This window comes from Ruditapes philippinarum, unplaced genomic scaffold (genome assembly GCF_026571515.1).
Source record: "Ruditapes philippinarum isolate M1 unplaced genomic scaffold, ASM2657151v2 ctg6170_1_1_1_1, whole genome shotgun sequence".
NCBI lineage: Eukaryota > Metazoa > Mollusca > Bivalvia > Venerida > Veneridae > Ruditapes > Ruditapes philippinarum.
Genome location: NW_026866193.1, coordinates 2,897 through 69,925, shown reverse-complemented (window position 1 = coordinate 69,925; position 67,029 = coordinate 2,897). Strand labels below are relative to the sequence as shown.

Sequence of the window (67,029 nt, the reverse complement as noted above, 5' to 3'; positions counted from 1 at the left end):
CATTATGTACTTATTGTAAAAAAAAATCAAAAAATATTTTTGTATGAAGTTACAAGGCATAGAGCTTTGATGTTTGCTATATAATATCATCTATAGGTCCACTACCAAAGCTGTTCAAATTTTTCCCCTGGTGTCAAAATTGGCCCTGCCTGGGGGCATTGATTCTCATTATGCACACATAGTAAAAAAAAACTAAAACAAATGATTTCTGAATTGGAGAAACTACAGCTTAGATATTAAACATGAAATGTTGTTTGGTGGACCTGTATCAAGACTGTTTTGAATTAAACCCTTTCATGTTCTTTGATGTACAGCAATGAAATTTTGACCATGTGCACAGTATTAGTTGTAAAATTTAACTTTGATATCAGGTTACCTGGATTGTTATGATATGACATACTTTCTTGTCCTTTGATGTACAGCTATGAAATTTGAACCATGTGCACAGATTAAGATATAACATGAACTTTGATATCAGCTGACCTAGATTTTGACAAAGTGTCTTACTGTGTTGTCCTTTGATGAAGTCATGAAATTGAGGCTGTGTGAATTATGACCTTCACCACAAAATTTACTAGACTCAACTGCATTGGTATATTTATACTCTGATCTTTTATTTGAATAACAATAGATTTATCCACTAATCTGATTATAAGAATTAGATAGGTCAGGGATGTATGCATCATGACAATCTTTAATTGTATAGAAACAAAACAATCTGTTCCTACACAACTATTTAGTGTTGTATTAATGCGGTGGCATAACATTTTAAACAATTGCAATCTTGTTTCTATTTCTAACTCTGTTGACCCCTAAACTGATTTGAAATGACATGAGCAAATTTAGTGTAACTGTCATGAGGATGCTACAGTCTAAATTTGATGTAAAACTGCCCTTTCAGAAAGGAAGATGATTGTTGACGCATGACGACGGACGCCAGAGGATCCCCCTTTGATACTAATAGCTCACCCTGAACCTTCGGGTCTTGATAGCTAAAAAAGTTGAGTTTTTTATTGATATGTATAATCATGTGCGTTCTACGAAAACAAAATAAATAAACATAGAAAAATAATGTATTACGTTCATTATGGCTGAAATCAATGGGTCATATAGAACATTATGATAGCAGAGCCAGGTTTTACCTATATGTTATCAGTAAATTTAGTTGCATAAAGAATTTTGGATTGCAAAAGTGTATAATTATATAGTTGCTCAATTTCGGATATTAAATTCCGATATAGAGTAAACACCATGGAAGATATTTTGGACTTGAAATTGAAGAAGTCAAACGTGATTTTACAAAGACTAAAAATAAACTGTTTCTATATAGGTAGAATTGGTAAATAATCAATATGTCAAGGATCTTAGTGATTAACTCTATTTAGTGTTGGATGAAAAAATGGTTGATTTGGGGGAACTTTGTGGAATATATAAAGATAGTAAGGACTATTACAGTGCAAATAAGGTAACTGAATAAATTGATCTGTTGAATACGATATATAATAAAACTACACAAACAGTGTATGAACGATTACTGGTATTCCAGAGCACAAGTTCAAGTAATGAAGAACCAACAGAAAATATGGAAAAGATCTATTGCGACAAATGAAACGTGTTGGTATTCCAGTTTTTTTATAGTGATAAACGAAAACATGAAAGGTGGAAGGCGGCATTAATGGCATGCATCGATACACTACCAGCAACATCAGAATACAAATTGTTACAATTGCATCAGTATTTGAAAGGAGAGGCATTACAAGCTACAGATTTAGGACATTCTGCTGAAGCATATATTGCTGCAAAGATCAGGTAGAAATAAATTTTTGGTGGTTATCGTAATGTGATGATATTAAGAAATTCCGGTCAATTAGAGGTGAATATCCAAAGACAATTGAAAAGTTTGCTGACTTGACATCTGCGGATGTTCTAAATTCTAAATTTCACAATTTTCGTGTTTAAATGTTGAATTTTGCTTAAACCGGTGCTAAAGGGCCTAGACAGTAATTTGCACTGCCCAGTACCGGCCATGAACAGACTATATCAAACCGAGCCTGCAACATTTTCAATTTTGCCGTGTTGGGTTTTCTTTAGGGATTCAGTTTTTTTCTATTTGCTGGTCAGAGAGGTAATTAAGATGAAAGAAGCTAATGGTGAAGAGGATCTGGGTAATGGTATATTGTACATGTATTTGTCATTACAAATAATATGGCCCAATAAAATGCAGTGTATTTTTTATCGCTGGCTTTATGAAACAAAAGAAGAAAAATTCTGTTGAAACATTAAGAAATTGGATCAATCAAGAATCAAAGTACTTGGCAAAAGCCACTGACTAGCTAGTAATGAGAAACCAGGAAACTGACAACAAGCCAAAGTTTAATGACAACAAGCCAAAGCTAAAGGGAGATTGTAAAATTTGTAGATCAGATTTATTTAATGTCTGGGAATGTGAAATTTTAAAATCTATGGGTACTGATGACAGAAGGCAAGATATAAAGAGTTGTTTGTCAGGTGTTTACGAGATAATCACCGAGGAAATGTATGTAAAAATAAATTTTCGTGTTTGTGTTATTAATGTTTGTACTAGAAATCACCATGCATAACCAGCTATCCTTAAACAGTGATGCACAAGAATTTGAACCAAAACAAAAAAAATGGTGAACCAAAGCAGCAACAACAAGAAAAAACAAGAGGGCCATGATGGCCCTGAGGTTGCTCACCTGTATATAGCCGCCCCCCCCCCCGCAGGGCCAATTTTAACCCAAGGGCTTTTATTTGAACAAACTTGGTAGACGCCCATAAGAAGATGTTTCATGCTAAACATCAAGGCTCTAGCTCATTGGGCTTTTTAAAAGAAGATTTTTTTAAGTTTTTACTATATACACATATAGTTTAAAACAATGACACCCCTGGGGCGGGGCCAGTTTTGACCCCGGAGCTTTTATTTGAACAAACTTTGTAGACACTCACTAGAAGATGTTTCATGCTTAATATCTAAACTCTAGCTATTTGGGTTTTTTTTTAAAGAAGATTTTTTAAGTTTTTGCTATACACATATAAGGAAAATCAATGCCCACCGGGGTGGGGAAAATTTTGACCCCAGGGCTTTTATTTGAACAAACTTGGTAGACACCTATTAGAACATGTTTGATACTAAATATCTTAGTTCTAGCTCTTTGAGTTCTTTAAAAGAAGATTTTTAAGTTTTTACTATATGCATACATTTGTATAGGGAAAATCAATGACCCCCTGGGGCGGGGCCAATTTTGACCCCAGGGCTTTTATTTGAACAAACTTGGAAGACACTCATTACAACATGTTTCATGCTTAATATCTTGATCCAGCTCTTTGGGTTCTTTAAAAGAAGATATTTTAAGTTTTTACTATATGCATATAGGGAAAATAAATGACCCCCTGGGGCGGGCCAATTTTGACTCCAGGGCTTTTATTTGAACAAACTTGGTAGACACTCACTAGAAGATGTTTCATGCCAAATATCTAAGCTCTAGCTCCTAGGGTTTTTTAAAAGAAGATATTTAAAGTTTTTTCTTTTGGTTGCCATGGCAACCAGAGTTCTGCATGGAATTAAATTCTTTGAACAATTTTTAAAGGTGACCACCAAAGGAACATTCCTGTAAAGTTTGGATTAAATTAGCTTAGTGGTTTATGAGGAGATGTCATTTAAAGTAAAAGTTTACGGACGGACGACGGACGGACGCCGGACGAAAAGCGATCACAAACGCTCACCCTGTCACTTTGTGACAGGTGAGCTCAAAACAAATAGCTTTACGTACAGTTCCAGTGGAAGTGTATACAGAAATTTCTAGAAAAATATTGATGGATGATGAAAGCACAAAAACATACATTAATCAAACTGCTGGAAAACTCTGACTTCAAGGAAACACATTGAACGATAGTGTTCAAAGTTTTGAAACAATGTCAGTGAATTTAAGTGTTGAACGTCTGAATGGTCAGATATTTACGGACATAGCTGCCATGCTATCTCAAGCCATTTGGTTAAGGGTGGACATATGTGGGACATCTCGAAAAGGGATCAAAAAGAAGTCTATTATCAACATATTTTGAAGAATGGATCCAAAAGATATTCTAAATGACTATCAGATGGCTGTGCGACGTTGAATCATACCGAGAAAAGATTGTGCAAAGAACCAGAGATTGAGATGGCATACAAAGAAACTATATTTTCCTCACTTTGTGATATTAATAAATATTTCCAGCTTATTACTTGCTTGACTGCATTTGTTAATGATTATGTCTTAAGTCAATATTGTGAAATATTTTATAATAATATTTAGTAATGTGATTTTATATGACATTTGAGCAGTACTAAATTTGACCTCTTTGGAATGAATAGGAGAAGTTTTCATATACTTGTAGGGACCTAGGCTTGAACCCTTAAATAATTGTCTCCTGTAAGTTTTATTAAGTGTTCCCTGTAAGTATTAAGATTATTAAAATACCAAATACCAAAGGGGTATTTTCTGCTACTGTAATCAGAAACTATATGGAGTTCACCTCGTCGACATTTAAAACATCAACCTTGTCATAGGACGGGGTGGACTATAAGAAAGAATGGCCCATACCAAGACATAGGCAGATTGAAGATCGAGACAGGGTGGACTGTATTTTACAGGGCAGACCGAGGAGTTCAGATACCCCATCATTAGAAAGCATTTCCTGTTCCTGCACTTTTACTACATTTGTTTATTTGGAGTAGGATCCTTGGATGGTGTATAAATTACAAAAAAGATACAGATAAAACTGAAAGATGAAGAAATTTATTCAATTTTTTAAGTAAAGTAACAGCTCAGAACTGTTGTATTGAGTATTGAGTATGTATTGAGGGGAAAAGGTGTGTAAGCAGACGGCTAGTTTAGTCGGTAGTTGCGGAACAGTTTTCCGGGGTCCCTGGCTCAATTTTCGGTCAGGCTTCACATTTTTGTCACCCTTTGACATTCGACTATGTGAAATTGGCCTTGGAGTTTCACACCATTGCCTATTCAACAGGGGATTGTGATAGTATAGCTCCTATATCACATTGTTCAGTTAACCCGCTAGAAATTCAAGGACGAATTTCAATATAGCAGGGGAATATGTCACGGTTCCGAACTGTTCATTATTTAGGTGAGATGATGTATAAGCGGCCTGATAGCTCAGTCGGTTCAGATGTGAAATGGTATTCCGAGAGTCCAGGGTTCAAGTTCTAGAAAGGCTGCATGGGTTTTTTTAAACTTATGATGGTAACGAAAACAAGTAAGGTATTAGGTATTTAATATTGCTTAGTAAAAATATAGCATATTTATACATATTAAGTACATTATGTCAATAAATTTCAATTTCAAGTGCTATGAAAAATATTTTTGATGCGCTCTTTTGGTATTTTTTTTCTACTTTACAGTTTATACATGACTCACAAATTTTCGGAGTCCCACATACCTCATCACCTGGCACCAATGGAATGGTATGATGTTGATAGATCTTGGTCTCCCTACTTTCTTCATTTTTCTCACTTATAGTTTCGGATCCAAAATAAAATTTTATTATTAATATCATACTGGTATTCATTAAATTTCATTAGACTTGTGAGGACACATCACTGTTGAAATTTTCATCTAGTGATATATAGATCTAGCCCTTGTCTTGAAAATGTGTTGGACTGCCGGTCGGCAATGTATGTGTTTTCTTTGTGTAAAAATGTCATATTAATTTCGTTCGTTCCTATGTAGATGACTTGATGATTTGATAGTAGATTTGCTGAAGTTTCTAGCATTCTTTATTATTTTTGATTGCACCGGAAGCGTCTGTCTAGGAGATTCCTTGGATAAAGCAAAGTCTTTTTGTCAAAAGTGCGCATAAAGATATTTTTAATAGATGCTCATGAAACCTTATATCTTTTAAGATCATTTGTTGAGGTTGTGACAAAAAAAGTGTGCAAGGTTGTGTGCATTTTAGCTCTAACATAAACCTGTTTCAAATACATTTCAAGGTATCATTTAATCAAATCGCTAAACAATCTAGCTAAAATTGTTAACAACTAATATGATAATAGATAACGATATTTGATTAAACGTTTTGAAAACTTTTTATTTTGCGTGCGTTTTAGCGTACATATATCGTCTATTAGAAAGTAAACTTGTTCGACCTAATTCTCTATAGACAAAATTATTTTCGATTTGGGCACGTACTCTTAAAAGTTGTTTACAATATTGTAAATGTTTTCTTTCTATATTATTTGTTTCTTTCAATCCCCATATTTCACATCCATAGTTTAATATAGGAACAACTTATCAAACAGTTCTTGGGAGTGCTTAACATCAATATTAACGAATTTAACTAAATACAACTTGAGTTTGTATATTGTCTTCAACGCCTGGCCCCCTAATGCATCGTGCGTTGCGCTAAAAGAACCACCTGTGGTAAATGTAATACCTAAATTAGAAAACAATTTAACAATGTCTACAGTGCGACCATTATGTGTGAAGTTCATACTTATTTTGTTTGTGCCACCTTTTCTAAATACAATTACCTTTGGGGTTTTTTCAACATTTATTTCACATAATAGTCAAATAACAGATCAAAACCTTTTTGTAAACTAGTTTCGGTTTCAGCAAAAATCACAATATCATCAGCATATAGCAAATGAAAAGTTTTAACATATCTAAATTTACACCATCAAATCCATGTTAAATGAAATGCTCCGCAATGTCGTGAATAAAAAAGGCGAAATATATTACTATTTATTAATTTTTTTATGGAATGAAATTTTATTAATGTAAAGTCGCAAACGGAAAACCCATTCGACTGATAGGTGAAAATGTATATGTTGATACTAACCAACAAAATGTTCTTGTATTTCATTTCATGAACTACTTTTGCATCAGACTAGAACGGTTACATCGGTTTTGCTAAAAGTCACCATGCGCTTCGAGATAAGTCAAATCTAATGATGATTATGTTTAGACAACAAACAGATGATATTAGACAACCACTCAACATTATCTCTAGATATTTGATAAATATGTTATCTAATGTTACAAGTATCACTTACGTACCTTAAACATACGTATTAGTTATACGTAAACAATACATGTTTCCTACTAATTTTATCACTCCAAGTTAGATAATCAAATTGATAGTATAAATAAACCATTTTCAAATCAAAAATATTTAAACTATGTAAGCCAAGTACAGCTCACCTCAACTTAAGTAAATATCTATTTATGATGACATTGTGCTTAACTAATTACAACATGAATTACACACAACTAAGAAATTACAAGTGAAATGAAAAAATATCAAGATGAGTTATATTTTGACCATATAATTGACCAAGCTTATTCAGATAATTTTGAACTGAAAAGTGTATAATAATATTAATTCTGAAAACATTTATTTGTAAGTTTTGTTTGATATCTGAAATAAATATCCTGTCAAGGAGTATCTTACATTAGAACATTAAAGTTCTAATTTGGTGAAATTGTTTGACTTTTAAAGACGTCTGTAGCATATTTACAGGTGCTACACTTGTTTTTTTGTATGCAGCATCTGTAATTTATTGTTTCAATGCCCTTTAAATTCTTCAAATTTCCAATTTCATAGCTGGTCGCCGTGATGGCCCTTGCTATGGTTTCCGAATTTATTAATAATAACAACAACTGTTCGCTTGACATCTGAATCTGAAAAGGAAACAACATCTTGCTTATCTTTCGAAAATTATCAAAAATTAAACTAACTTTAATATAAAAATATTTCCATCGTTATAAGAACATGTCTGTTTAAAAGTTTATTATGGTCAGTTCTTCATGTCGTGTATTGTTGATTAAGACACCAAAAGAGAGGCTAAAATTCGTCGTTAACTGAAATCGTGGTAAGAAAACTATTTTTATGAAACGAACCAAGCATGTTTTTGCAACATCCTAATACACTGAGTCTACACGGCTTCCACTGTGTTACGGCAGATATCGTTTCTGCCGGGGGTTTCGTTATGAAAGGCTGGCCAAAGGATCCGATACTGAAGATCACCTTGCTATTGATGCAATTCATTCTACGTCAAACTGAAAACACATAAACAATGAATTTTAAATCAAATCAAGAAATCGCGAAAACACAATATAAAATAATTCAATGTTTTAGTTCACAAAATTCACTCAAATAAGCGGATTTAGTTGATATATTTGTGCTATAAAATGCAATTTATTACAAAAGAATGCTTAAATATGTGTAATATTACCTCCAATGGCCTTCTGAACATATTCGTTACAATAAAACGTTTCTCAAATGAATTTCTCTCTGCAAATGGAGCTTACAAAAAACAAGGGAGGTAACTTTAAAGTGCAACTTGCGCCAAACTAAGCCGAGTTCGTTTGACAAACAGTTACATGGCTTCCAAAATTAGCAAACATTTAAGCTAATTTTACTTACTATCTTAAACAAAATGAAAATAACTTATTCATGATAATTACCCAATGTTTAAGAACAATGAGGCTCCTCGACGGGGACATCCTCGGTCGCTTGTAACAAAACTTACTTATGAATCGGTCGCTCAAAATAGACTGGTGGCGCTTTTCTTTTGCCTTTAGAATCCAGTGTGCTAGTAGCTAAGACAATCTTAACCTTGCGGACTAGACCATCATCTTCCGTTACGTTTTTTACGATTCGGCCTAAACGCCAACAATTACGAGATTGATCATCAACTATAAAGACTACATCACCTTCGCAAGCGTTTCGCTTAGGAAATGACCATTTCTTTCGAACTTGCAAGTTTTGCAGAAACTCAGCCTTCCAATGATTCCAGAATTGATCTACAAGATACTGCACGCATCTCCACCTTCTACGCGAGTACACATCGGTACCTTAAAAATATCCAGGCGGTGGTAACACTACATTTGATTTCAATGTTAGCAATTGATTTGGAGGCAGCAGATTGAGAGAAAGTGGGTCGTTTATATTGTCAACCGTAAGAGGGCGACTATGAACGATTGCCGCTGATTCAAGCAAAAAGGTTCGCAAACTTTCATCGTCCAATTGGGTGCCATGCTTTTGAAGCAAGTAAGCGATAACGTTAAGGACTGATCTTATTTGCCTCTCCCAGACCCCCCCCCCCATGTGACTCGCGGAAGGTACATTCATCTTGAAATCGACTAAGTCACAGTTTTCTTTGATAAGGAATTCTCTTATTTTGGAATGATGTAACTTATTAAATGCTTCTTTAAGTTCTTTGTCGACGCCTACAAAGTTTGTACCCCTATCTGACCGTAACTGACGCACCGGTCCGCGAACTGCAATGAAACGTCTCAAACAGTTTATAAACGAATCAGTCTCAAGCGAGTTAACAGTTTCAACGTGTACTGCACGGTATAACAAACATGTAAACAGTACTCCATATCTTTTCAATTCTTGCGCCCTTCCTTAATGTAGAGTGGGCCAAACAGATCGACTCCGCAGTATGTAAAGGGTGGAGCTGGTTCCAAACGGTCAACTGGCAGATCAGCCATTTTCTGACCTTGCGCAGGAGATCGTAACTTCCGGTATATAACACACTTAGATAAGAGAAAAGACACTGCCGAACTACAACCAATGACCCAGAAGCCAACAAACATTAAAGCATATGTAGTAAGTCCACGTCCCTGATGTGCGACTCTACCATGATAAAAACGTATCCTGGGAAGAATGATTGGATACTTCACCTGATCTGAAAGAGATGCATGTTGAATGCGGCCCCCTACCCTTATGATGTTATCTGGATCTAAGAATGGATCTAACTTAGACAAACGAGATAAACCCTTTAATGAAGTATGTCGGTCCGACCTTTCGTTTTTTCTGGCCGAGTTGCTACATCTTTGACCTTGTTTCAGCACTGTGATCTCATCAGCAAAGAATTCACTTTGCACCACTTTAATGATTGCAAGTTCCGCCGATTTGAGTTCTTCAACAGTAACAGCAGAAACAGTTTTACTGATAGAAGTGATCTTATTGGTAACTTTTTGATTGCGAAGCATCGATTTATACCTCAAACACAAGGCAACTGCCCTTTTGATACGATTCAAGTTCGAAAATTAGTCAAACCGTTTTAGAACAGATGCACACATGGACGAAGAACTAAAACGAAGTGCAGCAGATAGTTCTTATCGAGGTATTGTAATAGGCTTTAATGGCACAACTGTAGACTTTCCCATTAAAAGAGAACAATGAATCTTACCGTCCTGGTTGATAAGACGCACATAGGAGCATTGACCATAGCCAGTAGAGCTTGCGTCCGAAAAGTGGTGAAACTCAACGGACCGAGCCTCTCCGAAATTGTCTGGCTTTAAACACCGTTTGACCTTAATATCCGCTAGATCCTTGAGACCTTCAAACCTCAGCTTCCATTTGGCACACAAAGCTTCCGGTAAAGGTTCATCCCAATCCAACCTATCCGCACACATCTGCTGCAAAATCAACTTTCCCACCAAGATAACCGGAGCAATGAAACCTAATGGGTCATAAAGAGAACCAACGGTAGACAATATTCCGCGTCTAGTTAAAGGACGATCACGAAGAACTACCCGAAACTGAAATTCATCTGATTCTATACACCATAAAACTCCTAAAGCGCGTTCAATTGGCAATCTATCACGAGCTAAATCAATATTGCTCAAATTCTTTCCACGTTCTTCCGGATTTAAATACTCTAGTACTTCTCTCTTGTTGCTAACAAATTTGTGAAGATGTAAACCACCACGGTTACAAATCAATTTGCTATTATGTATTAGGTTTAAGGCGTCTTGCACAGTCGAAAGAGACTTCAGGCCGTCATCCACATAAAAATCATGCTGTAAGAAGTTTGTTACCTCAGGGCCAAACTCTGCCCTATTATCCATCGCAATCCTTTTGAGGCCAAAGTTTGCGCAACCAGGTGACGAAGTAGCCCCGAAAATGTGGACGGACATTCTATATTCAGAAGGACTGGCCCTAAGGTCGTTACTATCCCACCATAAGAACCGAAGATAATCCCTATGTTCAGGTGATACCTTAAACTGGTAGAACATTTGTTCCACATCGCACATAATAGCAACAGGTTCTTTTCTAAATCTACATATGACACCTACAAGCTTATTGGTAAGATCAGGCCCTTGTAGTAAATGGGAGTTCAAACTCTCACCATCGAAAGAAGAACTACAATCGAAAACAACCCGAATACGATCTGGCTTTTGCGCATGGTACAAATCCTTTACTAATAAGGTCACTCATGAAATCGCAATAGTGACTAGAAAACCTTTGATCCCTCAATAATCGTTTCTCAGAGAATGCAATCGATTCAAAACAACTGATTTATTATTTGGAAGGACAGGTTCGGGGTTTCTAAAAGGAAGCGGCATTTGATAATGACCATCCTTGAAAGTGATTCCTTGTTCTAAAATGGCCAAAAACCGTCGATCTTCTTGGGAGTAGGCGGTATCACTGCATTTTGGGTCACAAAATTCATGCTCCATCAAGCGTAGCACATCTAAGGACTTTATCTCCTTCACAGTTGTTCTTAGGGAAAATGAAACACGACTCAAACACCTTTCCTTGAACCAAGATGCAGAAACATTCCGTTACAGAACCCTATGACTCGAACCAATTAAGTCATCTTCTATACTACAGTGACTCACTACACCCACAACATCCGATCCTTAATCGGTTCTTTGACCAAAAGGTCCATCTTCGGCAGGTAAAAGAACTTCACGTGGAACCAAAGCCCTTGAACAATTGTATCCAATAAGGAGACCAATTTCACAATCCTGTATGGGCATTAAAACGTCTGAAACACATTCAAGATGAGCCCAGGACCGTGCTATCTCTGGAGTTGGGATGTGGGACCTGTTGGCAGGAATGATATTCCTTGCATACGTTTCTGGAAGCGAAATACGCTTTGAACCATCAAAGCCGCGCACCATTAGACCCTTTATTTTGTAACTACTAACAACCTTGTTTTCAGAAGACATAGTTGACAGAGCCAATTGAACCTCAACACCTGACATACCAAGGGCGTCACATGTCCTATCCAGAATGAAAGTTGTATCCGATTGCGTATCCAACAAAGCATAAACCAATCTTTCATTATCAGGACTATCACAATGAGACAAATAAACTGGCACTACCATTGAACACATACTAACAGTTTCAGGTTTACTGAGGAAAGAGGAATTAGAGTAAGATTGCTTATCAACCACAGGGTGGGAAGTGACTGGCTGTTTATACTGGTCTGGTCAGCCTTTTAATTAGAAGATTCCTCCGTAGCATCCTATCGTTTTTTAAAATCACCATGTAAACATGTGGGATGGAACATTTGACATTCATAACATTTTTTCCTCTGGCTACAGTACTTGGAAATGTGACCAATAGACAAGAAACCAAAACACAAGCCTTTATCCTTTGTGAAAGATTTACGTCCCTTTGTTTCTGAAAGTAAAGAACGACTACTCAAGGTATCTTGGTCGTACCTACGAGGCACCCTACTGATTGGTCTTCGCGGCTCCCTAGATTGTTCATTAAAACCAGAACCTTTAAGTGAAACAAGGGAAGTTACAGGGTCGCTAGCAATCTTGGCTTCTTTAGTCACAAAGTCAGAAAATGGAGGAAATACACCAGACTTTTCTCTTTTTCTCGACAACTATTCTATTCCAGCGAGTAACAAGCCACTCGGGTAGTTTTGATAGTAACTTACGATTCTCAAAACTATCATTCAGAACTTCTAGACCTTGAACAGAAAACATTGCACTTACACATTGTCGTAAAAAATCAGAAAATTTAACAAGATTTTGTGGTTCTCTGGAACCTATTTTAGGCCATTGATCAAGTTTGTTACGAAAAGCGTGTGCGATGGTGAAAGGATTGCCATAGCGTTCATCTAGTACCTTTCTGGCATCTTTATATGCGTCTGTTGATGACAAAAGTATATACCTATCAATAACCTCTTTGACAGGACCAGAAACATACTTTCTAAGGTAATACAGTTTTTCGGCTTCTGGAATTTGTTTACTTTCAATAAGAATTTGGAATGCAGACTTCAAAGCCGGATATCTAAAAGGGTCACAGGAGAAAACACCATGTTCTGGAGGGGGAAGTTTACTTAGATGAAACTGTTCTGCAAATGATTTAGCAATATCAGAAACCTGCATTTCACTTGGAATAACCTTTGAATAACTAGTAGCAGATGTTGTGTGAGGTATGGGATTCATATAAGTGTAGGTAAATGTTACAGGTGGGTCAGTGTCACCAACCGACTTCGCAGGTGTATAAGTCACGTGCATTGCTGATTCATCTTTAGTTTATACCCAAAAGTTTTGAAATGTGAATGAATTGATACCACTGGCCTTATGAAACGATGTATCTTGTTTATAGAAATGTGTAGAAGTAGTGTAATTCGGTTGTGAGGCTATTGTTGAAGATTTTGAAGTATAAACTGTGGCGGCACTTGATAACTGAGGCTCAGACTTAATGGAGGTATTTCCGTGTGTCTGAATATAGTTTGCAACATATTGACCTGGGTCAACTTGTGGTAATGTGATATCAGTTGGATTTACATTTGATAAGTCTGTATTCTCTATTGACTGTATAGCTTCAATTTTCGCTTCTTCAACATGTAATTTTAGCAAAGTCTTAACCTTTTCTAAATCAGCCTTGGCCTTAGCTTCCCAATCAATATATTTCAATTTTGCCTTTAAAGCCGCTGCCTTAATCATTGAATTTGATTTTTGCGACACGTTACTTTTATTTGACATACGACTGTCCTTACTGTGGGATGAAACTTGAGAAACCGAATCATCAACCGATATTTCTGTAATTTTACCAGAAACAGCCTGAAGCATTTGCGTATGGTCACTTTCGATTGACTCCAATTTCAATAAGAGCTGAGCTTCACTATTTGCGAGATCGGTAAGCGAATCTAAAGCAGTTCGGCAAGTATCAATGTCATTAAAACTATCCTGTAGCTTATCTCTACATTGTCTCAACGCTTTTACATTATCACTATCTGAAACTAAAACAGAAAGTTCATTAAAATTTGTACACCACGACGATATAGCTTTTCGAAGTCCCCTTTTTTCTTGATCTATACGCCATTCAAGGCCCTTTTCAGTCAGTATAATTTTGCGCGTGCCCTTTTTTGGAATAGCGCCCTGCTCAATATTCACATTAGAAATTTCCGTGTTATCGCAAGAACGCGACTCTGACTGATCTGCACTAAGAGAAGTATCTTGTGTCAAGTTATCTCCCTTTTCTGACATGACTAAAACAATTTAAGAAATGCGTCCTATTATCCTAATAAATAGAAAAATTAATCAAACTTAAATTTATATATAAAAAATATAGAGCATCTATGTAATGTGTGGCTGAGTGATCTCTGCCTACACGACCTTAGGCCAAAAAATGAATCGCAAATCGAATTTCCTCGCACAAAAAAATAATGAAAAAGCCTTATACAAAAAATCTTGTTGTAATACATATCATATATGCAATACAAAAATGAAAGTTTACAAAACGATGATTACTAATAAATGAAATAGTACATGTATGGCTGGGCAATCCCGGCCTAAACTCACAAACAATTCAGTTATGCACTACTGACAATCTTTCACGATTTTCCTTTCCAGCGAATGAAGCCACACCTTTGATAATGTAGAATTTGGATGTACACCATCAGCAAGAAGATTATAATTTATGGAGTAACGTTGCTTCTTGTTTTTCCCTTTTCGGCTCCGTACCATATCCTGGTTGAAATTCAAAGAATATGTTTCATTAAGATCTCTGATGGCTGTATTTACTTCATCTATAAGCCTTGTAAGACACCGATCATCCTCCGAACAAGTGGTTAAATCAATTTGGAAATTGCCTTTGTTGTGATTCCAGCGATCAATTGAATAATACGTAACGTCCAGAAAGGTCACCTTTGCATCTGGATTTTTACTAACCAATTATTTTATTTGATGGAAATTAGAAATAAGTTTATCCTTAGTCTGATTCGATTGATCTATTAAGCCTTGTAAGACACCGATCATCCTCCGAACAAGTGGTTAAATAAATTTGGAAATTGCCTTTGTTGTGATTCCACGATCAATTGAATAATACGTAACGTCCAGAAAGGTCACCTTTGCATCTGAATTTTTACTAACCAATTATTTTATTTGATGGAAATTAGAAATAAGTTTATCCTTAGTCTGATCCGATTGATCTATTAAGGAAATGTATTTCCCTCTCTTCACGGTGAGGTCACAAGTCCCTATCCACATGTAAAGGCTAACCTTGCTAAATTTCTTGCAAAAATCATCTAAATTTTTATGTACCCAGGCTAAAGTTTCACTAGATTTTACACCGCCCTTGCATCTAAATTCTAAGGCTTTTCTAATATTTGAACAAACACAGCTCCGCAAGTATTTACATTTACTGTCACCAGTTAATACTGGTGTCCAAAGTAAGGGTTTATCAGAAGAAATTATATCTTCAGAATTTTTTTTCTTAGTTAACTTACTAAGACTCATAAGGAATTCTACAGAATTCTACAGAGAACAGAACTTGCCGCATAGCATACTTTACATGAAAAACTACTTATTCGTGAGAAAAAATATTGCTTTTTATTCAGAATCAAAACCATTCATAACGAAATGATAATTAAACGTAGAGTCAGCAATACTTTATAAGCAAGCTTTGTTGTACTCTATAATACAAACAACACGTAAATCTTTATGTAAAACACGTATGAATATTGCAATTTGTGAGGACACTGAAACGTGTGCACCAAATATTCCATATTCTTGGTCATGATGAATACTTTCTCATAATAATTACAGACAGACATTTTCTTAACAAAAACAATTATTTAACAGAGACTTTACCATGCTTAATTCAAATATAAACGTTATTAATACTTTATTTTAATATGTGTAAAACAACTTGTGCTATTGTTAACATTTTCAAACTAAAAGATAATAAAACTACTAAACAGTATCAGATATAAAACCTGTAAGATTATGGAAATGTTATTAAAGGTAAACAATGTATTTATTCATGTTGATTCAATAATTTCGTCTTCTATTAATTAGTTTCCTTGAGAAGAAGGAAATTTAATCCCTCAAAACCGTTACCAAAAAATCATTTACAACGAAACAAACTGCGGAACAAATAAATATTTTGAATATTGCAAAGTTTCATGTGACTTGTTCTAAGAAGACTGACTGACTTATTATTAATGCTTCCGAGGGATCACTTTGTTTCCAGATGTTTATAATGATATTTACCTCATCTTTTCGAAAAATAATTTAACTTATACACTCCATCAAACAAACATCAGTGCAGACACTGAAAAGCATTTTAAGCTGCTTAAGGTTTGTATTGATTGAGCCTGTTGAACGACAGTGGAAAGTGCAAGGCACTGTTGACCCCCTACCAACACACACACATACACGCACGCACGCGCGCGCGCAGACATCGAACATTTAAACATTCAAAATGTATTTGTTATTTGTTATATAGTATGTGTTCAGTGATTAGGCAATCTTCAATGTGACCCATTCGTGTCATTTCATTAAAATCGGCATAATTATGCTTCCCAATCAAAAAATGCGTGTCCCTTTACCGGATAATTGATGTGCAGAACTACTAAAAATGGAAATTTGAAAGGATACCAGTGGTTTAACTAAAACTATAGATTTAGTAATTAAAACCCAAACCGACCATCTTAATTATTTTAAGACCCTTCGTTATAGAAGTTCCAAAACCAATCACTCTTGGCAAGTATGACTTATGAAATAATTTAGCCATTTCTTAACTATAAAACATCTTACTTAAAGTTTGCATGAACATCATTGAAGATTGGTGATCTTTTGTACATCAGGTATTCACTTGAAACTAAAAACATGTCTTTGGGATCTTCATATTTTTAACAACAACAATTCTATACACACGGAAATCTATGATAAAGGAAATGACTTACTTAGAAACGTACCCCATGCAACATCTTACGGGGTATATGTTTCTCATTTAATTGGATTGGCTAGAGCTTGTAGCAGCGTAAAGGATTCCAACGAGCGGAATATTTTCATTACCAGCAATCATCTAAAACAGGGCTACCGCTATCATAAATTACGTAAATAATCGAAATTTTGATTTAATTTCTAAATTCAATAGTGATTTAAAAACTTTTCTGCGACAAGGGATTAGCCAGCATGGTTTTTATGGCGATTTGACTTACAAACTTCGTAAGATTTAGGTCATGGTAATTTTTCTTCTGTTTTTTTTCTAAACTCATTAAACGTTTTATTAAAAGAGGTTATGACCCTACTATTTTAAGACATACTGCATGCTTAGTGTTCAACCCTTTCACAGTTGGACATTACGCTTTCCTCTCTTGATTACATTTGATGGACCAAGTTTGAGACTCTATGGTGGACAGTTCTTAAAGCCCTTTGGGACTGAGTGTCTTAACGTTCGTCTTCTGCCTTGCTTCGACTGGCCCTTGTAGGTGATTTTCTTGTTGCTCTGTCTTCCTTTAGGACATTGAGTTCTTTTGTTATGGTCATTGGATTAACTTTTATATATTTCATCATGATCATTTTACTTATTTAACCTTTTCTAACCATAACAACTGTTAGAATTTTACTTGGTGGGGATTCAATTTATTTACACTGTCTCGTTTATAGGAATATGGTGGGGCTAAGAGTGACGTTTGGTGTACCATTTACCGGTTTAATCTCCCCAGCAGTCATTATGATGCTGACCGTTCCAAGGCAGCGTCCCTCCGTGTTCCTGAGATGTATGTCTATGTTGTTTCGTACTGTTTTTGTGACACTTTTGCTTGTGTCCCTTGTTTTTTTCTCGTCTACGGTTAGTATCTTTTTATAAAGTTTTAAGTCTTTAATTTTACCCCCCCCCCTTTCCCCAGGTCTCCTATTCCCTTCCTCTGTGCCCTTTGACTCTATGTGCCTATAATTCTATCATTTATTTGATTTCTTTGAGTTTCTTATCAGTTACAAATTATTTTCTACTATTCAATCATTTATTTGTTTTCTTTGGGTTCCTTGTCAGTTACAAATTATTTATCATTTTAGTGATTGACCTGTCCGTGCTATATCTTGTGCCCTGTCCTGTTTTTATTTGGTGTCCGCCTTGGCCCCTCATTGGTTCTTGTTGCTGGTTCGTATGGGGGTTGCGTTCATTGAACGCAGCTTTCCTTGCTGATCTTGTTTATCATATTTTTAGAATTCATAATTGGATGTCAGTATCAATGACTAAATTTATCCAAGACTCAATTTTACTGATTTTTAGGGAATTTTAACTTAATGAAGGTATTAACTTTACTCATAAGACATGTCTCCGTGTCCATAAATATATGTCACTATACAAGGAACATAACACTGACTCATTTATAAAACTTTGAAAATTGTTTGTTAAAGCTTGTATGTTGCATAAATTTTGAGAGCAATTAAATGCATTCATATGCGTTCGGGATCACAACTAAGGTGACTCTCAGATCCCCTTTCACAATTCCATTTCATTTAGTTCCGCCCATTGTTTTCTCTTTTAGGGCACACGCCTTCTTTTACTAAGGGACTATACGCTGTTTTTCATGGAATTGCACTACTGATTTCTAAAGAAAGCCCAACACGGCAATATTAAAAATGTTGCAGACTTGGGTTGATTGAGCCCGTTCATGGACGGTACTAGAAAGTGCAAATAACCGTTCACGCTCCCTTGCACTGGCTAGAGCAGAATTCAACATTTTACATGAACTTGTAAAATTTTGAATTTAGAAATATCTGCCTCACATTAAAGAATACCTGGTTCTGGTATTGTACGGTGATCATAACAGAGTCATGTTTCTTATTGAGTTGACAAGATCTCAATATATAATTATTTCGTACTTCAACTGCATCAGATGCTATGGCATTTCTAGAAAATAGCGGTAGCAAAGTTTTGCAAATTGTACCAACTTTTAACACGAAAATCCTTTAAGTAAGTTTGTTGGAAGGAATGCTGTAATTAAAGACCAAATACTTTATTCAGTCAAGACACATATTTCAGACCAAACTCAAATGAATAAAAACGTGTCAACACCTCTGTTGTTAGTACACCTTATATTCCAAACACAAAAGACAAAAGACTATGTTGCTGTAAATTCTGATTCAGGTGTTGGGGAAAATGACATATCTGACAAGTGTGTTGTCTGCAGGCGCACAATGTAAATAACATTGACAAATTGCCATAATCATACAATTATTGTTAACTGAGGATGTTGTGACAGGCGTGATGGGTTAGTAAAATTAGTTAGAGTACTTAGAAGAAATAATACTTTTCTGTGCCCTTCTTGCTCCAATGAACAAGAACTAGACTTATATGTTGAGTAATCTTATTAAAAAAAAGTTTGATAAGAAAAAAAAACTTCAGCAGTTTACAATTTTTTCAGTTGTTGGACACTACCATTATTTCTAAGAGTTGTTCTACATTGTTAGGAATAAGTTACTTTCTTCTTGAATTGATCGTAAGTGTGAAAAACTGTTTTGACCACCCTGTACCTGTGTTTCCTCTATCAATGTTAATCGTCGAAAATTATATGGCATTTATTTAAGAAACCAAAATGGCTCCCCCCATAAAACTAGTGTAAAAATGTAAATTGTTATAATTTGTATTTACATTTTCAAATTTTTAAGGAAAGAGATAATAATTATTGCTGGTAATTTTGAAATATGCACTTATTTCATTTTTTTTACATTTTTGACACACTAAATGTTCTCTTACACCGTCGAAAATATAAGAATCCATGGTATTTTTTGCATAAAGTTTTATTAGATTATGACCCTTTATAAACAAGAAAACTCTTAGTGCAAAATAAATTTTCAAAACAAAAAACAATGTCTAGCTATTCATATTAAGATGTCATTTACCATAGCTTTTAAGATAAAACATTGACAAGGATTTTGACTGATGTTTTGCTCTTTGTGACGGCATGCACGCAATCCCTTTTTGGTGTCCGTTCGGCACTTTGATTTGAAAAAAACTGTTTAAGTCCAGAGACAAGATTAAGTCCAGAAACTTAATAGTGCAGAAGATCGGAACGGAGAGTCACAAGGGTTACCAATTTAAATTTTTTGTTCGCTTCTTTGTTGATTTTGATTGTTTAAGAAATAATGAATAAAGCGGGAACGTTAGACGAATGCTATAAGAAAATGAAAGAGCAACTCTCGTTTCTGAGCACCTTTTCGAAAATAAAGTTAATTTTACATTTGTCGCATATCATGCACATTTTGTGGTACGTTTGAACAGGTTTCATATCAAGTTTATCTAATAAATGTAAGATCGATTAATTAATTAAATATTAGATATGTAGAGATATGCAATATTTACATCCATAATATTTGACGTAGATCTTTATCTGTATGAATATAAATTTGCTCTGATAGCAATTGGATCAATAATACAATATGGTTCTATGGTATGACACCTGTAAAACAGTCGCATGATCCACCATTTAAAAAAGACATTATAAATGCCATAGACTACAAGGGCAGTAGAATGCTAAAATGAAATTCAATATGACAATTGATATCAATATATTTATATCATATAAAAACTTTAACATTAAAAGTTTAATCATTTCCATATACTATTTCCATGATCAAAATAAATCTTCAAATAAATGGGACAAATTTGACAGTATTCAGAGGTAAAATGTGCGACAGATTATAGCTTAATGTGATAAAAGGACAGCTAATCAAATATTTGTCCAGAGGGCTTCATTATTACCGATGTTAAATTTGAGTGAGGCATATTTGCCTTGTATCTACATTGCCCTGGTTGATGGGTATAATAGTAGTTCCATCTTCAATAACTTTAATATTTCTCTCGTAAAACATCCTTATATTAGAAAGGACATCTGAAGTCCAGACGCATGTTATTTTTTCTGTTGATTTTTCTATGTAATCTGTGAATAGTTTCTTTTTAGTCTAAGGCGGCGCAATCGTAATCGGTTACGTGACAATCATTATCAGCTAAAAACAACTTTACATTTATTATCATTACAAGTATGTCTATGATTAAAATACCCTGATGAATTGCCACGGATATCCTGTCAAAAATAATATGCCATCAGAGATATTACTGTTCAAATCCATGGTAGTTTCAAACTTGCTATTTCATATGCCTGCAATGGAATAAAAAATACTTTTCGATTTATGATATAATAAAATGTAGAACAATAAACATGTGCGCTAGTGCACTTTAACTAAAGCTGTTATAATTACATTGACAACGACACAAAGTGCTATAACGCTATTGAACACAAAACTAAAGTTTGCAAAATGAAGCACTGATTGGTAGAATTAACTAATACACTCCATCAAACAAACATCAGCGCAGACAAAACATTTTATAAATAAAACGTAGAGAACGCCAAAAAGCATTTTTAAGCTGCTTCAGGTTTGCATTGATTGAGCCTGTTCAACGACAGTGGTAAGTGCAAGGCACTGTTGACCCCCCGTAAACACACACACACGCACACACGCACGCACGCACTCGCGCGCGCACACACACATACCGCTAGCACCGGCTTAAGCTTAATTGAACATTTAAACATTCAAAATGTATTTGTTATTTGTTATATAGTATGTGTTCAGTGATTAGGCAATCTTCAATGTGACCCATTCGTGTCATTTCATTAAAATCGGCATATGCTTCCCAAACAAAAAATGCGTGTCCCTACCGGATAATTAATGTGCAGAACTACTTAAAATGGAAATTTGAAAGGATACCGGTGGTTCAGAAACCTGCAAACAAAGACAGTAAGAAAAAAATACAAATTAAACTAAAACTATAACTTAAGTAATTCAAACACTAACTGACCATCTTAATTATTTTAAAATGAAGTTATCTGAAGTCTTAACACTTGAACTATAGTTTATGATGTTTCATATGTACCAATAATAGTTACAATGTCAAAAGTAAATAATTACAATGTTAAAAGTGTATAAACATCTGCTAACTATAATTTTGGTTACTTATTAACCCATTACTGCATGAGCATTTGTGAAAAATGGCTTTTTCATTGAAAATTCTCCCGTTACAAGTTCAAATTTCTATAAAACTATAAAAACTGCTTTTGGCTGAAATGTTGGCTGTACCATTTTTTTTTGTAACAACATACAAAGTCTTAAATTTCCTGTTACCATGGCAACGAGGGAACATCACAAAATTGCCAATAATCACTATTTTGCGTTGTTTTTTTTTCCATCAAAATTGATTTCAAAGTGCTGCAACTTCTCAATGGATTGAGATAGAGTGAAGGCTTTTCAGCGATGGTTACACGTTACCTTATGGTTGATCTGGGGTCTTTTTTAGCCTCTAACATGTCCAAACCTTTCTTGTCGATGAGGAGGGGGCTGCCGCCCCCCCTTTAAAGCCCCAAACAGAAGGGGGCACTTAAACTGTTACGGTAAAAGAAAAGTTTTCAAGCACTTAAATTCGCTAATTTAATGTATTAAATATGTTAGGATTTTCTATCTGTGATAAACTCTATCCTCTTTTTGCATAGATCAATAAGCATTTAATTTAAAATTGAAAGAAAACAATTTAAAGAACTTCATTACAGAACATTGTCACTAATTATTATCATAAAAGCAATTTTTTTAAAATAAAACATACACTTACAGAACTTGGTGCAATTTTATTGAGGCAGATATGAAAGGAAAACGTTCAGTGGTAAAAGAAAAACTTACTTTAATCCTGACTTTAACTCAGTCTACAATAACACTTTGAAGATAATGTTATGTGATTGCATGTATATCAACTTAGTTTATCAAATGTGTGCCACTTAATCAGACACTGCTTACAACAAGAATATGTTCACTTGTTCGGAAAATGAAATTTTAAGACAGTCCTTGGATTATGTAGCTTTCAAATGTGAATCAACTTGAATGAATTTTGCAATTTTCAAAGCAGTAAGTGCCTATTATGTTATTTTAAAGAGATATTAAATAAGTTAATGAGGATTTCAAATATCTTTCTTAAACTCGGTCATGTTTGTTAAGGCGATCTATCACATGTAATCCAAGATTTAGGTCAAATATGTCCAACCTTGCATTATGTCAAATATAACCAGCTGTATGATAATCAGTTGTATTTTTGAAGAGATAGTCAAGTGCAGTTTACAGGCAACAATATCAAAACCATACAATGTATTACATTACTTTACATGGAAATAGTTTAACATAAACTCTTTAAGTTGAGTTCGCTTATCATTCGTAATTTTATAACATTAGAAAAAGAAACACTATTAGAAATTTATTTAAACGTTATATTAAGTCTTGTGAAACGTCATAATCATGGTACATGAGTAAAATTGGGTCTTTATTGTCAACATTTCGTGTTTTATTTGAATTCTTTCATCACTTTTATATCGGTGATGCTTATTCCAAACTAACTTGTACAGTAAAAATCTTAATATTAACAATAAAAGATATGTCCTTTTCATTTTTGAACATTGCGCGAAAGTATTCCATCTTAAGATAGATTACATTTGCACAAACTAAAAGTAATACTATAATTATTTATCAAGTTAAATGTATTGTTGCAACCAGGCGATGTTAATCTATGGGTAGCGTATAAAAAGAACCAACGCGCAACACTATGCCTCTTTAGTTCTGCACAATGTCGTAAAGTAGGAGTTTTTAAAACCAGTGCATTTTAGAGCCACATGTTATACAAGTTTTTCTGATGTTGAGAGTTTGGCTCTACACGGATGATTACTTCTTTTTATTGCAAAGGAAAGAGTACACATTCATGGTAGAACTTTGTCTCTATTCCATGAAAGTAGGTAGATTTATTGTAGTTGTGGCAAAATTATAAAAATAAATACCTCAAGTATACAAAACTGCGCGATGGAATTTCAAGAAAATCGCTTCGCGAAAATTTACAAAGATCTATCGACTTTTATCGGCATGGGAATATATGATATGTCATATGATATTTTTATCAAGAATCTTTCAATTTAAAAATTTTATATCTTGGTTAATTTATGAAATAAATAACTATTAATCCAAGGTATCAGATAATTCGCTACAAATACATACTTATTTATCTTATAATATGAATGAATGCTATTCACTAAAAATTTGTAACATTTTACTAACCTTAAAGTTACCAGGGACTGTGACCGCCTCCGTGGTCGAGGGGTTAGAGTCGATGACTTCTAATCCAGTTACCTCTCTGGCGTGGGTTCGATCCCCGGGAGATGCTTTGGTAGTTGAGCGCGGAGGAAGTTAGTCTAGTACTGGTGTAACTCTCCAGGAACGATGGTTAGGAAACTACCCGCCTATATGACTGGAATACTGTTGGAAAAAGGCGTAAAATAAAACTAACAAACAAAACCAGGGATTGTTGTCGGAATGAGAATGGAATTTGACAAAGATTTACTCTAGATGTTTCAAGTTGTGGAGACCCAGAATGACGGGGAAAAAATTAATGCACCTAAGGATTAGGCACAAATATAATATGTGAGTGTTCAAAAATAAGTCTTTTTTCATTTCGTATACGTCTCTAAATTAGTTTGATCCTGATCTAAAAAACATTATAAAATCTAGGTCATACTCAATTGTGATGGCTCTAAAACAAACTGCGTGGCAGCTGTAAACATAATTTAAAAAAAAAACAATTACGTCTGTTGTATATGCAAACATGTACACAATTGTTCTGAATGTCGCAATTTCATCTTTAAAATCAAATAAAGAAAAGAAGTCTTTGTCCTACATTTCCGCCTAATGAGAAGGCATAAATTAGAGCATTTCTGACAGTTCATTCACATTAACAATTCTGCATTTCTCGTGTAGTTTTGTTGTGATTAATGCTTTCGAGGGATCACTTTGTTTCCAGATTTTATACTTCACAACAGCAGGTGTCAAGTGCTGTGTGGCAGCTGTAAAAAATGCCCCGTACTTCACTTCAGTGTTGTTATATTTTTCTGGTCCTTCGGGATCATTGATGCCAGCACTATTATACGTATTGAGAATTGAGTACCGCTCAAGCCGGTGCTAGGAGGCGTGAGGGATGTTGCACATTTTCATTATCCGTCATGTACAGACTCAATCAAACCGAGTCTGCAATTCCCTTGTAATTTTGTTGTGACTAATGCTTCCGAGGGATCACTTTGTTTCCAGATTTTTACCCTCCATTTATTAGTGCTGTTGACAGTAACCAAGTGGATTTTCTTCCATTTTCATTCGCTCATTGACTTGATTATCATTCTCTCTAATTTAAAAGCTGCTTAACGGTTTCTTTTGCCTGTATTTGCTTCTGAATTGCTTGGTTGTATCTTTCTAAATGGTGAAGAAATATGTCCAAAATCCTTTTTTTCGTGTTGTATCATTTTTGTCGAATTTGAAAATAATGATATGCGAATAAGACCGCTATTCACACGCTATTCGCTGAATGAGGAACTTGAACATATGCTGTTATTCTTTGCTGTTATATATGGTTCAAATTAGTCGTTATTTTTTATAAAACCTTGTTTTAATTTGGAACAAATATATTTCTTCTTTGAATTCAACGGCAAGAACGTATCGCAATTAATAATGCATGGTATTTTCCGTAAGACACATCTACTGGTGTTTTTATATTAACAGAAATGCATGTTTAAATATTGAATTCTGTTAGTGCTTGGGGATAGGGACGTGTTAGGGAGCTAGTTATTATCACTGGACAGGCTCAATCAAACTGAGCCTTTGACATTTCACAAATGATAAAGTTAAACAGTTACTAAAGTTTGTCTGGAATAGAAATTGTAATTGAGAATGAATTTGATACATTTTCAACAGTTTAACCTTATGTACAAAATGTAAGGCAAACATGCTAAAATGTAGGTTATCGCAAACTCCAATGTGTACATTGAAAAAATTTTAATCGACAATAATAGATTTAATGTAGACCTAAATCGTATTGCATTAACAATTTGCACACGTTTGCTAACAATGTATAAATAAATTATAAATGTTCCTTCAATTGAAGAAACCGACATTTTGATTTGTATCAATTTTAGTATGTGTTCTGTGAGTTTAACTTCATTTCATTTAAAAGTAAAATTTTCATATACTTTGTTGTCATATGAATATTGGTAATGATTAATTTAACTAATTTGTTTAGATCTATATTGTAGTGCATAAAATATGAATTTAGCTAAATTCAATAAGAGTGAGTCTGAGTCAGTATTCATGAGTATGTTTAACTTGTTAATTGATGGTAAAATCCAATATTTTCTAGGAATATACAGCTTCCTTAGACAGATATATATTGCAAACTGGAACAAAGTGATATTTCGTTTCAATACAATGGTCGTCTTGGCAGATTTCGCACACTCTTTCTTCTTTATCAATCTTCCTTTTTCTATATTTAACACATGATTTGAATTTCGTACTTTGGCTAAAGCACTTCTAAATTTTCTTATTTTAACAATCTCCAAATATTTTTCGTGTTCAAAATTTGTTTAAAAGTTAGCGTAACACTGTAGTTTTGAACTGATGTGTATATTTGATGATCATTTTTGGTGAAATTGGTCTTTTAATCTTTGTATAAAAAAAATTCATGAGAAACACACTGATTTTGCCATACGTATCCAAAGCCAATTCTTAAAGCAGCACGCCTCCAGATTCCTGCTAATGTTCATGACAATTTTGAAAATGTATTCAAAAGTAAAATACTAATAAGCTGACAGAGAAAAAAATAAGCACATTTCAAACGACACTTACAACCAGTGTAAATTACAAAAAAAGAGGTCAAAATATGCCAATTTAACCCTTACTGCGTTAGAAACGCAGTAGAAATATGGTGAAAATTACTGAAAAATTGGCCATTAATCGCAAATAACATGGAAATTATTACTTTTATCTTTAGTCTTTTTACTTTTAATAAAACCTCAATACATTTTTCTCAAGTTTTATTTTTTTGAAATATTTTGGCTTATCTGGAGCCATGCAGGTTTAAAAGTAAGTTTTTAATTTCAATGACCTTTTTCATCCAAATTCATAAGCATAAGGTAACATTTTTTGTTTAGCCGATTTTCTTTATTTTAACAATCTTTAACTAGTTCTTTATTAATTGTTTTGCTGCTGCTATGTACAGCCTTCCACAATCACCGAGGACAGCCATATTGCTTACGCTCTGTTTCACACACGTATATTTTTTGCAAACATAATTGTGCACAGTTTCAATTGATTCTTGGCGACGTGCTCCCAATATTTCCGCACCGTACAACAGTACAGGGGTTAATGGGTATCAAAAATATTGAAAGAAACATGTCGTGTTAATTGACCATATTTATATAGTTTGTTTAGTATTGAAATTAAGATTATTTTGGTGTTTAAAGATTGTTCTTTTGTCATATTACACATTGAGTTTCGTTACGTTAAATTTAAACCGACGTATGAAAAGCAATTTACAACTTCGATTGGCTTACTATTGTACGTCCACTTTTCATGTTTAGTTAAATTTCCACCATTTTTGTATACTAATATTTAAGTTTTTTGGTATAACATTTACATCTTTTTCAGCACAAAATACTTCTAATAAGTTTAAAAGTTTTTGAAGACCTGATATAGTGCCTGCTGTCAATGCCAGGTCATCTGCAAATAGTAATGATAATATTTGTGTCTGATCTGGGAAAAGTTGTATACCGGTATTCCCTGAGGTGTTGATTCTGTCAATAAGCTCGTTGATGTAGAGGATGAATAAAGTTATGCTGGCCAAGCTTCCTTGCTTAAATCCATTCGGGCAATTGAAGTCTTTTGTTTGACCGGTATTTGTTATGACAGATGCTTTGACATTTTTGTAGAAACTTTGTAGTGCATAAAAATATTTGCCACGTATACCATAACTTTTGTCTATTCATAGTGTCAAACGCCTTTTCAAAATCAACTAAAGCAACATAAAGTTTTCCTCCTTTTTTGATAATTGTTTTTGTATAAGAGCATTTAATATGAAAGCGTTGTCAATGGTGCTATATCCTTCTCGAAATCCAGCTTGCTCTTCTGCAATTTTATCGTATACATTTATATAAAATTTTAGTCTTCTAGTAATTATACCTGTATATATCTTTCAAAGTATATCTAACAATGAGATTCCACAAAAATTGTTCGGACCGTTTATATCTCCATTTTTGTGAATCACTACAAAATTTACTTTATTGCAATTTGCTGGAAATTCACCGTTTTCGAACAGTCTACTATATATACTTGTTATCAATGTTAAGGTTTAATCAATACTACTAATGAAGAATTCTGGGATGAGATTGTCTTCACCTCCGCTTTTTCCAGCTTTTAGCTTTTTAACAGATCGTAATACCTCTTCATCTGATATTTCGGAATTGAAAATGAATTGATCTAGGTCATCAAAGTCTTCATAAAGCTGGTTGTCTTGTAGGATTATATTTTTATATGTGATCGTGCTTTCAAATAATCGTTCAAAGTGTGTTAACCACTCTTCATCATTTATATTATAAACCACTCTTTTTTTTACTTTGTGTCATATTTTGTAGCTTATTCCAAAAGGCTTTAGGGTCATTTGTGTTTTCAATGAGGTTGTCTAGCTCTTTGTTATAGAATTCCGATTTAACCTTTTCACAGTTGTTTTTAAATATTGCTTTAGACTCAATATATGCTTTCTAGGTCATTCTCACCTCTACTTTGTCTATATACTCGTAGTAGTCGGTACTTAGTTGTTTACAGCTCTTTACACGAATTATCAAACCACTTTGGTTGAGATCTTTGATATGATGTTTTGTATCTTTTCAAGCAGCATGCACCACTTTCGTAAAATAAGTTGTTTAACTTGTCTTCCATTGTATTTATGTTTGTGTTGTTGTTTTCAATTTCCATTTAAAATTCATTTAACTATTTTGATGATACTTTTTCTTCTAATTTTGTCATATAAAGTGCTGTATTTTCTTTATTAAATACATGTTCATATTTCTCTCTCTTGTTAGTATTTTCATTTTCAACTACTCCATAGTGGTTGATTTATTTGGTGGTAGAATTATGTTTGGAAGTTAACCTATATTTTGTTCTGTTGGATTAGACATATCTGTTGAGTTGTATTGGGTGATTTTGTTTTGTCAATAGTTTCACAGTTGATGCTTTGTTTCTGATGATATTTGTAAATATTGATTGTTTTTGCATTGTTTTGTGATGTTAATGAAAAGCTGTTTAGCTAATAATTCGTGTTGAATGTTTGTTACTTATTCTGTATTTTAGAGTTGTAAACTAAATAATTCCACGTGCCTAATTTTGTTGCAATTTGTATTGTGTTATTTAAATTTTGGGCTCGCCACGTATTAATTATTGTTTTGTATAAAAGACGTTTACAGGGGTTGTCAGTGAAGTAAAGAAAATTTAGTTATAACTGCTTTATTTACAGTAAGTATAGTCAATGCTTCTGCTTAAAATACAGGTAGTTTAATATGTATATCATTTGTAGAAACGCTCTACATTGAAATTCTTTTATACCTCTCTAAAAAATTAAATCGTTTCCAAAGTAACGTGTTACAGGCGGCGCACTCAATATAATATGACGCCGAGAGAAAATTTGCCTCTTTAAGCCTTGCAAAGACGTCATTACGGTACATTTGTGCGCGCAACATTTCTTTTCCATAAAACGTGACGTCACACCCTAATTTCCATACCATTTACATTTTTAACACGTCATAGTCTACCTAGAGAAAAAAATCACGACGTCAACAGGGGATGTCAAGCTATTCAGTTCTGCCAACACAGACCTATAACTTGGTTCAGGATGCCGGCAAATATAAACACTGCCGTTCAATTGTGTTTAGATGGCATAAAGAGTTTGGGGAAGGGAAGCGTGTCAATCTATAGGAGGCGAACAGAGAGGTGGTTGTCTTTAAGTTTGCAATTAGGACTCGTAAAGCAGATAAGAGAACATATTGCTATGAACCACAGGTAAAAAGCTTAGCCTAAAGATTGGGTACGTATCAGATAACAGTTTTTTTGGATGCTGAAAGATCTGAACATGAGCACGGTGAGCGCTAGATTGGTACCCTGACGTCTCATCGATGACCAGAAACTCAGATCAAGCGTTGGAATTTTGGAGATGGTTTTGCATTATGACCAAGACGTGAATATTCATGTGTCACGATTTGTTGGCAAGCACATGTTTTTCTTCTTTATAGACAGACAGGGGATGATACTGATTCTCCGGGCGCCCGAGGGACGTACCATCAACGCTTATTACTATTCCACTGTAATTTCATTACATTAAATTATGTTTTAGCTCCCAAAATTTAGCGTTTAATCAATTTAGAATAGTTTGATAACGAAAAAATGGTAACAAAAAGAAGAGAAATTAAAAAAAAACTGCAAAACAGTTGCCGTTTGCAATAATTAGAAGGCACAAAAAAGTGTCATCACAATTGCATGTACTATACTAACAATTAAGGAGCACAAAGGGGCGCGCCTTAGAACGGTTAGCATAGTAAGCAATGCTGAGGTGTTTAAACTGCTAAATGTTGCACATGTCATTAGATATTGTGATACTGCTTTTAACGAGCAAAAGTTATTTGAATAGCGAAAAGTATTATTCTTCAAAACGTATAAAAAGCGTTGGTCTTTCTAAATTCAGATAAACACTATAGCTTTTATTCTTCGAAATATGCTGACTGTTAGTTTTAACCTATCACAAAATATCACATTGAAACATACTAGTATTTGTTTTCGTTCAGACTGATTTAAGCGGGAAACAAAATACTTAATCATAAAAAGGTGATTAGATATGCCAATGTTAAAAAGCAGACTCAATGAAAGAGTGCAGATGAATGAGTCTTTATAAGAATGTTATTTTTTGATTTTATTTTTTTTAACTTAAATTCATTTGGTAGTTTCATAGTTCTATAGTATTGTTTAACGATTCCCAATGCTTCAGTATTTGATATCATTTATGTTCATGAGCTGAAGTGTTTTTATTTTCTCTATTTTATCGCCACATCGTTTGTGCCGTGTGGAGGCTTTAAAAAGTCGTCTCGCAAATTTAATCAGATATGCTTTATTTCCAATCCTTAAAGATCGTTCAGCACGACATAGTTGTTGCGTGCTTGTGGTTTTTTAGTTGTTCTTTCTATTCGGCTGTTTTCTACATTGGTGGTTCCAGTATTCCTCACTTGAATACTGTTTAATTACCCTGAGGATATATGGCCTGCTTTTTAAATTTGACAGCTTATCTGTGATATGCAGGCTTCATAACCTCTGATCCCCTTTTGAAATTCTATTTTGTTTAGTTTCGTTTCGCCCATTGTTTTCTTGTTCAGGGCACACGCATACTTTTACTTGGGGACTATAAACCACTTTTCATGGAATGGCAAGAAAGTGTCACATTGAAGGTTCTATAATAACCGCCGTATGAAGACATCTGCGAATGTTCTCAAATTCGAAATTTTCACCATTTTCGTGTCTAAATGTTAGTGAAGATAAAGTTGTTGCATTTCAGAATAAGCATGAAAACCATGAGAAGTTTGCTCAGTGTTTTTGTAGGGGAATTTTTAACAGTACGAGAACCCCACCCTTATCTGCACGCGGTAATGCAATCTTTGTGAGAGATGTTAGTGTAAAATACATCCGTAGACACCAAGAGTTGGCCAGGTACTGTGATTCTAATTTTCTTAGATAATCAGTGGGGTCCTGAAAACGAGAAAGCAAAGCATGTACACATGACCGAAGATGGTGGTCGACAAATTCTGAAACGGATGGGTGACCGTTGGCAGATACAATGGGACAATTTGCAATTTTCAACTTGTGACGCACATAACTAAAAAAGTATTTGAACTAGAGTCATGAAATTTCACAGGAATGTTTCCTAGCATGTGTAGTTATGCACCTGGGTATTTCATTCATCTCCAATCTAGGTATAAAACACGTGGTGGCAACCTCATTGAAGTCTATTGATCTATGCCATTTGTGTTAATTAATTTCTTTTAATTTCTTTCTGTCATATTCCGTCACTGACAGTGATGTTTATTGCAAGTTTACAACTTTTCTAAAAACATAATTATGACATAAAGAAATACTTGTCATACAAATTCAATGATTTTTTATTTAATCATTGGAAATACTTGAATGATTATTGTTATTGTTGTGGCGTTCTATTTTTTACCGTTGAAACGCAGTTTCATTGGCTACTTTTATCTAGGACATTATTGGGTTGAACAAGGCTAACAGGCGCACGACTTGTTTTAATTTTGGTTTCATAATCTCATTGTTTGGTGCATTTTATTTACGACGCTGTCCATAAGACATAATTCTGTTCAATACGCTTGCGAGTTTCCTGATCCGATTATGGGCAGCCATCTTGGATGGGAACCATAATAGGACAGGGAACCAGGTATGATTGAGTTATGTCGAGGACTGCGTTTTGTGAACTTCGCCGTGCCTTTATGAGCTTTGTTCTTATATGACTTACATGACTAGCACTTACTTTCACTTGCTAAAAGTCAATCTCATCTTAAAGCTAAAACAAATGTTATTTTTCTAAAATTCATTGATTAAAAGCATGTATTTTGCTTACAGTATGTTCAATATATGTACTATTCATTTCTACATAACTAAAATGACTTTTTACAGATTTTGTTACAAGAATGTAATTTAGTTATTGCAAAGTAAAACGTTATGCACTTATGTCTTCAGGATTGTATCAACAATTCATCATTTCTGTCTGCCTGAAGTAAAAGAATTTTTATGACAATTGTTCTTAAAACTATTAAGATTTTTATATAAGTACCTGAATTGCAAGAGATGCTCATAAAGAAAGAATGTATTTTCATATAAACATTATTAACTTCAGTTGTAACAGTAGTTAGTCGAAATGCCTGTTTGCATTTCTTACCAAAATGATAGGATGTATCATTTCACCACTTAATTCTTTGAAAGAAATTATAGCGATTTGGGACAAAAAACCTATGTACCCTTCATAAACATCGCCAACGCAAATATCCGATTAAAGGAATAAATCTAGAACGCTGATAATTGTCATATGATTCAATACTTGAGTAAGGTTATCGAAAAAAGATATCATAACCTAATACTACGGAGTACTTTGTGGTTAATCATTATTAAAGTAAAACTCTTTTATTTCAGGAAACTTATAAATTGTTACTATCATTATATTTTATCATTATTATTATTATTATTATTATTATTATTATTATTATTTTATTATTATTATTATTATTATTATTATTATTATTACTTTATATTATTATTATTACATGTTTATTATTATTATTATTATTATTATTATTATTATTATTATAATTATTATTATAATTATTATTATTATTATCATTATTTTTATTATTATTATTTATGTATTAATAGACAGACAAAAAAGCTTTATGTACTTCTTACATTATAGAATTAAGCTTTTTTATGAAACACAATATTCAAACCCTTTGTTTTGAAAGGAAAAAAAGAACATCGTCCGTAATCAGATCTCTGAGCAATCGCAACTACTCGGCCCTTTCCGTCAGTCTTTGGATAAGGACCTCGAACACAATAGTATGAATACACAGAACGGATGCGGTTTTTCGGTCTAACCTATGCTAAGAAACTAAACATGTAAACATATAGTAATTTAATGCTGGGAGTTGTTGACAAGTTTATTTACAATATATGTAGTATCAGTCCACCTAAAATAAGTGAATTCATAGGTGCAAAAGCAAACAATACATTATTTATATATATATTGTTATAGTTGTAGAAACCGAAAGTAAAAAGAACCAACCTGTTGACATTTAGTCGGATTTGTTTCAAATTGAACATTAGTGGGCATATTTAAATTACAAATTGTTGTCAGGCATATTTTCAAGCAAAAGAGTACCATAACAGACATAAGAGGTCAAATATATACATTCGTTTTACATTATCTCTGTTTCTGTTTACATCTGAAACCACGTGGTAGAACTACTTTCAATCCGTTGTGTTTCCGAGGTTATTATAGATAATAGCCGAGGTAGTTCCGAATGATCTCTGAGAAGAATGTGTATATTAACTGATGAATTTTGTAACTGCTACCGTTAAAGGCTCATTTTTATTAAGTATTGATTAGATTTGTAATATTTGTCTATTTGTTAACCGAAAATACGAATATGAAACGTTTTGGTTTCCGTATAAATGATTTTGCAAATAGTCATGAATATATATTAATGATATCATAGCTCATATCAACTGTGATTTAAGTCGGTACACAGTAGGCTTTAGACATGGGCAACAGTAAGTTCTACTTAATAGCTTTAAGTATTTATGTTTTCGATTCTTGTTCACTTTATAAGATAAGAGCGATATTGAGTACCTTAAGTACGGTACAAGTAATATTAAATACAAGTATTTATTTTGTTGTTTTGGTATGTTAGTCACGAAAAATATTTTAGGATTGCTCGAAATACGACAACGTCTGAACTATTATTTTTCTATTTCATACGAACGTCCAATTTTTAAAATAATTTGTATGTGATTGATCTTAAAGGGAGACACAGGCAAAATTTTCATATTTTAGATTTTAATTTTCTTTCCAATATTCTATTAATGACATCGAAAAGAATAGACTAAGAAGTCTAGGGAAGAAAATTTTTCTCCATATAAAGAAAATGTTGCTTTCTTAAACTGACCCACGCGGGTCAGGTTAGAACATTTAGATTTCACCATAGTTATCACCGTGAACTATAAAAACGTAAACGAACCTGTCAAATGAGCGACTTAGGCTTGTTTAAATCTTACAATATTTTTTTTAAACTTCTAGGGATTGTAGTTGTTTAATGACTTGTTTTTAAACTACTCGTTAGGTCTGTCTGCGTCGTCATTTCGTTCAACATATGTCAACTTATTTACGTTTTCAACTCACATTATATAGTATTCACACCGTATTACCGGCGGCAGTGATGGCAGATCACTGCAGTGATGGCAGATATCTGAAAATTACCGATCGATACAGGTAGGTTATAAATTTGGTAGGTTTAATTATATTACACCAATACGGCCCATTTCATTGCTATAAATATTGTCCATTGAATGGAGATACTGTAAGGTAATTTTGGACTCGTTTTTTTCCTGTTTTTTAAGACTATTTTGAGCAGATTAAAAAAGTGGACAGCCTCGAAAAAAATCCGTAAAAAATTTGTCTGTTTTCTGTTAACAATATCTCAAGTTTAAAAAAGTAAATGGGCAGGATTTCCCCTGTTATCAATATAGACGTTCATCAATTGGGGGTCACGCAAGCTAAAATATTCTACCACGTGAGTCTTTTCTTGAAAGTTTTACAAGACGCTCAATCTTGTGTCCGGTCGAAGAAAAAATGCTGCGTGTGTAGGCAGATACATATTATAAAATGGCTGCCGTCGATGACAGAAATACCATGAAAGTGGCTTACATTCTGACAGAAAATCAAAGTTGATTATATAGGAAATATTTGAAATATCAATAATATTATCTTTCCATTTTGGACCCCGATTAACATACATTGTTTTATAATACACGATGCCAGTTGCGAGGTTAATAGTCTCCCCTTTATTACATCAATTTAATAACTTATAATCTGCGCCGATTTAAGTAAATTTCAAGCCTTTAATTTGTCATAAAGCGATGAACATTATTATCGAGAAAATAATGTCATATGCTTAGCAAAATGAATATCCACTTAACTGTAATATGCAATTGGCGTTATATCTTAAAAAGGGAAAAGTGCGCTGGCTAAACTTAAGATTCATATAGTATTGTATGCATGTAACTGACAGACACAACAGATCAAGCACACATGCATGAATATAGAAAAATGAAGTTTTTTCAATGTTTCATTTCTCTATTTTATAGTGTAATTTTGTCGTACTAAATCAATCACTTTTTGTATTGTAAACTGGCATGTTGCTAAAAAGCTTTTTTCGATGCACATACCGCATTAATAACTTTTCTACTTTGAGAAAAATATTAAGAATTGATAGTTTAACGTGTCAATTCCGACTAAAAGGACGCAAAGAAAAGAAGAATTGATAAAAGTATTGAACTTGATTTTCTGTCAGAATGTTAGCGGGCTCACTTTCATGGTATTTCTGTCAATCGACGGCAGCATTTATAATATGTATCTGCCTACAACGGCAGCATTTTTTTCTTCGACGGACAAGATTGAGCGTCTGTAAAACTTTCAAGAAAAGACTCACAGGGTAGATATTTAGCTTGCGTGGACCAATTGATGAACGTCTATATTGATAATAAGAAATCCTGCATTTACTTAAAACTTGAGATATTTTGAACAGAAAAACAGACATTTTTTTTGACCGTATTTTTTCGAGGCTGTCACTTTAAACCTGCTCAACAAATAGTCTTAAAACAGGAAAAAAAAACGAGTCCAAATTACCTACAGTATCTCCATTCAATGGACAATAGTTTTATAAGCAATGAAATGGGCCGTATTTGTGTAATATAATTAAACCAACCAAATTAATAACCTACCTGTATCGATCGATAATACTCAGATATCTGCCATCACTGCAGTGATCTGCCATCACTGCCGCCGGTAATACGGTGTAGTATTTTATACATTAAAAAAACATGCTTGGAGTTTTAATCACTTTTAAAAACTTCATTTTAGCGTAAGAAAAGTAAATATGGTAAATTTAATATTTTGTCATATCTTTGCCTGAGTATCCCTTAAATCGTATTAGCACTCGCTTTTTTCATGTATGTCCTTACAGATTAATAGGTGCATGTTAGTAAGTCAATGAATTCAGCTTTACATTAAACGAATTTACGAGAAATGATTAACAGCATTATATTTTTTGTACTTTGGCGTTTTGAGGATTAAAACGTTTAAGTATAGACGATATACGTTAATAAACTTTTCATGGTTTATATGTTTTCCTCTGCATTTGTTCAAGATATGATATTTTATTTCAAAAGGCTATTATCTAACTCACCGAGACAAGATGTATGTCTAAAGCCCCACTCTGCGAGTTGTTCATTACGTAATATGCAGCTCTTTTTAGTGCAACTGACGACCAAATTTTATCATTGCAAGTTACAAATATCATTTTACAACCTTTTATGATTCTCATCGTCTCTGTTATGTCATTTGCCCTTTGTTGGTGATTGTTTTGTTACTTGTCCTCATCATATTAAAAATTATCGAAGACTAATTTTATGTACGCTGATCAGCTGGGGCACTTATAACAACTTTTAATTAGGGATTATTTCTTTGTCTGAACCTTTCGCACAGTTATTCCGTTGTTTATTTTGTGAGTGCCTAAGATGCTGTTTATCGCCGTTTGCAATAAGTATCAGTCGCCGACCACCACCCCTCCCTTCCTTCGAGAGCCCCTTCATTGACCGCACTCATTAGTCACATTTTCATCTGATCGTTCATAGACCGTTAGTTAAAATATTCTTTCTTCATGACTTAAACAAAAAAATTAAATCATTGCACACACACCTGTCAACCTTCCAAGAAAACGATCATATTTTACCTGAAAAATGTAAAATAATTTTAAAACAGTTCATACTGAAGTTGTCGGCATATTGAGAAAATTGACCTATTATTTCTACCTATTATTTCTAAGTCCTTTCGCTATGATTGGGGCGTCAAAATGAGACATCCAAAACAATGATACAGTAGTCATAAAAGCTCGTATTGATGCATCATAGTGCCCTTCCTGACTAAAGAGAACCACCAGTTTTCGCTGAAAGTTGGGACATAGTTCTTCACTACGAGACCATAGGGTATCCACACGAAAAGCACTTGTCCTACAGTTTCTTCTATTCAATGTGTTTGGGAACTAGCAAAACTTAAATGCATCTTTTGCGAATAAACCGTTTATTCTTATTCCAGAAGTGGACGTACAGTAAAGCCCCCCCAAAAGATGTGGGCTATCCCCAAGTTTTGGGAAATTTAAAATTTTAAGTTTTAAATTTCTAATGATAGTGGTTTGAGTCAAGTTTATTTTAGGGTTTTAAAAAATCCGGGCCCTGTAAAACGGGTTTTAACAAAAACTGGTTTAAATTTTTATTTTTTTTTAAATTTTAAAGACAAGAAATAGAACATAAGATTTTTTCCTTCATGAATAATAGGAAGTATGATTTTTCAGGTGATTTTTTTTTTGCTATAAGTCAAACTATGTACAATATATTTTGTTTGCTGTTAACTTATATTGATATGAGAATAATATTCACACGGCGTCTCGGAATACATATTATAGAAAAAGGTAGACAAATACTAAATTAAAACTTTTCAAAAATGTTTTCTGAGCTGTTTTGTGTTTTATAGAAAAGTCACTTCTCGAAAAGCCTTACAAGAATGGCGAAGCAACTTTCGACAAAAACGTAAGAAAATTTCTAGTCATTCAACCATTTGCCTCTTTTTGCGAGATTTATATATTTTGTTAATTAGATTATTTTCATGCTTTTACATGTGTGTGAAAAGTTTTAAGAAAGGGGTACACTTTATTTTTACAATTAGAGTGAAATAATTTCACAAAGTTGATCATTATCTTATGGTCAAAGACGGCGAGGGAATGATAGATAAATCGTCTTCTGTTGAAATGATAGAATCATTCGCCAGATGCATTTATAACTTGATGTACCGGTCATTGAGCATAAGAACAATTAAAAGTAAGTTTAATTTATTTTTTTATTTATTTTAATTTATTTATTCATTCATTTATTTTAATTTATTTATGTATTTATTTTAATTTAATTTATTTACTTTTTCATTTATCTTAATTAATATATTTATTTATTTTTTCATTTATTTTTATTTACTTACTTTATTTATGTATTTATTTCAATGCGTGTTTTCTAAGTTAGTTCGTTTCCCAATGCAAATACAAAGTTACAATATACGTTTTTTTTCATATTATTTGTTTAGTCAATTTCTTTGGAAAAAATATTGTTATAAGAATAAGCAGATAAAGCATCTTTTTTAATACGAATGTGAACTGAACTACAAAGAGAAAAATGGAAACTACCATAAATTATTACATAATATGTTAAAACAAAAGACATTTAATACTAACAAATTAGATGTAGACTCTTAAAGTAAAACAACATGCTTGTATAAATGTGTATAACACCAGATAAAAATAATGTTTTAAAGGAAGTTTAAAACGTACACGTAATTAGGTGTTACACATTTTCACATTCTTCTGAATTTAAGGATGGGTATAAGTTTTGTTGTTTTATGTATTTTTTTTTAAAGTAGGTTTTTTGGATCACTCTTGTTTGAAATGAAACGTAAAGTATTTATTTTGGAAAAAAAAAACTATAATAATTTAAATTGTTATATATCAATTTCGACACAAAAAGTTTTAAGAAACATTTAACCTTTGTTAAATATATGTATGTCGAATTTCATTTAACGACTTATAAATAAGAGAATGCATCCAAAGTAGACATTGGAATATCAGATCAAAACATATGAAGAACATAACCAGGTTGTAATCATTGTATTCAAATATTTAGATATTTGACATTGCAAAATTATAAGGAAGAAACATTTTATAGCTGAGTTTGAGAACTGGACGGAGTAAACTTGTCTAATTTATACGCATGTTTGAGACGCAGATACGAAACATTTCTTTCGCAGCCCATTGCTTTCCGTGTGGATAATGTCATTATACCTTTCCCGCCCGCTTATTTAGGTAGCAACACACATTTTACATCAATGTATTGCATATTATGGTCTCATTGGCCTGTCGTTTATTCTTAAATGGAAATAACTAGATCATTAATAGGAAACATTCAGTGAATAACTGAGTCTAGATCAATTATGTTACCACCGTATATAAAAATTATTATCTCTCCCCGGGCTCCGGACCCGTAGTGCCTGAAAGGGCTGCTGGACCCTTATCCGTTCCACGACCGACCCTCTTTTTCGGACGGCCACCCGTAACATTTTAAAACGTGCACATTCTTTCAAACCCTAAAAGCGGGGTCTGAATTAATGAAGGAAACCCGAAACGTTATAAAACGTGTGTTTTTTCAACAGTCTTAAAAACTGAAACGGAAATCAGCCTAAAAGAATTAAGTAAAGTCTTATAAACCGTAATTTCTGATAAATCTTACGCATAAATACGGTTTAGACTTTCTTGCGAACGAGGAATATACCGTATTTCAACGATATGGTTGTCCATCGTATAATATTGAAAACTTACGTTATTGGGATAGGTGTTTGTTTGCTGTGAAATAAAAATCTCAAATAATCATAAACGCACATTTTGACAAAAATACGTTTTAGTATGTTATGGGTCATTATGCGGTATAGGTATATATGATATCCACTACGTGTAAAACCGTAAATGAGAAGTTACCGTTCAATGGCTGAAGTAAAACTGATTAATCTAATTAGCAATAATTAATCATCTTGTCTTTAGAAAAATGTCATAAATTAGGTTTTTATAATTAAGACAAACATATCTTCTATAAGGTAAAACATGTTTTAAAAGCCTTTTTATTAGTTAAATGGAAAAACGCATGGTTGAAATAAGTTAGTATTTGTAGCTTACTTTACCTTATATTGATTTGAACTAAATTACCAATTCTATTATCCAATAATATGATTAAAAAACGATCAGTGACGCTCTTAAACCGATTTTTATAAAAATTACATAGTACTTATAAAAAAACGTGTTTCTTAAAACATTTATTTTATTTACCATCTTTTGAAAAATGCTTTGAAAGTAGCTAATGCAAAATAATATGATGAAAATATTGCCGGGTTTCCTACGACAAAACAACATCCGCTTTTGAGAATCGAAAATTTTGACACGTTTTATAACGTTTTGGGTGTTCTTTCGTAAAATAGGGTCGGTTTTTGGAGAAACGAAAAAACGATACGTTTAAATACGTTACTGTCGCGGAAAGGATATTAAGCATAGACAAGACGAATAAATGAAATAACGCTGTTACCTCACATAGTCAAAATTGTTCAATCATAAATAGTATGATTATGATTGATTGTTTTAATTTTATTTAGTAAAAGAACAAAGAAGGTTTTATCAGTGCGGGTTATTTGGCGTTTATACAAGATATTCATTTGTTGTTGTTTCTCATCTACTTTCATGTTGCTTTTCTGTAGAAGAGAAACGCATTTCAAAAGTATACTGAAAGGTATCACGTTTTTAGAAAAAAAAAACATAACTCCGTTTAAAGTTTTGTCATACATTCTTTTCAATGGATTAGTGATAGAGAAATCAGTTTTTTTTTCAAAGATCGTCGTATGTCTTCATGTGTTCGTGGATTGTTTGTCAGGGGAAATTGATTTGATTTAAAATGAATACTGGTATTGAGTGGCAGTGACTGAATTTTTATCTTCGTTTATTATATTTATGTTATTAGAATGCAATCAATGATTATGTACATCAATAAATAAATCAGCCGGGTATAATGGCGTAATATTGATTCGAAATATGATACCAATTATTCTTCCCCATCATTATATACGTAATATACACCTAAAGTTATGACACTTCGTCTTCTTCATTCACTTCATATGATTTGTTTGTATGTTGTGCAATATATGTTGCTTACAGTTAAACATATAAGATTTGATAGTATGACTGCCAAAAATTAAATTAAATAAGATTTCTTAACTTCTGTTAAAATGAAGCCTTGTACAGTTATTGCTCACTCCACTTCTCACAGTTAAGCCACCTAGTTTTTTTTTAGTTTCAAGTGAATACCTTAAATAGTAAATACTTAATGAGTTACTGTCTGGACAAAAAATAAGCATGAAAAATAACAAAGGGCAAAAACTGAAAAAAATATGCAGGGTAGCGTTATTATTCTTGTGCGCTGCACCCCTCCTCAATGAGAATTATCCACCTTTGAAGTTTCAAGTTGTTACCTGTAATACTTTTTGAGATAAACTCCTGACAAAAGTTATGAAAAATAAAGAAGGGCAATAACTCAAAAATTATATAGGGTAGAGATATCATTCTTGTGCACATCATTCCTCCTCAATAAGATCTATCCACCAATGAAGTTTCATGTTGACTCTTAAAGATTTTTTGAGTTATACTCCACATAAGTATTAAAAATATCAAATGGCAATAACTCAAAATTATAAAGGGTAGTGTTATAATTCTTGTGCACTGCACACCTCCTGAGTGAGATCTATCCACCTATGAAGTTTCATGTTGATATTTTAAAGGCTTTTTGAGTTATGGTCTGGAAAAAAAATAAGCATAAAAAATAACAAAGGGCAAAAACTGAAAAATAACGCAGGGTAGGTTATCATTCTTGCGTGCTGCACTCCTCCTTAATAAGATCTATCCACCTATGAAGTTTCAAGTTGATACCTTTAACACTTTTTGGGATAAGCTGCGGACAAAAGTATGATAAATTACAAAAGGCAATAACAGTTTTTTACTCAAAAATTATAAAGGGTAGAGTTATCATTATTGCACACAGCATTACTCCTAAATAAGATATATTATCTATTAAATTATATATGATTACTTCGTTACAATTATTGTGTTAGACAGTGATTTAAAGAAACATGGTCGTTACCCGATTAGAGCTCGAACCCATGATCCCTGGGTTGAAAGACAGACACCTTAACCACCGCTTCCCTTAATGTTATATTTTTGAAATGCTTATTCAATGATTCATCGAATAAAAGTTATTTTCCTTTCTTTCCATGCTTTGTGGCTAAACTTAAAAGTGTGTGCTCAGTATTTCACAGAGGAAAAACCCTAAAACCTTGTATTGCATGGGCATAATTTAAAAAATGTTTAACAGAGTAACCGGTATCTGGTTTAAATACGTATATTTGGCAACAAAAAGCATGCCATTTCATGTAACAAAATTATTCTGATTTAAAGGTCTTTAAATGTCTATGGCATCAGTGTGTTGCACCTAAAGTTAAACATTTCCTGGATATTATCTATATTATACTAATTTGCGCCTTCAATGCAGTGCTTTATTTAGGGGGACAAATTGAAGAAAAAAATGTTGAGACTTAAACTTAGTTTGCTCATTACACTTATAATTATCTATAATGGTTTCTATTTACTATAATGATTTGATAGAACGAACTTCTTGTTAATGTCTGTTATAATGACTTTAGACAACTGACAGAAATTTGTTTTGCTTTTGCAGCAAAGTGAAAAGCTTATTGACGAAATTAAACGTGTAAAGATAAGCACATATATTCAGGAGAATGGGAGCGGAAAATGGAATTTCTTACTACTTGGTCCTTGCGGAGCGGGGAAGTCATCCTTTATCAACTCTGTAATAAGTATATCAAAAGGGAAATATCTTAATAGTGCTTTCACAGGCGGATTAAACATCGGAAGCATTACACGAAAGGTATTACTTTAATCAAAGAATAATTAAAGTCTGTCCTATCCCTAATGGAATAGAACTTTTGCCGGATATGAAATAATAATACGAGGTCGCTCAAGATAAAAAAACTCTACGATCGGGAATTATTGAGGATTTTTTTTAATTGTCTAGTTTTCTTTGAAGGAAAATTTATATTTCTTTACGGCGCGTTTCTAAAGTTTATATCGTAGCTTTATTTATAGAGGCTCATAGGGAAGACTGGGCTTGCCTAACTATGTTGCCTCTTTAAATAAAGTCATTATTATTATTATTATTATTATCGTTTGATTAACCCGGTAAAGCACGTATCATGTTAGTAAAATGAACATAATTATTTAGCATAGCTTAATCTTCAATAAGTTACATTTTGGCTACTAAGCAGAAGTTAATTGTGGTGCAGAACTTCAAAATGATGAGACCAAAATACGAAACAAGAAAATCAAGTAGAAATGGGTTTTCTTTTTTCCAGAATGGAATCCAAATAAATTTCTTACAATTTTTCGAAATGCAACGACTTATTTATATTGAAATGATCCTTTATTGCCAGTCTGTAATCAGTTCAATAAATCATACTTTAAGTTCTTCTCACTTTAGAAACTCGTCCACTATCAATCGTTTGTATTGTCATGTTTTGTCTTTTTTATTTTGTTTTTGTAATAAGTTTCGTAATAAAAACACTGTTCCGAATGCAAAATTATTTGGGTTAGCAATTCGACACATCCTTATCAAATAGTTCTTCCCCAATAAATTCTTGTCAGTATCGCAATGTTTAAAACTCTAGAAAATGGATCCATGACGAAAAATATCTTTTATTATGTCAGCATAAATTGCAAAATATATAATGTAACAAAAACGATAATGACATCTGCGGACTGGGGAGGAAGCGTAAAATGTTATGTAACCTTACAAAGATTTAAGAGGGAGATCGAGGGAAATTTAAACAGTTTTCCAATAAAAATTAATTTTCGTGTCATTATCAATACGCCCGGCTCGGCTCTTATTTTGTCTGTTACATCATTTGATGTTTGTTCTTCAATTCCATGATAAAATAATATTTCGATTATGGAAGGAATGGATGCAATTTTAAAACTACCTGTCGTCCTCGTCTGAACTGTTTCCCTCTGCTGTGTTTACATAGATTTTATGAGTGTTTCGTCTTTTTTCATCGGTCGTTTCTTTCGCTAATCGATCAAAACCCTCGTATGATGTTTAAATATTTTTATTGATAAATATTTTAGACAGACATTGATTAAAATTAATGAGTTAACGTAAAAATATATTACGACGTTTAAAAAATATAAAATATTGTAGTTTAATTATTCCTCTTAGATTTGCAACACGAAACCCGTAACGCTCTCATTAAAGGAAAAGGACGTCGTGCAATTACTTCTCTTCTGAAACGAGGACCATTCCTAGTCTGTTGTTATCATAATAATAACAACAACATCCATTAATAACCACTCATATCGGAATGAACATTATTTGGAATAATATCAAAAATATTGTCAAATAAAATGAACTATTTATTTCTTTTGTTAGGATAATCCTTCGGCGTAGCTGTATTAAATTAGTCTTGAGTTAATGGAATATAAAGTTACCAAACCTTTAGTTAGATAAAGACATGTATCCTCGTTCAAAAGAGAAAAAACACAGTGAAGAACTTTAAGGACAAGATAATTGTTCATTCATATTTCTGCAGATGCTTAAAATCAATTATTGTGAAAAGTAATCAATAAATAAATTATTACAATTTAAATGAAATTGTTTTAACAGGATTACAACTAAATTTGCAAGTATAGTTACAATTAATATTTCTAAGAATAGTAATTAATTTAATCCAATTATTGTTTAGAAAAAAAATTAAATGATTACTTTTAAATAGTTTGTCATTACATTTTCATATCGAGTTTCATAAAAAGTTTAAGTACATGTTCAAAAAATTCTGTAAAATCATAGCAATGTACTTCTTGAACCATTTATGATGAAATATGATAAACAAGATCAACAAGGAAAAATGGCACCTATGTATAGAAAAAACAACAACAAAAAACGATCAGTTTCCAGTTTCAGTCTTCAATAGTAATGTTATCACAATTCAGTTTTATGATGTTGTTACAGTAGTTGAAACGCTGATATCTTACTGCCTGTCACAGAACATCGTTTATATAAATGTCTGAATACGCCTCAAATTATTAAAAACACATGTTTAACTTGAATGTCAGGGCGGCAAAAATGGTAAAATGTTTACCACAGGGTGATGGCATCAAATGAAGAAAAACCTGTCTTTGTAAACGTTTGATATGTTTGCTACAGTTATATAATTAGTGAGTTTCTTAACTAGTTTTTAAAACTAAATCGGTATACTTATTTTAATTCGTAAATAAACTAAACTTTTTATCAAGATAATAACTTTCATTCAAGAGGAAATGTAATTTTGTAATGTAAAAGTAAAAGCATTTCTCAAGGTCGTTGATCTCTAATGAAAATAAGATCATAGCATAAAAAGGTCATAAATGAATCTCTGTTTGCTAGAAATGACACTGTTAGTAAAAGCATGTTTAAAAGGACGATTATTAAAATAATGCTTGAGAATCTAAATTCTTTGCCGATTACTCATGGTCAGCCTCAGGACACAACGCATCTGCCAGTCCATACATAAGAACATGATGTAAAATCATTATAAGATTCTATAGTTTAATATAATTTCAGAAATATATAGCACAAAAGGAAATATATAGTATATAAAATATTTAAGAATGATTATGTCAAGAGTGTAGATGTAAACAGTACTTTTGGTTTAGAAAAAAATATGGCACACATTTAACAACAGTCAGGACATAGGTAAAATACATCCTAACAATATAAAATTTTAAATTGAGCTTTAAGCAAAACGAACACACAAGAAAAGTTTTATCCAAGTACCAAATAAGCAAATCATAGTTTTAAAATTTTGACTTATATAAATCGTAATTTTTTAGGATATGAGCATATCATAATTCTATAAATACGTTCCTATAAGTTTAACTTTACAGTTTAACATTTTAATAGTATGTCGGGATAAATCAAACGCTTTTCAGTTTGCACCGACCATAGTGTTTCATTTTACTCCATACACCCTTGGTAACACAAGAGGTCGTCCGTGGTCGAGTGCTTTAGGCCGTTGTCTCCAAAACACTTGCCTCAAAGCTTTCGGTTCGAATTTCAACGGGGACTTTGATTTTGATATCCAGCATATGGGAAGTCAGTGGTTCTACTCAAGTACGTTTTCTTCTTACTTTTTTATACAATTCTTATCTATTTCTAATACGTGCACTTACTATGCAATGTCTTGTTATTCGTGATTTTCAAGTTCTGTAAAACATGTACATGTACTCTCTCAGCTGGAAAATACATAATAAGCGGTAGATTCTGTCCCGTTTTAGAAAGAAGCTATTTTTTCCACGGTACGGTAATTTGATATTTTCAACAGTAAGTGCTAAGAACAATCCAATTAATTATTTACTTGTTTGGTCAATGGAAATTCAATTAAGTCGCTGTCATTCATATGCAAATGCTTATAAATAATATAAGATGGTGTTATCATGTTAAGAGTACTTGTATACGCACGAAGGTCATAGAAAAGTAACTTTTTGAATTGGGAAATACATGTATAAGCCTTCTATCGTTATCGTTCCCAAACGACACTTTAGGTTTTTTAGATGCGCGCATGATTGATATTTTCTCATTAACATAGTTAATCAATTCACTACACTGCTTTTTTCTGATTGCTTTTAACAAAATGAATTTAAATTCACAACTGAATATTAACGTAATAATATAGATCTGTATGTTAGAATTTAATTTTTGTAAATGGTATTTTATAATAAATGGTTTTAATTAGCGATCGTTGTTAATCCTCATTACTCGCTAGCAAAATTATATAAAAATGGAAACCAAAGGAACATAAAAATAGAATTTAAGTATTGATATTTGTATTTAACAGTTTAAGTCGTACTCAGGTGGTTCATTTGATAATCTGAGGTTTTACGATACTGCCGGACTTATGGAGACCGAAGGATTCAACACAGAGATGATGACGAGAGTTCTTCGTGGAAATGTTAAAGAAGGATATGACGTAAGTAGAAGAATATTGGTTAAACGGATTGAAAATATGGGAAAGGTTTAATTCATTAAGAGCAATGACAACAAAAGTAAACTTATCCCAAATTTGACATAGATTGTCTTACAAATTCCTCTTAAGGGCCCTTTTCAATCTTTATTTTACATGCATTGCAGAAGATATTTATTATAGTCTTGTAAATATAAGTCGGGAGTTAAATGCAGGTACAATGAATTGCAATTACAGAATTAAATCAAATGTTGTAAGTAAAATGAGGTGTTAAAATGTTTAACAGGAGAGGGTTTTGACGTCTTATCTGTGATATGCAGGCTTCGTAACCTCTGATCCCCTTTCAAAATTTCATTTTATTTAGATCCGCCCATTGTTTTCTCGTTTAGGGCAAACGCATTTTTTAACTTGGGGACCAAATGCCGCTTTTCATGGAATGGCACTTACGTGTCACATTGAAGGTTCCATGATAACCGCCATATGAACACATCTGCGGATGTATCAAAATTCAAAATTGTTCCACTTCATGTTAAATGTTGAATTCTGCTTTTGCCGGTGCTAGGGGGTGTGGACGGTAACTTGCACTTGACAGTATCGTCCATTAACAGGCTCAATCAAACCGAGCCTGCAACATTTTCAAATTATGCCGTGTTGATCTTTCTTTAGGGATTCTTATTTTCTCTATTTTATTAGTTCCGCCAATGTTTTCTCTTTAAGACACACGTCTTCTTTTACTTGGGGACCATACGCCGCTTTTCATGTAATGTCATGGAAGTGTCACATTGAAGGTTCCATGAAATCCGCCGTATGAGCACATATACGGATGTTTCAAATTTCAAAAATTTGACATTTCATGTTTAAATTATGAATTCTGCTTAAGCCGTTGCTAGGCGGCGTGACGGTAGTTTACACTTTACAGTACCGTCCATGAACATGCTAAATCAAACCGAGCCTGCAACATTTTCAATTTTTGGACTTGCTTTCCGGGTTCTTATTTTCTCTATTTTATAAGCCCTTACCTGTCTACTCAGTTTGTTGTTTTCTTTTCAAACAGTAAAAAGATGAAAATTGAAGATTCGGTTTGATTTAGTCTTAAATTATTGAACGTGTTGAATAAAAAATCATAGTATGCAAAGCCTTTTGTCTTATCTCAAGTATGCACTACCATTGATAACATCAAATTAAAAGATTTGAACAGAACTTTCAAAGAAAGAGCATCATACTAGCCCATATTTAGATAAAAATGAATTTAAAATATTATGTATGTAAATGTATGTAAATAATTATGTGCTTCCTACGTAGTTAAAAATACTTCAATTAATTCTACATATTTCTAATACTGACTTCACAATACATGACTGTAGAAATGAAGAAAGTTTTCAAGATCTGCGTGTTATGTTCGATACTAATATTGTAATGTTTGATACACACTTGTAATATGTTCCACTTGCTATCATGTGTATAATATTATAGACGATATATTTTAAACATTACAGCTATACTGTGAACAGTATCTAATAATATTTTCAGTAAATATAAGTGTGTTTATTGTATTGTAGCTTCTGTTACTTGTACGGTGGAACATTATTTGGGGGTTTTAAACTGATTTGGATGATAATCATCTATATTTACGCATTTAGATTACAAACATCTATTTAATTTATCTTCCAATATATAGTTATCGAATATTTTCTCAAAACAAAAACAAAAATTGCTCAAAACATTGATAAATATATAGATTGCCATTGGAATAATTCAGTAATGTTCGATACGAAATGAAATTCATTAAAATACCTGTCGTGAACATTACAAAAATCTGGAAATACAGTGATCCCTTGGAAGCATTGATAGCAACAAAATTACATGAAAATTGCAGACTTGGTTTGATTGAGTCTGTATATGAGGGATAATGAAAAAGTGCAACATCCTTCATGCCCCCCTAGCACCTTTCAACACTTAATAGTTCTAGCATCAATGATCCCGAAGGACAAGAAAAACACTGAATTAAAGTACGGGGCAAGTTTTTACAGCTGCCAGACAGCACTTGACACCTGCTGTTGTGAAGTATAAATATCTTTAAAAAAAAGTGTGACCCCTCGGAATCACAACAAAATTACATGAACAATGGAGACACGGTTTAATTGGGTCCTGTACATGAGGGATAATGAAAAAGTGCAACATTCCACACACCCACTAGTAAGACCATTTTTTATCATTCTAGACAGTTTTCTGAGCAAAATTCAACAGAACGTAAGAGGACGGTTTTGAATATAAATCGGTCTTTTTCTAATGATATGTACATGCAAACAACTGAAACAACTATCGTTTACATGTTCAAATTCAATCCAAAACGTCGAAATATAGGCACTTGTTAGTTTATTTGCACTAACTTCTTAAATTTCTACACAAATCATGACCCGATTGTACTTAATTCGTACCCCGTAACGCATAGTGAATATTAAGTGAAGCTGGGAAACAGCGATAAATCGGGTTTCTAACTTTCGAAATAGAATCTCGTGTAAGGATTTGCATTTACTTGAAATAAAGAAGTTGGTGCAATAAATGAATGTGCCTTTCAAAAATGTTTACGTCTCTTTTTTGCTCAATTATCTATATGTTCACATTAATGTCTTGTTGATGGGTCTCTTACCTGCTGAGAATAAACAGTTCTTCTAGATCTATTTCTCAGTTGATCGCCTGTTTGGCCTATTTGAAATTCCTTTCAGCCGCTGCATGTCAAAACATATAAACCGTTTTCAACAGTGCAGCCCATGTGTTCCTTTGTATGAAATATTTAATCAGTAAGAATTGAAAAAGATCCTTCCATTAAATAATTACAGAGGCAACACCCAAGTTCATTGCGTTTTCTTCAAATTCTGAACATTCTGAACATACTAAAATGAGTTTTAAATATGATAATCGTCTTTTGCATTTAATGGCCTTAGTGTTGCGTATGATCGTTTTAATGTTTATGCACCCGGGCATATTGTTATGGAACCGTCCGTCTGTCTGTCTGTCTGTTTGTCTGTCTGTCCATACGAGATTACCCTTAAACGGAAACTTGGATTTCTCTTAAGTATCAATGGCTTTATAATTTACACACTTATCAATACAAAGCACATAAGCTTGGCAAGTTACATAATTATGGCTTCCATTTTTATCAAGTTATTGCCCATTTCAGCACTTTGAAAATATATAAAGTTAACCTAAACCGGCAAATTGGACATAAATCTTAAGTTTTATCTGTACTAATGGCTTCATAATTTTCACACTTATTTATCAATTAGAAATACATGATATCGCCAAGTTATATAACCGTGACATCCATTTTTCCAAGGTTTCCCCCCTTTTTACCTTGAGAACTGGGTCTTGTATGGTTAACCTATTTCCGGCAAATTGGATTCATCTTAGATTTCTCATAATTACCTCATTCATTTAATGATATCTTTCATATTTGTTCTGGATGCCTTGAATGGTCCTGGTGAAAAATCTTGGACTCGGTCTTTCTAAGTATAACACAATGATACGTCACCAGTAACACATGATTGGTCACGTGACCTATCTTTTAAGTAGAACAAAACCTTCAAGCAACGTAGGTTGATTTTATTTTTTTTTACTTTTTTAATCTTTTTTTTAGATTAACCTGAGCTGTAATCTGATTACAAATAACATTGGCAACAAACGCAAGAGACTCGGTTTTTAACTTTTCTACAAGCTGAGTGACTGTGTCACGTGACCTCCGTTAATTTACATATAAGGAGACCATCTTTTACAGATACATGTTGTCTTCTATTATCCTTTTACCGCATGAGCATTTCGTGAAATATGGTCGTTTTAATTGAAAAGCTACCGCCCCCTTCAAGCCCCCCAAACAGAAGGGGGCACATCCCGCTTCTGGTAACCCCTTTATGTGACATTCTGATGGGGGCGGCGCCGAAAAGTAATCACTTTTTTAACAAGTTTTTAAATGAAAAACAGTGTTTGGAGCCTAAATGGGGCAGTTTTTGACTGTTTGAGGCCTCATAAGGTGGGTGCAAAAAGCCGTCAAAACACGTCTTTATGAGGTAAAAGGTTAAACGTGTATGAAATATTACTGTAACAGATCTTTAAAAACTTTTACTCATACAGCTTTTATTTTCTAATTGATGTCTTTCATGTTTAATACAAAGTGCCAAGAAAGGTCCTCTGTGTTTGTGTTTAGTTAGGGGTCATTCGGGTCCAAAATCAAGGTCACCACTGTCAAAAATAGATTTTGACACTTTTACAGGTGTATTAGCCTTATTATATTGACATATGTCTTTTATATTTAGTAGGAACATAAATTGAGGTCTTCTTCTTTGGATGGAGTCAATGATCAAGGTCGCCAGTGTTAAAAATTAATGTTTTACACTTTTGCTCAAACAGCCTATATTTATTGACAGATGTTTTTCATATTTGGTAGGAAGATAACTTGCATGGTATACTTTCTTTCGATTGAGTTGGGGTCAGTGGTGGTCAAGTTAAAGGGTGCCAATAATAGGTTTCTACACATTTGCTTATATAGCCTTCATTTTTTACTTTAATGTTTTATATTAGTTAGGATGATAAGTTGCGTAGTCTTCTTCCTTTGGATTGAGTTAGGGATCAGTTTGGTGCTAAAAATAGATTTTTACACTGTTGCCCATACAGCTTTTATTTATGGACAGATGTCTTACATATTTGGTACGAAGATAACTTGTATGGTATTTTTCCTTTTGATTGAGTTTGGGGTCAATGGCTCAAGGTCAAGGGTGCCAATAATAGATTTCTACATAAAAGCCTTTTTTGACTGATGTTATTCATATTTGAAAGGATAATAACTTGCATTCTTCGGATTGAGTTAGGGGTCAGTTGGATCAACTTCACCAGTCATAAAAAATATTGTTTTTCTCTTTTGCCCTTACAGCCTTTATTGACATAAGTCTTTCAAATTCGGTAGGAAGGTATCTTTCATGGTCTTCTTCCTTTGAATTGATTTAGAGGTCAGTGGGTTGAGGTAAATGGTGCTAAAATAGATTTTTACACATTGGCTTATAAAGCCTTTCTCTAAAGACTGACCAGACATTGTATAAAGTTGAACCTACCGTGTTCTTGAGTGTAATTTAACCATCACTGTCATTTTTTAATTTTTTCTAGACTTTCTACCAAACAAACACATTGAATAATTAAGATGTGACATTCAGCTTAACCTTAAATTGACTTTGACCGTGAATGTCAAGTTAATGAAATTCTCTTGTTTTTCTGTAACTGGCTTTATCTTTGTTATTTATGACTAGATTAACTTTATATTAAGACACAACATTTTTAGGATATGACCTTCATATATTTTAAACACAAATTGACCTGGCTCATTAATAACTTGACCTTAAAGGTACAGTTATTGATTTTTCACTGCTTTTTGTTGTAATTGACTGTATATTGGCAATTTATTGGATTTTCCTCATATTTGGACAAAAATAACCTTTTGGACAAGATCTTCTAAAAGGTCGAACTGATCTTGACCTTGACCTTTACATGACCTTGACCGTCAACGTCAAATTATTGAAATATTATTAAATTGTCATTATTTTGTTATAAATGCACGGAGAAGACAAGACTTATACATGTATGTACTAACCGCTTGCCAAATTACTGTTTGCCTGGTGACGTTCCATGAATTAACATTTATTAAGCCTTTAAAATACGAGAATAGAAAGAGAAAATTAACCATTAATCTCGCATTTACGACATCTGATTAAGTAGTTCGCTGCTATAATAACATGAACAAGCCTTCGTACACCTTTTCCGAAGATATATCCGATTTCAGCACACTTGAATGCAAGGGCTGGTTAAATTCTGGTACTATACGAAATATTTGTTTGTTGTTTTTTTGTCAGAATCGAATTCATAAATATAAGACACTGAAATAATGAGTAAATGCAGAACTGTTCAAATAAATTACTTAAAATCACTATTGTATTGTTATTTATCAAAAAAGCTATTCTAAACAAACTAATGGTTATCATAAGATTATATCAAATGTTTAGCGTGGTTGTTGAAAACTGATAAAATCTTTTCTTTCGATATTGCCTTTTTGCCGTTTGGAAATATCGTATTGTAAAAAGGTCTACAGGGATTTTCATTTACTCTATTATACGGCAGCGATAGAACGCCGCGCGTATAAAGGAAAACTAAAATTTGGCTTGTTGATTTTGGGGATTTTGGTGGCAATAATGTTACAAAAATCAGTCAACATAGCAATACCACAACAGAAAAAGAATAACTGCTTGTCGATTTAGAGACAATTACAATGTAAATACTTTTCAATGAAGATATGCCTTGCTTTTCCTCTAAGCAGTTTATGTTTAATTGTTGTTGTGTCCTTTTCTTCCTACTGATGTTTCAGGTTTTGGCTTTTACTCTCCGGCGCATGAACATAGCTACCATAGAAATTTCGGGAAAACGATTGATAAAATTTTGTTGTTTTCACAAATTAGCAGGATTTATCTCATAAAGCTTTTCAAATGTACATGATTAATTCAGACTTGTGTAGGTTAAATGGGCTTGATATAAATCTGTCGGTTCTTTTAGTTGTTCCTGGCAGTCCGTCTTTACGCCCGTCTGTTTGAAATTTATAGCGTATCCGCTTTGAACTGAAGAAATTAATACTTTGCAGTGAAGACATTTTACTAATAAAGAGACGATGGTGCAGAACTCAGGTTTGGCCTGTCCAGATCATTATTGGCCATCGCCCCGGGCCACTTTATTTTCATTAGGCTTTATATAGGAAAACACATTTAAGCCTTATATATAGTGAAACAATGCCCAGAGCTCAGATATTTGGCATGTAGCACTGCTTAGTAGACCTTAAAAAAAATTACATAAATTATGACTCCCATAAGCCCATTCCTTGCCGATCAGTTAGTTTATGTGGACTTATTAACATGTCTTAAAATCTTTTTCTCCTAAACTATAAAAGCCAGAACCATCAATAAATAGTCTTCTACAAAGGTTTAATACCCATGACCTTGATGTCAAAATTTGCCCTGCACTGGAGATGTCATACTTTATGTAGATTGATCTAAAACAAAAAGGATCTTTTAATGGAAAACTACAGTGCTAATTGCGATATTTGGCATGCTTAGTAGACCTCTATTACATATTTAAAAATCATGCACCAATGGTCAAAATTCCCCACCCTTGAGTTTATCTAGTATAATAAGGAAATTTAGATACAACATGTTGGTGAAGTTTCGTAAATTGGCACCTTCACTAATTGACAGATCATTTTTGGATTACTGAAACAAATTTCATTCGGGCGTTCATAATTAGTAATTAAAAACAAAGGGACGATAGCAATAAATTGAGCATATTAAACGACTCATTGTGCAGTGTTTTAGGGTTTGTTTGAAACACTTACCATTTTAAAACAAGAGCCATGTTAACATAGCCATCCCTCGCCGAATGTGTTTGCTCATTGGAAGAATGTATATCTAGTAGAGCAGAATAATTGAATTGTTTAGAGGTCTTTTAGTAATGAAAACTGATAACAGAAGTGATTACAGATATGAAACCTATGTGAATACTGATGGCTGAAAATAACAAAGGGCAATAACTGAAAAGATAATGCAGGGTAGAGTTACTTTATTCTTGTTTTGGTTTAAAAAACTTTTTTCCTAAAGGGAAGATCTATGTAATCTTTTGAATTTTTCAATTTTGATCCCTCAAAACCCATTTTTTTAAGGGATAAATTTCCCGGAAAAAAAAAAAGAATGAAAAATAAAAAGGGAAATTTAAACTAAAAAAACTTTTTAAAGGGAAGGGGGGTTTTCTTTTTTTTGCGCCCCGCTTTCCCTTTCCCCAATTAGATAAACCCCAGTATGAAGTTTTAAATTTTTGCCATCTAAAAAGACGTTTTAAAGAAATCCCTCCACTCAGGTAAAAAAATTAAGTATTAAAAAAAAAAACCAAGGGGGCAAAAACCCTTAAAAAAAATTTGCAGGGAAAGAGTTTTTTCTTTTTGCACTGCGCCCCTTTTAATAAAAATTTTGATCTACCCCACCAAAGCAATGTAAAAAGAAAGACATTTTTTATTTTTTTTAAAGTATCTAAAAAAATTTAAACAAGGGCCTTTTCAAAGTTTTAAAAGAAAGGTTTTGGCTTTTTAAAAATTGGGTAAAACAAATCAAAATTTCAAAAATTTTCGCGGAGGGAATATCTTTTTTAATCAATAAAAATTGTCGGCTTTTTCCGTTAAGGCTTCGGATTTTTTGGGGTCGGAATTAAACTAAGAAAAATTTGGTATTTGGGAACTTTTTTTGGGAAAAAAAAAAAAAAGGACGTTATTTTGGGGACTTTAAAAAACGGGGACAAAATTTGGGGGACAGCGGGGACGATCAAAATTTCCCAAATTTTCTCCCACCCGAAAATTTTAAAATCCACGTAAAACAAAAATGCTTTTTTTAAGGGGATGTCGATTACCAAAAACTTCGGGAGCGTTATAAAAAACCAAAAAAAATTTCTACTGGAGTAGGGGGGATATATTACATGTTCGGACTGTTTTGGCGAGAAATTGCAAGGATAAAAGTGTGGCTGTCATAAAAAATGAACATTAATTGATCCAAACATTCCGTATGTATCATGTAAAAAATCTAATCGCAGTCGCTGCATCTCGGTGCCCTGCCATTTATGAATTATAGTAGTATAAAATAATAAACTTAAATACAGGAAATGTACATATATACAGTAATTGGTTTATATTGCCAAAGTATAAGAAAATCCACCTAGATTGCAGTCATTTGATGTCATTAAGCAATTGGGTTTTAAACCTAAACATCGCTCTTTTTTTAGATTATTTTTTACAATGTAAAAAGAGTTAATTACTTAGTAAACCCAAAGTAATCTAATTTGAATTCGTTTGTGAGGTATTGCAAATGGATAAATGTCTCGGAAATACCTTCCCAACCCAAATTAAAAAAAGGGGCGCTTTTTTTTTAAAAAAAAAAAAAAAGCGATTCAAAATTTGGGCTGTGTCGAAGACCCCTTTTTAAAAATTTTCTCCCATTTTTCATAATAGCCGAGTTTTTTTAAATTTAAAAGGCCCCGTATTTTTTTGCAAAATTTGGCCCTTTTTTATTTTTCATAATTTTGGGGGAAACCCCCAAAAGGCTTTTCAAAATTTTAATTTTATTCGTGAAAAATAAATTAAAGTTTTGGGAACTTCCCCACTCTTTTCCAATATCCTCTTTTTACATCAAGCCCAATGGACCTTTTAATCCCCCAAGTAAACCTTTTTTTGGGAAAATATAAAAAGTTTTCTTTTTTTAGTGTATAAACCAAATTTTATTATTTGCGCAAAGGGAAAATTAAAAAAGCTTTTTGAAAAAGAAAAATTATTTTAAATTTCTATACAGTTTAAAATTTTTTGGAAGCAAAAAAATTTAGATCAAAAAGGGTTTTTTCCCCCAACTTTTCCCTAGGTTTTTCCCTTTAAGTAAAAATTTGGGGTTTTTAAAATTTTTGGCATTAAAATTTTGCTTTTTTAATTAGCGTTTTTTTACCCCCTTTTTTTGGTTCGCTTTTACAAAGGGCCTTTTTTTCCCGCTTTTTACTAGGGCCTATTTGGTTTTTGCTTTTATAACGCCTTTTTTTTTCCGTTATAATGCGAAAAAAGGCTTTAAAACTAGGGCCTTTTCTTGTTTTTCGCGTTTTTAACCCCTTTTTTCGCGTTTTTTTTTCGTTTTTTTTGATCCCGGGGGTAATTCCCGCCTTTTGATTTTTCTTTTTATACCCCCTTTTTTTTTGCAATACAAACCGCCTTTTTAATCACAAAAAACCCGGGGGCGCAGGGGGGTTTTAATAAAAATCATTTAAAATTAAAAAAAAAGATATTACACTTTTATGAAAATTACACTAGTTAACATTTTTGGGGCATGGGCGTTTATTTTGCGTTATTTAAAAATAGTTTAAAATTAAAAATTCAGGGGGCGTCCCAAAAAAAAAAATGACTCTTTTTAAAAACCCGTTTTTTCCGTTTTTTTATTTTTATTTTATGTGATTTGATTATAAAAAATCTTACACCGGCTGTGGTTTTCATACCCGGAATAAACTGGGTCTCGGGGTTTAAAAAGGGTAACTTTTACGGCGGTAACCCCCGGCTTTTTTGGGCCCAGTTTCCGGGTAAACAGCTACCCAGAGCTAAGGTTTTTCCCGCTGTACCGACCCGCCAGTGTTTGATTTTTTTTCTTTGCTATTTAAAAGTCATTTTTTTTCGGAACCCAAAAATTTTAAAAAAATGGGTATTTTAATTTTGCACTTTTTTTTTTTAGTAGCCCTAAGAAAAATTACAAAAATTTTATTCATTTAAAGGGAAATTTTAAAGCCAGAAGCTCGCATAAATAAATTTTTAAAAATTCATTCCCAAAATCCTTTATTTCGCGTCATTTTCGCCTTTTGGGTTTTTCGTTTAAATTTTGCATTTTTAATTTTGCGTTTTTTAACGCCCCATATTTTGCCCTTACTTTGCCCTTTTTTTTTGGGTTTGGTTTTGCCTTTTTCCGTTATTACGGGCCCTTTGGGTTTTGCGTAATTTTCGGGGTTTTTAACGCATAAAACGCCTTTTTAGGGTTTTAACGGGCCCTTTTCATTTTTTTTTCTTTTTTTTTTGACCCCTATTGGCTTTTTTCGTAAATTTCAAAATTAAAAGTTTTTAATTTTTTAAAAAAAAACAATTAAAATTTTGGGGTCAAGGGTTTGGGAAATTTAAGGGGCCCTAAAAAAAAACGCCCAAAAAAAGGGGATTTAAATTTAAAAAAAGTTTTCCCAAAATTAGTTTTGATTTTTTTTCGGCAAAGGTATTTTTCACAAACCCAAATCCCAACCCCCTTTCCCCCCTTTAGTTTAAGCCCGACTTTTAAAAAATTTCAAACCCTTTAAAAAAAGGGGGAAATTTTTTGGGAAATTTTTGGAAAACCCTTTGCCAAAAAGTTTTTTTCTTACGGGGTGGGTTATTATCGGGAAATATTAAGGGGCTTTTTTCTTATTTTTATTTTGGGGCCTGAAATCATTAATAGGGATTTCTCGTTTTTTCCCCCAAATATCCCCCTTTTGGGCCCAACATGTAACCCCCCAGTTAACGGGGAAAGCCATGGGTTTGTTTTGTTTCGTTTGGGGTTTTTTTTTACCCAAAAAATTATGGAGTAAACCGGGGAAAAACGTTTTTAAAAACCGAAAATCACCTATTTGGCCCACCTGTTTTCCACCTATCAACTGCTTTTTGGGGGAAAGTTTAATTTGGAAAAAAAAATTTACCGTTTTGGGATTTTTAAACATTTTTTAAATTCTCATGGGTGGAATTGTTTTTACAAAAAAACCGAACAGAACCCTTTCCCAATTCTGAGATAGGGCAAGTTTTTTTAAACCAACCGATATCCCCCGATGGGGGACAACGAAAACCCCAAAATATGAATCCCCGGGGCCATATTTTGAGGGGAAATGTTAAACCCCCATTTGAGGGATTTAGCTTTTAAAAACAACCGATTTACCTTTAAACCGCCCGTTTTAAAAGCTCGATTTACAAACTTTTAAAACCTTTTTTAGTTTTTTAAAGCATTTTTTATCATTGACCCAAACCCCTTTTTAAATTTTGCTTTCTGTTTTACAAAAAAAAAAAAACAAAAATTTTAAAAATCACGCCTTTGGGGACAAAACCCATCATGGGGGGCAAACAGTAAAAATTTTAAATTAAAAAGACCGATTGGGGGCCGGGAACCAAAGGGGCCCGAAAAAGGGGTTTGGGGGGCTTTCATTTTTTTATTCTTTAAAAAATAAGAAAAGCTTCAGGTTCCCTCATAGGTGCAAATTTTGCTTTCTTGTTTCACAAAAGGGAAAAAATCTTTTATTTTTTTATTAAACCCCCCAGGGGTTTTTTAATGGGTTTTTAAAATTGGGGGGATAAAAAAAAAAATAAACAAAAAAGCAAATAAAATTTTTTTTAGTTTTTTCCCCAAAAAAGTGTTTTGATGATGACGACCCGTTTTTACAAGAAAAACCGGGGCTAAAAGGGCCCGGGGCAATTTGGGGCAAATGTGTCCCTTTTTATAGTGGATATTTGGGTTTATTAAATAGGGTTTGGGTAAACCTTAAAAAAAAAGATAATAAGGTTTTCAAACCCGTATTGGGGTAGTTTCTGGTAAAATTGGGGCCTTTTTTTACCCGTAACCCCCAAGAACCCTATACGAAAAAATTCCCAATTTTTAAAGCCTTTTTTTTAAAGCAATTTTCCCAAAAAATAAAAACCCTTTTTTTGGGTTTTTTGTTTTTGGGTGTTGTTTTTTTAACTTTACCTGCACAAAGTTACCCCGCGGGGAAACTTTTGTAAACGTTTTTGTTTCCGGGGGTTTTGGGCCCCTTTCCCGGGCCCTTTCCGTTCCCTAAAAATTTTTTCTTTAAAAGACATCTCCCCATAAACCACTGAGCCAATTTTATCCCCAAAATTCCCCAGGGGAAAGTTTTCCCTTTTGGGGGTCACCTTTTGGGGAAAAATTTTTCAAAGGAAATTTTAATTTTCCCTTTCAGGGGAAATCTGCCATGGGCCCAAACCCAAAAAAAAAAATCTTTTAAAAAAAATTTTTTCTTCTTAAAAAAACCAAAAGAGTAAAAGCTTAGATATTTTTGGGTTGAACCATTTTCTTTGGGAGTGTTTAAACCCAAATTTGTTTTAAATAAAAAACCCCCGGGGGGCAAAATTTTTCCCCGGGCCCCCGGGGGTTAAATTGATTTTTTCCCTGTATTGCAAAATAGTAAAAAAAAATTTAAAAAACTTTCTTTTTAAAAAAACCCCAAAAGGGGCTAAAAGCTTAAATATTTTTCTTTTAAAAAGTTTTCCCAATTTTGGTTTTTTACCAAATTTTTTTCCCAAAAAAAAAAAACCTTTGGGGCCCCGGGGCCCCCGGGGGCCTTTTATTTTTCCCTATATGCAAAATAATAAAAACTTAAAATCTTTTTTTTTAAAAAGAACCGAAAAGCTAGGGGCTTAAAAATATTTTAAACAAAGGAAAAATGTTTTATTGGGTTTTCTACCAAAAATTTTTTTCAAAATATGAAACCTTGGGGTTTAAAATTTGGGGCCCCCCCCCGGGGGGTTTATTTTATTTTCCTTATGTGTGTATAAAACAAAAACTTAAAAAAAAAAAAATTTTTTTTTTTTTTAAAAAATGCTTTGAGTTTTTGGGTACTACCCCCATTTAACAGGGTTTCCGGGAGTTGGTTTTACCAAATTTGTTTTAAAAAAAAAAGCCCTGGGGTCCAAAATTTTGGGCCCCCCTCCTTTAAAAATGTGAAAAACAAAAACTTAAAAAAAACTTCTTTTTAAAAAAAAAATTCCCAAAAAGCTAGGGGTTTAAAAATAAATTTAAACAAAAAAAAGAAACTTTTTAGTGATTTTCTACAAAGTTTGTTCCCAAAAAAAAGCCCCGGGTCAAAATTGGCCCCCTTTCGTGGGGGGCATTGATTTTCCTTTTTATGTGTATTTGCCAAAAAATTTAAAAAACTTTTTTTGGGAAAAAAAACCCAAAATTTGCTTTGAGTTTTAAAATATTAAGCATAAAACCCAAATTTTTTATAACAAAAAATTGTTTTAAATAAAAAGGGCCCCTTGGGGCCCCAAAAATTTTGGGCCCCTTTCCCCCGGTTTTGCCCTTTTTTTTATCTTTAAAGTGTAAAGAAAAAAAAATTGAAAAAAAACTATTTTAAAAAAAAACCCCAAAGGGGTAAAAAACCTTAGGGTGGTTTAAGGGATGAAAAAATTTTTTCTAAAATTATCTATCAAGTTTGTTAAATAAAACCCCTTTGGGTTTAAACTCCCCGTTTCCAGGGGGCCTATTTTTAACAGGTAAAGGGGAACTTCGGGGGCCATCAGGGCCCCTCTTGTTTTTTGGGAAGGGTGGGTTTTTTGGTTTTTGTTTTTTTTTGTTGTTTTTGGTTGTTTCTTTTTTTTTGGTCCCCGCTTCTTTTCTTTGTTTTTTTTATTTTGTTTGTTGTTGTTTTTTTAGATTACTTTCTTAGTTCTTTCCAATTTTAATAATTAAAAAACTTTTCAACAGTACATCGGGATTTTTGCGGGGCCCGGTTTTCGGGGCCTTTTGATGCAGGGGCTGAAAACCCAAAGGGCCCCTCCCCCCCCAGCTGGGCCCCAAAAAGATTTTTTTTACCATCTGGGCTGGAATATTTTTTTGGGTCAGTTTTTAAAATTTTTATTTTTTAACCCCCGGGAAACCCAAAATTTTGGGGGGTGTTTTATAAAATTTAAACTCGGGGGGGTGGGGTCGGCCCAAAGGCCGTCCGTTGCATTTTCCTTTTCTGGAGCTTTAATTTTTAAAAAACTATTTGGTTTGGGAAATTTCAAAAAAAAACTTCTTTACAAGGGGTAAAAGCACAAAAAGGGGAAAAGTGCAGTGCACAAGAACCAAAAAAACTCAAATTCAAAAATTTAATTACAAAATTTTAATTTTCCCACTTTTTTGCTTTTCCATACCCTTTTTTTTGCCCCAAAACCTTTTAATTTTTAAAGGGATAAGGGTTTGGGAAATTTTTTAATTTTTAACTTCATAAAGGGTTTCAAACACTTGAGGGGAAAGGGTGCAGTGCGGAAAAACCAAAAAACCCCCTTTTTTGGAACAAAATTTACAGATTTTTGGGGCCCTTTTTTTATTTTTCCTTTGCCCGGGAAAGCAAAAACCCTTAAAAACCCTACTGGTTGGAATTCAATCCCAACTTCATAAAATTTCTTTAAAGGGGAAAGTGGGGTTTTGCAAAAAAAAACGATAACACCATTATGGCCCAAAATTTCCCAAGTTATTGTCCTTTGAAAACCTTTTTCCTTGTCGGGGCAAAATTTTAAAAAATTTAACGGGTTGGGGAATTTTAATCCCAATTTTTCAATGATCAAACACACAATTAGAGGAAGGGGCAGGGGCACAAAAAACTTTTAAACTTTTGTCCGGGAAGAAATTTTAAAAAGATTTTAATTTTCCATTCTTTTTTCTTGCCCAAAAAGCAAAAATTTTAAAAATTTTACTTTTGGGAAATTCCCAATTTTTAAAATTTTTCATACAATGGTCGAGAATTTTTGAGAGGGGGCGCAGTGCCAAAAAACCAAAAACCCCTTTTTTGATTCTTTTTTAAAGAATTTTTTCCCCTTTTTGTTACTTTTAATTTTTCCAGTGAAAAAATTTTAAAAATCAATGGTTGGGAAAATTAAATTTAAAAAACTTCAACAATGGTAAAGGGGGCAGTGAGTTTAAATTTGGCAATGCACAAAAACCAAAAAACTCTATTTAGAAAAATTTAAACAGTTTTTGGGCCCCTTTTTTTCCCTTTTTTTGTCCAGGGGCAAAAATTTTTAAAATTTTGTATTTGGGAATTTCCCAATCAATTTCCCTTTACAAGGGTTTCCAAAGCGCAAATAAAAAGGAAGTAATTGAAAAAAAACCCATAATTTCCGTCTTTCGTTTTTGGGTTAGAGTTATTGCCTTTTTTTTCCTTTTTTTCCTTTTGCCCGGGTTGGCAAAACCTTAAAAAACAAAAATTTTAAATTTTCAATGAAATTTTCTTTAACAAGGGTTAAAAGGCGAAAATAAGAAAAAATTTGCAGTGTTTTAAAAAAGCGTAACTCTTTCCGGACTTTTTACAGGTTATTCAAAAAAAAAATTTAAGGGGTCAGCTACTTTAAAAAGGGGAAAATTGCAACTTACAAAAACCCCAAAACAATTTTTAAATTTGGGCCAAAAAACCCCAAAAACCCCAAATTTCAATTTTTTTTGGGAAAAGGTATTCTTTTAAAAGAAAAACCTTCCTCTTTTCCCAAAACCCAGTTTTTGCGGGGAAATTAATCACAAAAAAGTGATTTTTTCTAATTTCCCTTTTACCCAAACATCCAGTTTTTTAAAAATTCTCCGGGCCAAAGGGGGTTTTGGGCAGGGGATCTTTTTTCTTTTAATTTTCCTTAAAAGACACTGCAAAAACAAAACCTATAAAAAAATAAAATTTTGATATTAAATTATAAAGGGAAGGGTTACTAAAAAAGGGCCCCTGGAAAGGGTCAAAAAAATTAAACCCCTTTTTTAAACCCTTCATTTTTTTTAAAAATTTTCCCCAGTCTAGGGGCGGGGGGATTTAACCCCCCCCAAGCCCACCCCAATCACAAAATTTTCTTCATTTAAAAGGACTTAATTTTTGCCCCTTTTAAAAAAAATTAGGGGGTATTTTTTTTTTGTTTTAATGTGGGGTCTGTCTGTTTTGTGGGGTCGGGTGGGGGTCTGTCGGCCGTCCTTTGCCTTTGGGTGGGGGAACCACATGGTTTCCGCTGATTATCTTAAAAAATTTTTTTCTTTCCAAAAATTTTTCATTTTTCACATAGGGGTTTGGTCATAACTAGTTGGGAGGGCCCCCTTTTAAATTTTTTGGGTTTTTGGGTTTCAAAGGTCAGGGGCCCAAAGGGCCTTAAATTTTCAAAAGGGTTTTCCCCACTGTTTATTTTGGGGAAAAAAGAATTCACCCAAAAAAAAGTTTTTACATTTTCACTTTAGTGTTTGGATCATAGATATTTTAAAATTGGCCCTTCAAATTGGGGGTTTTTTGGGGTCACTAGGCCCAAAGGTTTAAAGGGTTTCACGGGGGCCCTTTAAATTTTTAATATGGTTTTTTTGCTAAATTATTTTTTTAAAAAGTTTTTTCATAAAAACCAAAGTTTTTAAATTTTTTCCCTGGGGTGTTTGGCCCAAAACCCAATTTTTAAATGCCCCCTATTGTTTTTTGGGGTCATTTAGGCCCCCAAAGGGTAAAAGGTCACGGGGGTTTTTTAAAATGTCAAAATTTGGTTTTTCCAAACGGAAATTATTTTAAAAATTTATTCACCCCAAAGCCCTTCATACTTCACGTTTTTTGTTTGGGTTTAATAACAACCCCAAAGGGCCCCCTTAAAAATTTTGGGCCCACTAGGTCAAAGGCCCAAGGTCACAAGGGGCCTTTAAAAATGTAAAAAATGGTTTCGGGTTTAAATTATCTTAAAAAAAGTTTTTGTCCAAAGTTTTTCATTTTTCCCACATATGGGTTTTTGGTAAAAAACTAGTATTTTGCCCCCTTTTGGGTTTTTGGGGGTTTCATTTGGGTAAAAGGGGTCAAGGGTCCAGGGGCATTAAAATGTTAATAGGGTTTTTCCGTTTTTTAAATTTTGGGTTTTACTTTTTTTTCACAAAGGGTTTCATTTTTTCACATATAAAATTGGTCAAAACCCTATTAGATGACCCCAAATTGATTTTGGGTCACTAGGTCAAAGGAAAAAGGGTTTCCCCAAGGGCCCTTTTAAAAGTCTAAGGGGGTTTCCCCGCTTTTATCTTTGAAATGTATTCTTTCCCGCAAATTTCTACATTTTTTAAACTTTACTGTTTGGGTTTCTTTTAACTAGTAGATGATCCTTATTTTTTTTGGGGGTTCACTAGGCCAAAGATCAAGGTCAAAAAGGGGGCCCTTTTGGAATGAAAATTGTTTTTCGCTTTTTAAATTCTTGGTTACAAAATTTTCGGAAGTTTTTCATATTTAAAATTTTTTGGATTAGTCAAATTTTTTTAGTTGACCCCTATTTATTTTGGCAACGGGGTCAAAGATAAAAGGGGCCCACGGGGTTTTTTGGAATTTGGTAAAGGGTTTTAAAAGCTCTTTTTCTTGAAAAAAATAATTTTTGGAAAAAGTTTATATTTCACATATTGTTTGGGTTTCAAAAAACCAAAAAATTTGGTCCGTATTTTTTTTGGGGTTTTCTAGACCCACAAAAGGGCCAAAAAATTTGAAAAAAGGTTTCCGCTTATTTTTCTTAAAAAACTTTTTAAATCAAAAAAGGTCTTAAATATTTCTAATATTTTGGCCCACTAGTAGGGGGCCCTCTATTTTTGGTCCCTGGGTAAAAGGTCAAGGTCACGGGGGCCTAAAAATTTTTCTCATGACCCTTTGAAAAAACTTTTTCTTTCCCCCAAAGTCTTCATTTTTTTTCCTTTTTTTTTTCCCAAATTGAAAAACTTAAATTTGTCCCCTTTTTTTATGGCAATTTAAAAGCAATAAGGGGGAGTAAAGGGAAGCTCCCCACTCTTTAAAAAGTTTGAGTTAAAAAAGGCAATAATAATTTTTTTTCACTTTTTCCCAAAGATGCTGCCCCAAATCTTCAAAAAAGGGCGAAAATTTTCGCCTGTTGCTTTGTTGGTGTTGTTGTTTTTTGTTGTTTTTCTTTTTTGTTTTTGTAAAAAATTTTTCCCAAACCTTTTGTCACCCCCCCCCCCCCCCCCCAAGAAAACCTTGTTCTTTTTCCCCGGCCCCTAGGCTTTTGCGGGGTTTTAAAAAGTTTATTAATCTTCAAAATGATAAAAGGGGAAAAATGGGTTAAACTTTAAAAAGAAATACAATTTTGTTTTTTCCCATTAAAAATTTTCATGTATACGTTTACATTTCCTAAAAAAATTTCAAAATATAGGGATCATTTTTTTACTTTTCCCGATTTTTAAAAGAGAGTTTTAATACTTTTTCGGAAATTTCGGAAAGAGTTGTGCGGGCTCTGTCAAGAATGGGGCGTGACAAAAAATTTACAAAAAATAAAAAAAGGGTTTCCCACGAAGCAGGAAAAAGCAAAAAAACTTATTTTTTTATTGCCGAGGAAAAAACACACCCGTCGTAAACTATGGAAAAACGTGGGTTTGGAAAAAAAATCCCCGCCAAATTTAATGTCCCCGGGTTTACTTGCGCTTAAGGGAGTGTGTGGATTTCTCGAACGAATAAAATTGGGAAAAACCCAAAAAAAATTTTGGGTTTTTCCTTTTTGGGAAATATGTGCTCCTATGGGGGAATGGGTTTCTTCCCATGAAGAAATTTTATTCCCCTATGTAGAAATGTGCTCCTATAAAGGGTTGATTCTTCTAAAAAAGAAGAAAACGTGGGGATTTTTTTTTAAATTTATTTTTTTTTAAAAATTTTTTTAAAAAATGTTTTCTGAGAAAAAATGGTCTTTCGGGGAAACTTGGAAAAATAAAATTTTCGTTTAAAACTAATATGGTAGTGTTTATCATTTTTTGTTTACTGTTTTTTTCTTTTTTCGCTTTTCGAATGATTTTCTTTCCCGTTAAGATTTTTTTTTTTCACTTCAAAAATAGTTGCAAAAATCTATTTTTTATATTTTTTTCAGCCCGAAAAAACTTTTTTTAAAGGGCTCTGTCAAATTAAAAAAAAAAAAGTTTATTAAAAAAGGGTTAAATTTAAAAAAAGAAAGAAAGAAAGAAAGAAAACAAGGAAAAAAAGCAAGAAAAAAAGGGAAAAAAAGAAAAAAAAGAAAAAAAAAAAAAGAAAGAAAAGAAAAAAAAAAAAAGATAGAGGGGTGTGTGATTTGGAGGGGGAGAGAGAGAGAGAGAGGGGAGAAAAGGGGAGAAAAGAGGAGAGAAAATTTTCAAGGGGAAATTTTTTGGGGACACTTTTAAAAAGCAATTATCTTTTGTTTTCCTATTACATTTT

General features: G+C 33.1%; 1 protein-coding gene across 1 annotated transcript; it reads left to right on the top strand.

Annotated features, from left to right (window-relative positions):
- Window positions 1–34,244: 34,244 nt before the first annotated feature.
- LOC132731640 (interferon-induced protein 44-like) lies at window positions 34,245–47,490 on the top strand (the record flags this gene model as incomplete). Its single annotated transcript, XM_060717855.1, has 4 exons — window positions 34,245–34,283; window positions 38,320–38,375; window positions 43,152–43,361; window positions 47,359–47,490. Coding segments are annotated over exons 1-4 (408 nt in total), but the record flags the coding sequence as incomplete, so codon positions are not given.
- Window positions 47,491–67,029: the final 19,539 nt, after the last annotated feature.